Source organism: Leiobunum rupestre, chromosome 8 (assembly GCF_980474605.1).
Source record: "Leiobunum rupestre chromosome 8, qqLeiRupe1.1.hap1, whole genome shotgun sequence".
NCBI lineage: Eukaryota > Metazoa > Arthropoda > Arachnida > Opiliones > Sclerosomatidae > Leiobunum > Leiobunum rupestre.
Genome location: NC_143391.1, coordinates 27,854,737 through 27,926,825, shown reverse-complemented (window position 1 = coordinate 27,926,825; position 72,089 = coordinate 27,854,737). Strand labels below are relative to the sequence as shown.

At 38.6% G+C, this 72,089-nt stretch overlaps 2 protein-coding genes across 3 annotated transcripts; one reads left to right on the top strand and one right to left on the bottom strand.

The window, feature by feature from the left end:
- Nucleotides 1-19,923: 19,923 nt before the first annotated feature.
- LOC149932987 (GTP-binding protein Di-Ras2) lies at nucleotides 19,924-61,841 on the bottom strand. Of its 2 annotated transcripts, none has more exons than XM_090155452.1 (3): nucleotides 25,058-25,075; nucleotides 22,894-23,321; nucleotides 19,924-21,867 (listed from the first exon to the last, which is right to left on the bottom strand). In XM_090155452.1, the coding sequence occupies exons 2-3, from the start codon at nucleotides 23,224-23,226 to the stop codon at nucleotides 21,388-21,390; spliced, it is 813 nt and encodes a 270-aa protein (XP_090011578.1). In that variant the 5' UTR covers nucleotides 23,227-23,321; nucleotides 25,058-25,075; the 3' UTR covers nucleotides 19,924-21,387. The 2 variants fall into 2 exon arrangements, with proteins under 2 accessions (XP_090011578.1, XP_090011577.1); XM_090155451.1 differs by lacking the exon at nucleotides 25,058-25,075 and adding an exon at nucleotides 61,537-61,841 and having other exon boundaries at nucleotides 19,925-21,867.
- Nucleotides 61,842-66,619: 4,778 nt separating this feature from the next.
- On the top strand, nucleotides 66,620-67,477 carry LOC149932986 (uncharacterized). Its single transcript, XM_090157217.1, has one exon. The coding sequence runs from the start codon at nucleotides 66,620-66,622 to the stop codon at nucleotides 67,475-67,477; it is 858 nt and encodes a 285-aa protein (XP_090013343.1).
- The last annotated feature ends 4,612 nt before the right edge of the window (nucleotides 67,478-72,089 follow it).

Here is a 72,089-nt window from a genome sequence, read left to right as displayed (position 1 = left end):
GAAAAGCTTTCGCATTGCGGATTAAAAAACACCAAATATTAACAACAAAGAAAAATATTTCGCGAATAAAGTAACGTACTCAAAGTGAAGTAACGCTATATTTATTTTGAAATTTAATTATATTTCGAGGGAAATATTTTTGGCATTCTCAATTCTTTTTTTCGGAATGGAATAAAAGCTGTAAATATTTTTTTACTCCGTTTCGTATCTCTTCGAATTTTTTTAAGCGGTTGTAAATTCCCCATTTTCATTTTAGTTCCTAGCTTTGTTCCGTTAGCTCCAGCGTTTCTGCTTTGTATTAAATCTCGATGAGAATAGGAGCTACTTTTGAATTTAACAGAAACCTAAATAAACCAGCCTCACTTTGACTCATAAAATAGAAAATAAAGTAACGCGAGTTGCGACCCTAAAGAAGATTAACATTTTTTCCGCTTCTCGTTCTACGACCTTCGCGACAGGCACTTTGCAGCATTGTCGCCGAAGGCGCTCTATAGAATTACCGATAAATTTAATCCTTTCGAAAAATAAGCTTCGGACGATAGAGTTTTGTAATATTTAGGAAACGTACGATTTTCTTCCAAAATGTAATATAAATTTGTAATATATTTGCCTATTAATAATTCAAATTTCGTTGAAAATATTTAACTATTAAGTAATTCTATTATTTTTCGTTTGTGAATTGTGATAGGATTTAATGGTTTATTAATGATTTATGGTATTATTTTGTCCTTATTCTAAATGCCTACAAAATATTTTTTTAAATACTGGTGAGAGTCTATGTTTTAGGGTAAGTGTTAGAGCCCAACGCCGCCGTTGATACACCGACGCGCCGGTTTTATCTTTTCTGGGCACGCCGCTATTATTTTTAATCGAAGTATTAGTATTAGATCATAGCGGCGATCTGAAAATCAACCGGCGGCGTGCTGATTATTCAAAAATCCTCGGCGGCGTTGTTTTTTTTTTCGGTGGCGGCGGCACGAAGGTGGAAAAGTTTCTCCCCCCTTTTGAAAATTTGGAAAAAAAAATTCGAAACCTTTTGGAAGAAAAAAACTAAAGCTACATAGAAAATCTAAAACAATTCGGCGGCGGGATCAAAATTTATCGGCGGCGGCGGTTCGGCGCCAGAGAAAATATCGGCGACGGGCGTCGTTGGATCGGCGGCGCTAGGCTCTAATTAGATATATCAAAAACCTACACACTCTAAAAATTATTTAAATTACAAGTCATCCCACCCAAATATCATAAAATTAAGCATTCTAAAAAGTCTAAAACACAAAATTGAAACAATATCAGATAACCCCATAAAAGATAAAGAAATATATTCAAAACAATTAGAAAAATGTGCATACCCAAAAAATCTAATCGAAGATATCTTTAATTCACACATAATAAAACAACCTAAAATACCTAAAACTTATGAAAACATGCTAATCCTCCCATATGCAAAAGGAATAACAGAAAAAAACAAATAGACAATTAAAAAATATAAATATAAATTTAAAAAGTAAAAAATCAGAAACAATACAGTCAATCCTTATAAAGAATAAACCTAAAATAGATAAAAATAACGAAACCGGTATTATATATAAATTAACTTGCGAATGTAAAAAATCTTACATAGGCCAAACTAAAAGAAAGTTTAAAATAAGAAAGGATGAACATAAAAAATGTATAAAAATGGGTGACAAATATAACGGAATTGCAAACCATATATGGGCGACAAAAGGGCATAATATGGATTTTGATAACGGTGATATTGTTTTTAAAGAACAACATTATTTTAAAAGAGATTTTAAAGAGGCAGTAGCAATTAAAAATATGGGATAATTAAATTTAGACAAGGGTAAAATTTGTATTAAAAATTGGGGAGACCTAAAAATTAAATCATAAAAAACTTATTTGTATGATAAATGTTAATCTCTGTATCGAAAATTCCACAATTTGTAATTCAATCTGTAAAATTATTCAGTTCTCAAAATACCGCTTGACGAGGGGTCTCGAGCCCGAAAGCTTCGGAAACATGTAAATTTTCACTGTTTTTAATAAAATCAAGAATACCATGAAGTATCAGTCATGCTTTAAACAACTATTAAATTAATATTTTAAACCATGGTAAATAAAAATTTTAACTTATACGATCTAATTAGTATTCTTTCTAACGAGTTGTTCGGTTTTCCCAATGACTTAATAATCTTAAAAAATTAAGTCTCAAACTTTATTTGTAATTTATGTAAATAGTAGTACTAGTAATTTCTTTTAGAAAAAAGAATGCACGCGTTAGAATCTAGTCCTTTTGTTTATTATTTTTTAAATGTTTATATTCTTAAACTCATTTTTAATGTTTACGCCGGCAAACGCCACTGCCACTGATTAAATTACCCTAAAGCCGTTAAGCCGGTGCCGAAACAAAATTGTCGGCGTGCCGTAGCGCGCCGCCGCCAAACGCTCTAAAAATCGGTTACGCCGCCACTGGTCATTTTTCCATCGGAGTCGGACTCTAGTAATCGTACGTCATGGAAAACACGTGAGGAGTTTTATTGCTAAATAATTTCAAAGCGTCAGTGGGATAGTAGGGGTTTGACATCGGTTTTTATCTTGCGTGTGAAGCAGCGTGTTGAGAAGTACTGACTAGATGTGAGGCCCACATCATATGAATTTTTTATTATTAAAAGCTATTAATTATTGGCCGTTTATCAGTATGACTGTGATCGATTTTTCCCCGTAGTTTAAAGACTTGGCAAACTATAGCGTAGAACAGCCCATTGGCTCTTTAGATTTGAAATTAGAAAATAAGAACGTTTTACTGTTCCCTAGTATTTCAAACATTTAATATGTCACCATTTCAAGTTATTTTAAAACATGAAATTAAAAGAAAATTGATAATTTGTACGAATTTCTAGTTATTGGCACTCTCTTTTCACAATGATTTCAATGAGAACGTTTAAGAGGAATTGAGATGCTTGAAACTTCCAATTAGGAGAGGAGCGTGAATTAATGATGAATTTTAATGAGGAGATACTTTTTTACTCTCTTAAAAGAAGTGGAACGAAAGATGAGACATTGTTTATAAAGAAAGTTAATTTCTTGAGTTTAAAAGATGAGAAAGAGAAATGGGATGGAGTGAGAGCTAAACGACATTTTTTTTATTTTTTTTTGAAAGAGTCAGACATTGAGTTGGGAATATTAATCTAGAGATCCAATCAAATCTGGTCCTCGCGAAACAAGTTTTTGAAAAATACGAATGTGCCGTCTGCTCTAAAATGACGAGCAAACGTTATCATATGACCCGTGGCGCCATCCATTATTTTGAAGAAAAAAAATCTTTTTGCTGAAAACGCGTCTTATTTGAACGAACCATTGAGAGATAGACGGCGCCACGGGTAGAATGATAACGTTTTCTCGTCATTTGGGACGCCGATGAGAGCAGACGACAGTATTCTTATTTTTAAAAACTTGTTTCGCGAAATACTGAAATCCGACGTTTTGATTGGACCTCTAGATTAATATTCCCAACACTATGGAGTCAGATACCGTCATCTAGTGAGCGCAATCGAAAGTATTAATAATGGAAACTTTCACAATTACAAAATTTTCCAAATTTATAGCTATTTCTAAATATATATTTTTGGAAAATGCTATAACGACCATTTTTTATAAACTCAGTTCTTTTTCTAATATAAATTAAATTACATTATAAATAAAAAAATCACTAAATACATCTTAAATAAATATAAATTATATTGTAATTATTATTAATAAAAAGATCCGCTACTTCATGGTTTAAACTGTTTTTATTTTGAGAGTTTGTAAAACGCGGCTGACGAAGGATCTCGATCCCAAAGCTCCCGAAAAACCTTTCAAATAAAAACCGTTTAAACCATGAAGGAGCAGATCTTTTTATTAATAATTACAAGATTCACCATGGTAATGAAAGAAAATATTTATAATTATAAATTTAATTTATCCGCGATGTGCAAATATAATAAAATATAAAATATTTATAAAAAATTATATAATTATAATAATTAAAATATTAATACGTATGAAATGGCGCTTTAGAGCTAAAATCAAGATGGACCCTGAATTAGGGCGGGGCATCGGTATAACAGCATATGACCGAATCTCAAGCCCGTAGCCAGGATTTTTCAGTTGAGGGGGTCCGACAAATCCCGAAGGGGGCACCCTTAAAAATCAATTTATTTCCTAAGACCTATGAGGCTATGGCTACTTTAAAATGAGCTTAAGGGTCCACACGGGCCACACTGGCGTTTGGCATTGGAATACGTGGTTTAAATAGATATAAATTAAATTTATATAAAAGGTAAATCGAAGTTGAATTTCTAATCAGATTAGTTTGGCCTTAATTTATTTATGCTTTTACCACCAATTTATTCATACTTGGATTAATCTCACGCGAGCCGATAGCGAAACTAAAATGGTGTAAACAGTAAACTGAGGACAAATTGAGAACGTTCTATTGTTGTAAACCGTGATCCGTTTCTGCTGTAAACGATTGAACGTCACGGTCACTACCCAGATCCTGGCTACGCCACTGCTACAGTCCCAGGTTCTTCGTCGCTCAAATCGGTTTTTGACGTCAACGAGAAAGCGCCAGCTAAAGAAACTGTGACTCTGAAGTCTTTACCGGTGATGGGCGCGCTCCACTCACTTTAGAGCGTTTGGCAGGAATTGTCAAACATTTGAGTGGAAAAGAGCAGAGCGGTTGTAGCGGGGGATACGCGACTTTGCGTTTTAACTACAAATAATTTTAACTACTTTCTACAGTATAAAGAAAAAGAAATCATTTTATTTATATCTTGATTTCGGAATTTTTTTAATGCGCTTATAACGCTCTACTTCTTCCAAAAAGCGCATGGGGTCTCTCGAAGATTCCCCGAATCGAGGTATAGCTACCGGTATTTCGCGAAACGCGGCTGCCTGACCCGTAACGGGTGTTGCAAAACGAAACGAGGGAATTTGATTAGGAGCCTACTAGAGGTGTGCAAATACCATTTTTTGGGGATCGAATCGAATATCAAATATTTTTTTCAAAGCACGGCAATACCAAATCGAATATTTATAACATCAAATAATTTGGTCGAATATTTTCAGGGCAAAAATTTAGACTAGTTAACTGATCAAATACCAAATAGTATTTCGAATATCAAATTATTCGACGTATTTGGTTTTCAAATAGCCAAATAGTTTGCATATTTGTCAAAAAACGTAATTGAAATCACTGTTCGTTTTACTTGAAAATAGTAAAATATTAAACCAAATACAGTATAGCCTAGAACAAAGTTCTCTGTGCAAACTTGGTAAATTAGTGGTATAATGACAGGACGGTCCTAAAAGATGGTCTTTTAAATTTTTAATTTTTCTATTTACTTAGCCTTCTCTAAGGCTCTTAATAAAAAACACTGAAGTGGGTCCATTGTCTCAGGCTGCAGGCGGGCCCAGAATTTTATATTATGCCACTGTGGTAAACTCTAACTTACCATTCAAATTAATTCTAATTGTTGTACAAAATTTCTTTATTTTCAACCTTCCTTCGAACAATTTTTTTGATTTGATCAAAATGAGTACATAAATATACTGCAATTATCATACATATTTTAATTGGGTACCAAGGCAAAATAATAATAATAATAATAATTAACTAGGCTAATACCCTAGGTACCACTCCAGGACCAAGTCTTCTAGCGACTTTTAACCTTTAGTAACTACTAACTACAATTAAAATCAAAGGACATGCTACATACTTCATAGTTTGCAAACACTTAATTAAAATTTCAAGTTTTTAAATATATGTAAAACGCGAGGGAGCAGATCTTTTGTTACAAATTAAAAAATTGCATTTATTTAATTTTAATTCAATAATTATTAATTTAGTTAACTCAAAAATTCTAAACAGAAAAATCCATAAAGTTACTTACTTCAACTTTCCTCCCGCTTTTTAGTTTTTTTTTGGACTTGGTTTACGTTTTAGACTCAATTTTAGTTTTACTTTGCTATTCTAGAAAATTCCATAACAAAACAGAACACGCGAGTAATCTAGCCAATAGGCGCTAGAATACACAGCTTCTGCCTTTCGCTAAGAAGTTTTAATACAAACGATATGGATAACGGACGCGCAAGCTACTCTTTATATGGTCCTTGGCGATGCGGCCTAAAGAGAGGTGCCAGATATAAGGACTAGTTCAGAAATTTCACTACGCTCTCCTGGGATGGCCTTGAACGTCAACAAATTAGAAAAAGACCCGCGGTTATTCGACCAGTTTGCAAACTATTTGAAAATACCAAATACTTTTTCCCTATCTTTTCGAATATTCGACTATTTGATCAAAAAATTCGATTATTCGCGAACTCTTCCAAGCGCTATTTGATTTGACGAATCGAATATTCGATTTGGTATTCGATCGAATTATTTGGTCTGACCAAATATTTTGCACACCCCTAGAGCCTACGTGATATTAGCTTCAGTAGGAATATTCCCTGGTAAATTTTGAGTAGGGGGGTTTAAATTAGCAATTTTTAGACACGGGTGGCGGTTAAAATGAATATTTTCGAACATTTTGAGAGAAAAAAACACCATTTATGGTTCGCACATATTTCGTTATAACTCTGAAACGATTCATCCTACGGAATTGCGGTTGGTCTCATTTGATTCGGCACAAAATAATACGTAAGATACGAAAGTATGGTTGGTCCTGGCCAAATGGTTGATATACCTTTTCAACATTTAGGGAAATTTCGATTATTTTGGTCATAACTCCGAAACTATTAGTCCCAGCGATCCGCCGCGGTGGGTCTCATTCGACTCAGCGGCAAAGCATACTACAGAAATGATACCCAGCTTGACCCGATTGCTAAATTTAACATTTCTAGATTTTTTTCATATCAGAGAAAAAAGTCACGTGATTCAGTTAAAATTTGGACATAACTCGGAAACGGTTTATCCTACGCATTCGACTCAGGGTGAAATATACCATCGGGAACAACACCAAACACGGCCCAATTCGTTGAAAGAAAATTCGGGGGCAACTGCCCCCTCCTGCCCCCTTACCCCCAACCCCAAAAACTGTGTTGTCCACCCCGCATTGCTGCGTACTCGTCGGTTCCTCAAAGTAGACACCAAAATAGAATTTTTATGACACATTGCAAGTTGGGACGAATTTGGCCGCTGGAGAGCCCTTTTTGGGCCTCTTTTACCCGTACTATATTGGTTGGGGGGGGACACGCTACCGTTAAGCAGGGCGGGAGTTACTCATCACACGGTATTTTTATTTAGCTATTACTGAGCTAGGTGATCGAGAATCCCAATTTTTGTACCATGCTCATCTATTGATTACATTGAGCAAGACAAGAGTGGACCGCCCATTTTCTACAAACTAAGAGAAGCGCATGATTTTTTGACCTAGACAAACCGAGTTTTCAGGGCTGATATTCCACCCATTTATTTTGATTTTCCAGAATTTTGGTTGAAATACGTAGTATGATAAAATAATATATAATTTTCAGTATTTTTAAAGAACTGTAATTAGGTTTCAATAATCACTGAGCTGTTTAATGAGACGAGCGAATATTATATTTTTACTAAGCTGAGCGATTGAGAGAACACGCAATTTACTTAGAAACTTGAGCGAGAGATTAAGACGTGAGCTTTGAGATATAACTGGATATGAGAGAAACCTTATTGAACTACTCTTGAGAAGAGCTTTAGATATAAAATATATCAGGTTAACACATGAGTGGTTTGTGAAGTGAGTACGAATTTGGAAAAAATGCCGATCACCATGGCGTAGCTAAGACACATGATAAAATTAGCGAATAAGTATATTAGTCCATTATAAAAAGGGATAATAAAGCTAAACCCTTAACAAATTTGAAGAAATTTAAAAACTTACTAATAGCTCGTACCGATACTATCGGTACGAGCTATTAGTACAAAAAGACGCGAAACTCGGACCAAATAGGTCTTCGAGTGAAAACCTAAATTAAATTAAATAAAATAGCCAGAAATTCCAACGGTAGACCGGTTTCGTCCTATTTGGGACTCGTCAGTACCGTGCGGGAAATCTGGCTCGCGACTATAACGCCGAATAGAGAAACTAAGCCTAAATATTAAAAATTTCAAAACGAGTTGCATAGCAACGGAAAGCCGAGTAGGGGGAGAGTGGTGGAGATTAGTATATACGCAATGTTATTCGCTAATTTTATCATCCTTAACGTAGCTAAGACAACCTAGACCCCCCCGCGAAATTATTTTCTGGGTTTTAGTCGGCATATAGTTTTTTTTTATAGGAAATTAGGGCCCCCTGAAGCGATGTGACCCTCTTGCATTGCGGGGTCTACGGGGGCCTTGTTTACGCCACTGCTCATCACTGGTCATCACGTGGCTTCACGGCCGGTGTTCTCAACCTATCATCGGGGCCGCGTAAATCTATTCCGCAACGCGACTCCTTACCTTTTCAGACTTTTCTCCCTGGATACGTAAAACAGGCCCATGGTTACTTCGACTTATTTACGATAGATGGCGGTCGGCTCTCGTATGATTTTCTTTCCTGGGGGAAAAGTGATATTAAAAAAGAAGTGAGCGGCAGAGAAACGAGCAAAGACGTTTCGGTTGCGACGCAATATTTTACGCCAACTTGAAGTCGAAGTAGAAACCCGTGTTTCCTGCGCGCGGGGAAACCCTTATAGGCACGTTTTTCGCTCTTTATTTGGGTAGTTTGTATAAACGGTCACCTCGCGTACTAAGAAACGACCAGGGTGGTGGTAAAGTCTGCGAGGAAAGGCGTCGCCCCACTACCTTCGGTAAATTTAATTCCGCAGCTAGAGGTGGATCCTTATCCTGTAGTATGTATTGTAGTGACGTAAAACTCTCGGAATTCCGCTAAGAGACGGTATATAGACATGGCGGCGCTAGAGGGATTTCACCCTTAGTGCACCGGCCTATATATAATCGTATATTTAAATTTTTTCCCTACAAAAATACATTTTCCATCTTCTGTCGCAACTTTTGCCGTTACCGATTCCCTCTTAGAGTGGTTTTTGAGATACTTCCCAGAAGGCGACGACTGAATTCTTCTTCTTTTGTTGGGTGCGGTATTATTTTATTATTCATTTTAGAATGCAGTATATAATGTCATCGATAGGTCCCTGATTTTCAGTAGACCAGTTACTCGTAGTGCAATATATTATTCCTCGTTACACCCAGAATATTTTAAATTATAGTTTGGTGGAATAACTATGTGCATTCCTCGTGTAGGGGGACATTTACTAGTGTAAAATTGAATGACCTTGAGCCATGTCTTCAAGGTCATTCAAAAACTATATCGGGAACTGTTGGGTTTACGGATTTGGTACGAATTTAAAAGTTGTTGCTCGCCATATTATTAGTTCAAATAACTTTGAATTTGACAAATCAGAAGCCAAGAAATTGAAGTTTTGCGAGGAAGAATAATTTATGTCTTCCGTGACATTTCAATTGAAATGTTGAACAACACTATGAACTCCGTCGTTCAACGTGCTCAAGCGTGTATCGTAGCCGACGGTGGCATTATTTAACCGTTGTAATTTATTCAGTATTTATTTGATATAGTCACATTGAAACTAATCAGATTATTTTATTATCAAACGCTGAATTCAATAACCTTCAATTTATCGGCTTCTGATTGGTCAAATTTGGTCAAATCAAAGTTATTGGAACTAATAATATGGCGAGCAACAACTTCCTAAAACGGTTCTCGAGATAGTTTTTGAATAGCCTTGAAGGTCATTCAATTTTACACTAGTAAATGTACGCCTGCACGAGGAATATTCCATAGAAATTTTTAATTTAAAAAAAAAGTTTTTCAGTTATTTATAATTTTTCGTTTTTTAGTGAACACCCTTGTTGGTCCTTGATTTTTCAGTAAGTCAGGGAGTACAATATATTTTTATCTTTATATTAATATAATCCATCAGAATGTAAATATTATTGAAAAGAGCCGAGGGCTGCTCTCGGTTCCTTTTCATTGAATTTTGAAATAGTTAATTTTCTTTTGGACACAAAGACCCCCAACAATCCCTTTTATTTTCGATATTTGAGAAGAACCCCCAGCGCCCTTTTGTACTCGTCGAAGACTCTCTATAAGAAGTTTGCCGGAAGAGCTCCCGACTAAAGAAGAACTTTGCGTAATACACCATTCTCTTTTTCGGAATCTTCGCGAGGTAAGGGAATACGGACTTTATCCCGCCAACGGCGTCTACAGGAAGTGGCCAGAACTCGAACGGCGCGCTAGTCGCTTAAAGCCCTCCTCAACCGCTCGCTGATGTTGAGCGTCTTCGGGAGAGCCAGTGGATAACAGAGCGAGATTCCGGCAAACGAGTCGGTTTATCAGTGATCTACACTCTAAGCGCGTCTCCGCATCATCTCTCTCTCTCTCGCTGGACCTATAAGCTGTCCCTCTTTCCTAACTAGATAAAAGCTTTTGAAAGAGGCTTCCCCAGCCATCTTTGCCCCCTCATAAAGAGCGAATCCACCCGTGACTTGGAAGGCTGGTCCAGTATGACGTCTCCCTTATACTCTCTCTCGGTCTCCCTCGGTGCGGGAGGGCGTCGGATAACGAGCTTAAATTGACGTTTAAATTCCGAAATCTCCCGCCGGAACACGTCATTTCGAAATTGTATAAAGGATTAGCGGCGACTTTTATCGGAAATTTGCAGCGAAGGCCCGTCATGTTTGTAGCCGTTGTGGACGCGATTCGTCGAAGGAGTTTGACCGCCCCTTAAATTGTTTTTATAATCCCGTTTCGAGCCTAATGTATTATGGAAAATTTATCAAGTCTTAACGTAGATTTACATTGATTAACAAGTTTTATACATAGGGACACCGCTAATGTTATTAACAAGAATGTATATATTTAGAGATATAGTTGAGACCAATTTTAACTTTGCTCCCAATACTCCCCCCCCTCGCAAGTGCTCTAACTGTAAGCTACTTATCTCTAAAAATATCAAATCGATGATCGATCTGGTATCTCATTGGGTCTGTAAAACTGACAATTTCCGACGTGATTGAGGTGCCAGGGAAAATTTGGACCAAGATGCCCACAGGCTATTCTCCCAGTGGCGTAACTACCGCGGGGTTGGCCAGACACGTTTCCCGGGGCCCCACATAATAATAATTAATATACTGCTGATACTATAAATAATTTTCTAAAAACCACTTTTGCGTACTGAATAAAACAGTTATTTTAAAATATTGACACAATATTTTAAAATAAGTGTTTTTTCACTATGCAAAAGTGGTTTTTGGAAAATTATTTATAGAATTAATATACCGACTATACGGAATGTAATGTAAAAAAACCATGTAAGTATTGATTTTATATAGTGTTATCCAATATTTCTTAATTCTTCGTGTTTCCTACTGATGCTGGAATAATATAAAAAATTACAAAATAACATGATATTTCTTCATAAAACTGAATATACAATTAAGACATTAGTGACTAGAGCAGAGATCCTAGTCTCCTAGACCTTGAAGGCTGGTTTACACTAGGTCAAAAACGCAAAAATATTGCATTAGGCCTAACGGTAATTTTTCGCGTCGACGTTCACCGTCGTGGCGTTTTTTCCTAATGAAAAGTTGAAAACCAGCCTTATTAGAAATACGAAGCACGCTGATCTGGAGGCCTATTCTACTCGACTCGTTAGGCTTTTGAACGACAAAAAAAAGTCGTTTAAAAAAATTTGTCGCTAAAAGATAAAAATGGAATTCTACTCCGTCGTTAAATTTTTTCTCGTCAGGTAACTACCAGAATTTATCGTTCAGTGAACGACATGGTCTGATGGTGTAGTTAAGATCTCACCGACCAATATTCTCAATAAAATGGCGGAAGCAGTAATCGAATTGCAAATATTAAGATTAGCTGAAATAGCTGATAGGTTAGGTCGTCGAGACATTAGAAGACAAAGAGTTATAAGAGATGAATCACAAACTTTCGAATTAAATGGCACTTTTTTGTGGACCACTTCCATCACTGTTTAGAATGTTAGCTAATGTTTCCCACATTAAGCCTTTTTTTTGTTTGTGAACGTTTGCGATTGTTTTGATGATAAAAACTCCGGATTACTACTCATATAATTCACCATTATTTCTCTTTGTATATCCGATATTTTCCCCGACCGTTTCCCATTGTTAGTCGCCATTTTAATTTAAATTATGAAGTTAACCCTAAAACACGACAATATGAAGCCAACAATAACCACGTGTGACGCGGAGTGTGCTGTTTGGGTTTTTTTCGCCAGCTGACCGGCAGCAGCTGATTGCAAGACCCTTTGCAACGGACGTCGTGATTGGCTAAATTCATAGGAGGAATTTTTGGTTTAAAATCTCCGTCGTTCATACCATTGAACTACATCGCCGAATAAGAGGAGTAGAATACCCATTTCCAAAATTCAGAACGATTGTAGTTAGGGAGTGGTCGCTCAGTCCGTCGACAAAAAATTTATCGCTCGCTGACCGATATCTGTAGAATAGGCCTCCTGTAATGCTAAAATTGCGACGGCGTGTACGAAATAAAATAATTTTAGGTGCCGGTGTGTTCATGAAACCTTTTTTTTATTAAAAACTGTACTCACACAAATGCATTAAGAACTGTAGTTCAAATAACCAAATATACTAAAATGAAGTGACTCCCTAGTGTCAAATTGTAATACCCACCGGTAGAGAGGTGACCACAGTCGATCGTGATAGGGCTGGGTAGGTTTAAGTGTTTTGGTTGGGCCCCTTTTTCAAGATCAACCCTGGGCCCGAAACCCCGAATTCTTACAATTACGCCATTGCCTACAAGTTTATCCTATACGATTTCGAGGGATAACTTAACCTGTTTATAATTAAATAGTTAAGAGAGTTAAAGAGAGTAGAAACTTAATCGAAAAATCGTCTTCTAAATATTTCATGTGAATTTCTTTAATCCCCCATAAATAAGCAGCTAGGAAGTCTCTTTGAGAAGCAAAGAATAGCGTGGAAAACAAAAGGAAAATATTCCGTAGGACGCAATGACCTCGGACAATACGTACGAAAAATTGGTTTGCAAATAAGTTCGCGGTAAAAAGTACGCAATGTATTTCTTGTATTTAACGTCGTTAGGTAAATTATCAGCCACGATGCGGAGGGAAAATTGCGTCATCGCGAAAGAAGGGGGCTAACACAAAAGGGGGTCGAAACCGGGGCTTTTTTCACACGTGATGAAAAACGGAGGAATATGTCGTAGAGACATTCTGACAGCTGCTCCACTCGCGAAAAAAAAACCAGATGTCAACCCCCTTAGTTTTACTGCCCTCCCCCCATTCTCGCTCTCATATCGCGGTGACTCCTTTAAAATGTTTTACAATGTCTCAGTGTTTAACTAACAGTTACTATTGGTCTAATTTGGTTATTAAAAGTTATTGGTCTAATTTGGTTACTAAGAGTTATTTGACTGATTTGGTTACTAAGAGTTATTTGACTGATTTGGTTACTAAAGGTTATTGGTCGAATTTGGTTACTAAAAGTTATTTGTCTAATTTGGTTACTAAAGGTTATTGGTCTAATTTGGTTACTAAAAGTTATTTGTCTAATTTGGTTACTAAACGTTATTGGTCTAATTTGGTTACTAAAAGTTACTATTTGTCTAATTTGGTTACTAAAAGTTATTTGTCTAGTGTGGTTACTAAAAGTGATTTGTCTAATTTGGTTACTAAAAGTGATTTGTCTAATTTGGTTACTAAAATTTATTTGTCTATTGTGGTTACTAAAAGTGATTTGTCTAATTTGGTTACTAAAATTTATTTGTCTAATTTGGTTACTAAAAGTTATTTGTCTAATTTGGTTACTAAAAGTTATTATTTCTCTAATTTGCTTGCTAAAAGTTGCTATTTGTCTAATTTGGTCCGATAGTTTATAAGTGCAAAAATATTTTAGAATAATTTGCATATTTTAACTAACAAAATTGTTTATCGAAGATTCTAGGTTATTAAGAAGTTACGGCGATTAGCTTCAATATTATATTTGTTATTATTATTATTTAATTATTTAAAAGCACCCGATGTTTAGTAAAAAGATACTGCAACTTTTAAGAAACAGAGTGGTTTTTGAAACTGCCTTTTGGTACCTAAATATTTTTAATTTTTAGTTACGTTTTGGTTACTATTTATGGTTTTCACTAAACATTAAATAATAAGCACTAACACCATGAGCTTGCGAAGATTCAAGTTGCATTTTCAGGACCTATACCGATACTTCCTTGTAAGACTTATAAATTACTTACTCTGATTGGTGATTAAATCCCTGGCTAGAATTATTAGAGCTGACGAAATGATAAAGTTTTTTTTTCATTCCGTTGAATATTGTCTGCCGTTCAACTCTTTTTACCTCGGTGATCCGGAAAACCCTAATTTCTGTCTCGGGCCCGAACGGAAATTGGATGCGTTCTTTTGGAATTGGAATATTTTGTCGGGCCCGCGCATAAAGGCGTTCTGCTTAAACTATTACGTAATACCAAAAGTGTATAATATTGTAACATTAGTGTGACACTTCCAATTCTTCCCAAGCAAAAGTTTTACTGAGAGCTATTTACGAGACAGACTGCATTACGGGCTTCGTCACCGTTTTGCGTGCGCTCGTTCCCGCTAGGGGGAGATTTACTTCTTGTGATGATGTCATTGCAGTTACTAGCTCTCGGTAAAATATTCCCCAAAGTAGTGTTGTGAATTTTCCAAAAAATTTTCCGCAAATCGGAAAAATTAAAAATTGAAACGTAAGTTACTTTTTATCGATATAAAATGTGTAATAACAGTAAACATACTACAAAACATTAATAGTGTTACATTGTTAATCAGTTTAAAGCTAGTCTAGAGGTTTAATTTTACTTTTAGATTAGATAAAATGAGGCGAAAATGCCGCTTTATTTGAAAACAATATTAGACTAATCATGGAATGAAGACGTTTTTATTATTTTTTTGGAAAAATACGGAACATTTTCCGGAAAAAAAGTCCTCTGTCCTTTTCCGCGGAAATATTTCGACTTACAACACTACCCCAAAGTGACAACCGTATGGAACAAGTTTATAGACTTCTGTTAATACGCGAAAAACCTTTAAAAGCACCTACAAAAAAATCGGTTATTTCGAGGGTTCTGAGGATTTCGGTCTCGCAATCCTTCGTTTTGTCTCAATGTTTAGCGTTTAATTGATCATCCGTTTAATTGATCATCCGTTTAATTGAAATCAGTTCCTTCTTTGTTGGGAATTTGATACATTTTATACGTATGTAGGTCGTACGTGGTCCATCCCGAATTCTCGCGTTTTTTCAGCCCGTCCGTGATAGGAAACGTCAAGCGCAGAATTGTTTCCGCTCCATCCGTCGCCTCTAGCGCTTTATCTCTCCTTCTTCTTGGCGAGTTAGCGGCAGGGACTGTATGCTCAAGCATTCATCCCTTGACTGCTTCTAGTCGTCTCCTTTTTCTCCACATCAACGGAATTCGTATTTCAATAGAGGGAGAGAGTTAGAGTCGAGAAAGAAAGTTCCCTTTTTGGTCGCTAGAGGCTCACGTGGAAGGTCGTCGTTCCACGCGCGTCGTCGCCTTCATCGTGCCACACCGGCCAGAGGAACTTACCAACCGGGAGGGCCGCTACGTGTAGGTGGCGTTGTAGCAGCCGCTTTTGACAGGCAGATGTATTTTGCCAGTTTCGGTCGTGGAGCGCCAGGGTTCCTCGCTTTTCTCCGCTCTCGTATTCCAATCAAGGGCGGCTTCGAGCAAACTTTACTCTCTGTTTATCCTTTATACGAAGTGTCGGGGAAAGTTCCTTCGTTCTCCATCTTGACGCTGGGCCCGTTTAAATCGCTAAAAGGCTTTCTGAGTGAATTGCCGTTGAGAAAATGTATTAGAGAACTCCATTAAGTTTGCCGGCCGAGAAAGCCGACAAATTAGTCTTTTCAAATCCAATATGGCTTTTTCTCCGCGTCTTCCCCAAATATGATCTCTCTCTCTCTCTCGGCCAACGCTAAATAAGCCCGCCAGCGCCATTGGAATCTTAAAGGTATCTCTTCATTAAGGTTTTATTCAATTTCCGTCACAATCCCTCGGGCTCGATTTGATATATAGGAATCTTATTCTAAGAATAACAACATATTGAAGCTTTAGGGAAGTATCCTATAGATAATATAATTGAAATGGTTAAAGTTTTATTTAAAAAAATACGTGAAAATTAGAGACGAATTGGCCAGGTGGGAAGGTGGGCAAAATTAAAAGGGGCCGTATAGGCCAAAAGTTTGTTTAGGGGCCGGATAGTTGAATAGGCGAAACTATAAAGTCCAGGGGGGCTGAAAAGATGGTAGTCACGTGACTTTGTGGAGAACTGCAGCGCCAGCTATCCTAAGAAATACGAACTATTATTCATTTTATTTTGCTAATAATGGTTTAAATTTGGATCGATTCATAAAAATTATATAATTATTATTATTATTTAAAACATTTTGTAATAGAATGGTGTAGGTTAATTAGCTGTCTGCAGTATCTGGAAGGAATAATTTTTTTATTTATCGTCACACGGCCAACTATGAACACGAGTTACCAAATCGAAGTTGGCTATGATTTTGTTTTCCCATTTTAACAAGTTGGTTAAGACGAAATTTACTTTATGTTTTCGCCTATTGTGTTTTTGGGGCCACTAAACCAGAGGGGGGGGGGGCGACATTTAAGTAAAAGTTGTGTACCAGATTTATCGATTTTTAGATTCCCATAAAAGATTTCCCGATTATCGAGTAATAATTTATTTCTCCAAATGTACACGAGATATTCCTCGTTAAAACCAAGTCTTAGCTTGAGTTAGCAGACGCGGTATTTCAGCCGATATCAAATTTAAGGTAGATTCAAAATACTTTTATAATTTTGAACTACAATTTTTACTAAAGTCTTTGAAGGCCATGTAATTAATTTAAAACGGATAATATGGGATGACTGTAAAAAAACTAATAAAAATAACAAATCTTAAGTCACAAGATGGAGCTACCCACGTTCCTAGACTTGTAAAAGCCAGAGTCAGTGACGTAAGTGCTAAATTAAAACCATATCGCGTTTTAACTTATATTGAGTGAATTAGCTTTTAAACAGTTACTCGCATCTTTGTTGGACATTAGTTTAAAATTATCGCTCCAATTTTTTAAGAGCGCTCTTACACGTGGTGAGTTGTTCAGCGTTATCCCGCCTGGGCTTCCACCGCCATCTTAGAAAATGGCGGTTCACATCCATAAAAACCGAACATTTTTCGTATTAAAGATATAAACTCCGAACTCGTTCCATTTGATTTCGATGGATATTTTACATCTGCTAACACTTTCCTGATGTTTGTTTAAAGAACATTTTAAGTATCAGGGACACTAATAATTTGCACTCATAAATAATGACTGTATTTACAAATTTATCTTTTCCAATTTGTTTAACATGCTACCTAGGCGCAACAAACACAAGGAGAACGCAGCTAGCCTTTAAACACGCTAACGAAGGGTTGTGTACGAATTTCATTGGACGAGCGTCACGAGCCTTTACGCTGAACGTTTTACTGGCGGGGGGGGAAGACAATTTCCGAATTTTCCCCTTCCGACGGCAGCAGGCGTTAAAGCGTCTAGCCAATGAAAAACGTACGCAAGAAAATCCACGACTTTTGACGGGTTGCGTTCTCCTTGTGTGGGGTGTTGTGTTTGTTGCTCCTAGATGCTACTAAATAATGTAGCTTTGTAATTATAACCCCATTAGATTTCGCGTATTCTGTAAGCGTAAGTAAATAAGTTCTTAAGTAGGAAATATGTATTGAAATAATCACAAATACTTAAATTATATAGTTTGTTCTTTATTTTTTATTTCCAAATTAACGTTTGTTTTATCCAACTTCCATCCATATTATTTCCCCCCGTTCATTTAAACACACACAGTTCATTTCTACAGTAATACAACCTAAATAAATGTCGCTATTTTTTATCGTAATTTAACGTATCCACTTTGGTTCAACATTATATTAATCTTCAGGCAACGCTATTTATATATTTTGCTTAAACTTCGAACACTCATAATGCCCGAAACATATTGGTCGCAAATTAAATATTTTGAAATATCACTTGACATATATGTGTATATATATATATATATACCGACACCCAAGGAAGGGAAGAGGGGCCAATCCAGAGAGGGGGCACATTTTGGGGGCATTACCAACGCAAAACGTGGGGGTCATTTTTTTCCGATGAATAATTTATATATCATTTTTTGGTTACACGCTCACTTTGATATGTTAAATCTCTTGGCCCTGGATATATAGATATTTTTTGTTGATATTCGCCGTTGGGTACCGCTAGGAGGCGTTCTAGTTTTGACTGTCGTGTGTCGACGTCGTCTCTTCCAATATACCGACGGCGAATACGGTAACACGGTTATACGAGGATAACTTGACGATTAATTACCTTAAGTCGTTCGTCTCAGAATCCGGACGAGCCCCTGAAACAGGTCCGTGAATTTCTGGCGAACACGTTTTAGAGACCCTTTTGTTGTTTTTATTCAAATATTCCCCACTGAATTCAAACTTTTCTCCTCGCTTTCGGGGAATCTACTCGCCCACTTTGAAACGAAAGGTTTTTTTTTTTAAATATCGTAAAAGCCTCGGAAAAATCTCAATATTTGTTACTATTTTTCAAGAATAATCGGATACCAACCTTCAAATGTTATTATATTGAATATAAGACCTTTTTTAGTACGCAGTGTTTTTATATTTTCTAGTTGGTTTGCGAAAAAAGTAAACAGTGTCTTTCAAAAACGGAAAATGTCTTATTACAAGCGGAGAAACGATTCACGTTTTAATATTAATAATCAGCTAAGCTAATACCCAAGGAACCGAATTTGGCCTAAGTCAACTAGTGACTTGTAAAGTCAATTACCGGTGGCCAGGTTAAATTGCGTAGGAAGGTGGTGGAAAGCCCTTCAAGCCACGCGAGTCAACAGCTCCCTACACTTACTACTACCATAAGTAACATAATAGCAATAAGTATGAAACTTCCTATTGCTTTAATGCTAATTTTCTAACCGAACCTTTTTTCGGCACTGATACTCTCTTCAAGCTGTGACTTGGACTCGCGACTTACCGTTTTGGATGACTAATTTTGATAAAACTTTAAGCCTAATATCGGAGAGCACGTTCTGGAGTCGCGAGGGGCGAATCACGCGTGATAAATAAAAACATGAGCTCGTGGTGCTGAGAAAAACATTTTTAATTTTTATCATTTTAGCCTAATATTCCGCCAATCTATCGGAAACCAGATATTTCGGCTTAGCGGAAGTCTCGCGTATTTTAGACACTAGAGGGCTCTGGGCTGAGAAAACATCTTGATTACGCAATAACTATGAAAATCAGTTTGGTTGCAAATCTCGTTAATTGTCATACTTATTGTTATTATGTTACTTATGCTATTACGGTATTACCATTAACCCCAGCAAGTTTTTATGGACAGGGGAAACCGAAGAGCTCTGGGGAAACCCTGTAACCAGCGTGGAAGCAGTGGTTCCGAGTTTTCACGAACGGGATCGAACCCGGCTCCTCTTTCATATAATAATAACTATAATAATATTGTTCGAATAAAGTTAAATTTCGCTTCCCTGCTTACAATTTTCAAAAACAGCGTATTTTAGAATAGTTTTTAATTTCTCATAAAGGCTTAAATTTTATACCAGTATTAGTTTAGTTAATTTTTAATTGATTCGTCAATATCTGAAAAGATATTTTTACGCTTCTAGAAAATAAAGATATGTTTTGGTTTTTTTCTTCTAAATATTTTTAAGGCATTTTATATTTTTATCAATATTTCTATTTTTAGTTTTGGCAAATATATTTCATACGAGGCCAGAGATATGGTGTTTTATAGTATCTATTCGTATAATGGTTATGTTTATTGAAAATTGATATTTATAGGCACCTTAATTTATTAGGCCTTTATTCGAAATTGAAGCTGATTTGTGGCTAAATTTAAATATATTTTCATGAAAGTCTAAATATCGGCTATTTGATAGGTTTATGTTTTACTAAATCGGGGAATGAAGCTTTTAGAAATGTGCTTAAAAGTCGTATTAATTTGTCCTATCGTTGCGCTTGAAACAGCTTGGAAATTTCCACGGAAAGCTATTATTTTCTACAATATCTGAATAGCTTATTTCGGAGAATAGAAGCTAGGTAAAAAAGGTTTCGTAGTATAATCGGGGATTCCGCTTTATAGCTGGCAAACACTTTATTTTTGACATTCATTCTCAGCCCAAAATTAGGCTGACAACACATTTTTAAGACCACTATACAATGTTTTTTTTTCGTGAAAAACTAACTGGACCTCTTAACCAGCTTTTTAGGCTCGCGTTACATACTGACAGTAAGTTGAAGGATACGTGTTTTGTCTTACCAGGGATCTATCTCGAGAACACAATTTTTTTTATATCTATAATATACCTGTTTGTACGACGGATATAAATACTAGTTTATTTTCGTTGAATAAAATACGCAATATTTATAAAATAACCCTAGTATTAACGAAACAACTGTTCTCAGTAAATGGAACGAAATTACCAATTAAAACGTGTAAAACTGGACGAGATTTATACGTAATAGAGAGTTTTAGCCCCACGAAAAACCGTAGAGTAGAAGGATTAAGGACCTGGCTTTCACCGATACTTTCGCTAAGCCTAACGGACTATAGACAAGTACCGATTCCGGATTATATTTTATACGTTTTTATCTATCCGTTTTGCGGCGCTTAAACTCTCTAATAGCCCAAAAACGTCTACTGCTGTAATAAATCTACGTACGCTGTCTTCAATCAAATAGTTCGAATATAGTTTAGAACGGATTTCTACGAATAAGTAATGTAAACTTCAGCGTCTTCTTGTTTTTTTTGCCGAATCCACAAATCATTCCTTACTTGAAAAAAAAATCCCAAACGCGCGATTACGTTTTTTTTTCTCCGAAATATTTTTTTTCTTCATCAATGCAAACTTTTTTTCCGTTTCATATAGTGTTGGTCCCCTTTGAAAACGAAAAATAGGCCTATGTATATATCTTTTTTTTTTAAATATCATATTAAGCTCGATTCGTTTTGAAAATGTCATCACTAGGGTGAAAATGAAATTGGAGAAACTGGCACTTTTTTATTTGACGACACGCGACGTATTGTCAGATATGAGACTGTAGTTTACTATATTTTTATTTTACTTTTTAATTTGTTCGTGGTAAATTTGTTACGATTATTATCATATAAAACGCGTATATTTTTCGGGTGGTCCCCGTCTTTGGCCGCTCGGGTTGAGTTGGTCGTTCGAACGAGGCATTTCACGAGATGCAACATTCGTCCGAGCCCGCTCCGCTGGCAGCCGGTGCTTCCTTCAACTTGGCCGTCTTTTTGCTGGTCCTGCGGATCAGGCTTCGGGACCTCGGCTTGAACCTGTGAGCGGGTACCGCGGACGCCGTCCCCGTCCCTTCGGCGCCTCCGTTTTCGGCGCCCTCCTGCGGCGGCGGGTGCAGTTCCCGCTGGGGGCTCAGATGTTGGGCCGACGAAGTTTTGGAGGAAACGTGGGCGCTGGACCTCCTCCTCAAACCCGAAGGTTCCGTCGGCAGCGGGATTTTGGCCAAGTGAAGGAATTGCCGGAAGATGTCCTTGACGTTGACGTTGTCCTTGGCGGAGCATTCCAGCACTTTGGCTCTGAGCCGAGGAAGGTCGCAGAAGACCCACTCGGCCACGTCTTCCTTGTTCACTTGGCGTTTGTCGATGGAGACGTCGCATTTGTTGCCAACCACCATTATCGGAATTTCCTGAGGTCAAATAGATATAATTTGTAAAAGATACGCTACTTCTAAGATAAACTAGTTTACGTAAATCGAAACTCGCGGGAAATAAACCTCGCGTAACTCGCTTTGTTTACGACCATTTGCGTGACCCGTTTCTGTACATCTCCGTAGATTAATCCGCAACAAAGCAAACGCGAATCTTATCTACGTAAATTCGCCTCTCTAACTAGTAATACGCGCTCACGAGATGTCGCTATAGTCGAGGACAACGGCTAATTAATATATCTCTTCTGTCGTAAAGATAAAGACCCTACGTCTCGTCTCTTCTGAGAAATTGAAACGCGCGGAGTAAGAGTAGACCAACATTTAGGGGAAACGAGCCCAGGCGGAATATTGGACGAAGTAGGACGCTTATTTCCCTAATTAAACTTTGTTTCCCATGAATGTTGACTTCCTCTTATTTTTTCGCGTTTAACTTACAAGGAGACATCCGGAGGTTTTCCTCCCCGATTTTGTTCAAACTCGGGGGTTGCGTAGACCTTCATGTACCTTGAAAGCTCCTAAAGGGAATTTATTCAATGGCAATTCGTTTTGCCATGGCAACCAAAAATGTTTTTCACAACTCAAATTTAACTTTCTCTATGTAAAATAGTATGGGAAAATCACGGTTTGTATGGGTCTCGGGATCCTTAGCCATTTTCAAAAAAATTTTAAAAATTAAAATTTTGCCAAAACAGTTGGGTAAAATCGATAAAATTGGGTAAAATCGATAAAATTGGATAAAATCTATAAAATTGGGTTAAATCAGTTAAATACAATCCACGAGAAAGTTAAAATTTGGGTTGCGAAAAACATTTTTGTTTGCAATGGCAAAACGAATGGCCCTTGGAACTTTTCCCTTTAGGAGCTATCAAGGTACATGAAGGTCTACTTAACCCCCGAATTTGAATAAAATCGAGGAGAAACACCTCGAGATGTCTCCTTGTTAGAACTCATTCCCAGTCCAAAGGTGGTTTCGGTCTTTTATCCTCTCTGCGGAGACTGTCTTACCTGAAAGTCCGGTTTCTGTTCCCTAATCTCCTCGAAGCAGTTTTTGACCGACTGAAAGGACGCTTCGCAGTCGATGCTGTAGACCAGCAGGAAGGCGTGGGCGTTGGCGATGGACAGGCGTCTCATGGCGGGAAACTGGAAATCGCCGGCGGTGTCCAGGATGTCCACCTTCAAGGTCATAGTTCCCAAATCGTACTCGCGACAGTACAAGTCCTCGACGGTGGGTCGGTGCTTGTCGCAGTAGGTGTTGAAGAGGAACCTCTTGATAATGGAGCTCTTGCCCACTTCGCCCCCTCCCAGCGTCACCAGCCGGATTCGGTGCTCCTCACCCATCCTCTTCAGGGACCCATTGCGCTCCGTGGCTGCGATCTGTCGCTTCGAAACGCTCCGGATGGATGGCTGGATTTCACTCGCTCCGTATTCGATTTCTGAAAAACAAAACAAAACCGGAGCTGTTAAAAACACAAGGAGTTAATCGTTTCGCGCGCGATGGAAATGAGATCTGGTGCGACCCCCGTCGATTTAATACCTCGCTATCTCTGCTTATTTGTTTTCTTAATAGCAGTCGCTTGTAAAGGAGAGCAATAAAGTTTTATCTTTCTGTAGCTTTCTATCTACTTTTCAATTTTCCTTAAAATCGCCGCCGTATTTCGAAATAAATTCACGAAAGTCATTTATAAACATTTTCTTTGCGGGGTTTTCAATATAGTACGAAGAACTTTAAGCCGGCTGCACACATGAGACACGAAGCCAGCGACGCGAAATTAGAAAAGAATCCTACTTTCGCATACGCTTCGCTCGCTCGTGCGCAAGTTCTTGGTTTTTGAAACGACGCATGCGTGCGCGCTCAAAATTCAGTTGTGTGCAGCCGCTGAGACCTGTAAAAACAGTTGTACTTGGAAGCTAGGAGCAACAAACACAAGGAGAACGCAGCTAGCCTTTAAAGGGAATATAACCTAAAGTCGTTTTTTGTTTTTTATGCTTTTTTATGTAAGCAATTTTGGCGGGAAGTCACTAAACAGCGCCAAAAATATCTAAAGCCATAGGAGGGAGCGGGAAGTGGTCGAAGTTATATTCCCTTTAAACACGCTAACGCAGTGTTGTGTACAACTTTCATTGGACGAGCTTTTACGCTGAACGTTTTACGGGCGGGGGGGGGGAAGACAATTTCCGAATTTTCCCCTTCCGACGGCAGGAAGCGCTAAAGCGTCTAACCAATGAAAACTGTACGCCCGAAAATCCATGATTTTTGACGGGTTGGGTTCTCCTTGTGTGGGGTGCTGTGTTTGTTGCTTCTAGTTGGAAGAAAGTCCATTACTCAATCGATAGTCAAACCTTTATTTTCAAATTCAACATTCTTTTTTTTTGAAAATAATAGTTTCGTTTAAGTGAAAGGACTGTTCACTTATAAAAACATTTATGTCCCAAATTAAAGTTAGTCGAACTTGGGAGAAATTGAATTACTGAATAGTTAGTTAAACCATAATTCTTAAACTTCAATATTCATTTTATTTGAAATTAATAGTTTCGTGGGAAACGTTGAAAAGATTGTTCATATTCTTAAAGGAAAAGTCCAGGTTGGGTAAAACTTGGGTCTATTTGAAAGATCATGTTTAAATAAACTCAAAAATATCAGTCGCAAAATTGTATCTTTTTTTAATTACGAGAAATTAATTTTTAAACGAGCCAAATTTACCGCCAAGCGATCTGCCATTTTTTGTTTCGGGGTGACGTTTTAGGACTTTAATCACGCGCTGTTCGTGCTATAACAGGCTTTAACAGCGCTCTGTTCCCCGCGCGCGCTTGCTCCGCGTGCGGTCTGCGGAGGGAAGGCGAAAGAAAATGGCAGCTCGCTTGGCGGTAAATTTCGCTCGTTTAAAAATTAATTTCTCGTCATTAAAAAAGATACAATTTTACGACTGATATTTTTGAGTATATTTAAACATGATCTTTCAAATAGACCCAAGTTTTACCCAACCTGGACTTTTCCTTTAACCAAAGGCAGTAAAAATAGTGTTTTTTTTTATGCTAGGTGGTATTTTTTCGGTTGTTGTTGTCATTAATTAAACTCATTGCACGTTTCTTATTTAATCATTTGTTTTTTTTTATTTATCTCAATTCCTACGCATTCGCAAATGCATCGTACCCCTGAAATCGCATTTACCTGCTGCTTGGTTTTGCGCTGGTTGCAGCCTACTTCCCGGAGCTAGTAGGCCACACTTTGAAGCTCTCTGGCGCTCTTTTAATACATCGTAGGAAAATGGGAAAAAAACAGGCATACTTCTAAACTCAACCCCTACAACTCCTTAAAGTTTTTGCAACACCTTTTCAAACACCCTGTATAGTCACCGAATTAAATAAATCCGTCGAAACACTGATTGAATACGTCCAAGAAGCCTAAATATTTGAAATGAAAGACGAACAATAGTATCTCTAGCAATGTCGTGGACATCGCGTAACAAAGGAAAGAGGCACCTCTGCAAGATATCTGGTGTCGGCGGCGGTTATAAAAGATGGCTTTATCGTGACTTGGGGAAAGAACGCTCGTCCAAAATGGAAGGTTTGTAAACAAAGCCGCCTCCCTCCGATTTATCGGTGGAACATTGTCCTCTGATGCGACCAAAAACGTTCTAGCTCAAGAAAAAGAAACCAATCTGGTATAGTGGGTGGGTCGCTGTTTTTCTTGGACAGCCCCCGCCGCCTCTCTACACCCGCGCTTATCTGGGCTTACACCTTGATAAGCCACCGTCTTTGGTGGTGGCAAAGGATGCTCCTCCGCAATTTATAACGTTATAAATTATTGCTGCCGAACTTTTGAAGTTTGTACCGAGTTCGAAATGGACGTGTTTTTCTTTCGGAACAATGACCTTCGTTTTAATATTCGCACCGCCATCTGTTTGATTTAAAGACTAAAGATAATTATTTTACAATCATTTATTGCAGGGGACTCTGTGATTCTGTAGGGCAGTTGCGTAGATAAGGGAAATTTCCGTGTTCGTCCCTCAGGCGTTGTACTGTACTAAATTTTCCCATCCTTCTTGATCCCTCTATGAACCTTTACATAGTGATGCATTTCTGGCTACACCACTGCTGCCCTTTAGACTAGTTAGCCCCGAGGTATGTCACAATCAATAGAAGTACATAATATATCTTTTATCAGAGAAGTGTTCATCTAGCTATCTGGCTTGATTTTTCGAAAAACGGTTCGGATTTTATTCAAATTTATTGGTAAATACCATAGATATAGGAAACGTATAGAAAGGTCTAGATAAAATATTTCAAAGGGAGTGAATACGGAGGTGACAGCTAGCAGAAACGCGTAATTTCTGCAGGCTTTCCTTATAAGGCGCTATCTATCGGTAAGAAAGCTCGTGCTATCGTGGCGAGAGCCATTGTCTCCTGCTTGAAAATTATACTAAAAGTCACCAACAGATGGCGTCTAAAGACTTCGGCCTGCGGAAAGGTCAAGCACTTTGTACTGAAATGCTAAGAGAGCTCGCGCTCTTGGTCACGTGCCTTCCTCGGTGTCTGTTAGGTGTCAATTCCGTATTTTATGTTAGGCTTAGACGCCCCGAAATTTATCTAGACCTTTATATACATTTCTTGGGCTAAAAATTAGATCCGATAGGTACTTGTTTCATTTTAATGACCTAGATCAGTGGCGTAGAAAGGGGGAGGGGGTAAAAAGGGCAAGTGCTCCTCAAACGTACGGTCAAACGTTTAAATCTTTTTATTTTTTTCCTTTTTTAATAATTATAATAATAATAATCAGCTAGGCTAATACCCAAGGCACCACCTTAGGGCTAAGTCATCAAGCGACTTTTAAAGCCATTAATTCAGGTGGCCGGGTTACAATGCGTAGGAGGGTGGTGACCAGCCCTTAATGCCACGCGAGCCAACAGCTCCCTACAGGCACTGGGTGAAAACACGGAACCACTCCTTCCGCGTTGAGTTTGTGAGTTCTATCCCCACTATGGTTAAAGGGGCTTTCGCCAGAGTTCTTCGGTTTGCCCTTCCATAAAAACTTGTTGGGGTTAACGGTAATAGCTGGGATCGAACCCGGCTCTTCTCGCTGCGGCGCGAAAGTGCTAACCGCTCCGCCGTCCCACCCCACCCCACCCCAACAAATGGTGTGTGCCCCCCTAGAGCCAAAATCCTGGCTACACCATTGGCCTAGATGGATAATTCTGTCGCAAGATGTAATTTTATATTAAGTAAACCTTTATCCTGTCATATTGTTAAATTGTAGGCTGTAGCGCGGTCTCCTTCCCAATCCGCCTCTTACACGCGAGAAAACATAGTGACGAAACCCCAGCAAGAAAGGGATTTAGTAATCTATGGTAGTTTGTCGTATTTATCTCGGCGGGCGGCTGATGTTAACGAGTTATTAAAGCGGCCTATAGTGTTATTAGAAAGCTCGAGTGGGTTTAAAGGCGGGCTGCAGCTTGTCGGGTGCAGATCCGCTCCAGGTACGGCCTCGCTTCGTGATGATTAATCTGGCCATGTCCCATTTACCGGAGACAAGCGCCTTTCCAATCCCCCATTTTCCAAAATTTCGCCGCCCACCCTTTGGATAGATACCAAGGGGGAACATTGTTAAAGCGAATTTCACCGGGCCTTAATTCGATATTAGTTTGTTGATGGGGCGGATTTCTTCAAACGCACCAACGTGATTTATGATATTTGGGCCGTTCGTTCGAGTTCGATCAGGCTTAAGGAGGGAAGCGATAAGCTCTCGAACGCGATGCGCAGGAATAGACACTTGTTTCGGAATCGCGCGTCTTTGTTGCGGGAGTTCCCTAATATTTATGGGCCTAGAAATGACGTTTCTCCTTTCTACGGAGCATCTTTCGGGGCCCGAATGGAGTGGCGATAAGGAGGTATTGGCACGGAATGCGACCATTAGGCCTCGGGTCTTCTTTGGAGGAATGGCACGCTCATTTAGAGAGACGACGCGTGGTCATTTGCTTATTCCAACTGAGCCTCCGCGCGTCTTCTGCCTTGATGGAAAAACGAGGCGTGGATACGGTTGCACCGTATACGCGTCGGGAGATGTAATTGCCCAAAATATTTGAGCGTGTTTAGCTATTTTTAAAAATTCGGCGGCTCTACGGGTACTTTATCAAATTTCTATGAAATAAATTCCCCCACCATTTTATGTGAAATTTGAATCGTGCGTCGTTCCGTTACTAATATGGCCAGGTTTCGTTTAAAGTGCGCTTTGAAGTCGTGCCGACGTGTCACGATCGATAGTTGACGAGTGATATTTAATTTCCTAGATCGTGAGTTTGTAAAACTTTAAATTTTATCAATATTTTTGGAGTTCTTCTAAAAGGTCGAAATAAATGTACTTACAGTGAATATATTTCTACTTTAAAAACTTGTTTATTGAGTATTCAGAAGTTCTATACCTAGCCTTCAAATATTATCTTTGGTAGTCTTGGATTATTTATGTTGCCTATTAAAACGTTCAAAGCTTCAGATTGTAATCAAATTATTTAAGTTTAAATTAACTAACGTAGGTGAACGTAAAACGAAATATATAAAACGTTAAAGTTTAAACCGCTTTATATTTTAAACTCCCCCATCTGTTTGAGAGCCGCGTGGAAGTCAACGGTGAGTTTTAGAAGCAAAATTAAAAATCGCGTAGAATTGTAATGAAAATGGTCTCTAGTGGAATGGCAATTATCGATAATGGATTTTACCTTTTCTAAGTTGAATGGTCCCTCTCTGAAATAGAAATTTACTGGCGGAGGTGGAGAGTTACTTAGTTAACGGCTATAGGAATTGGAACTACCTGGGGTCAGTGTTTGGATGGGATATGTTTTAACAATGTCTATAAGAGAAATACGAAACATTTGTGAATAATATCTCGGCACTCTTAAAAAAAAGCGTTTTTTAATGGTATAATAAGGGTCTAAAATATATTAATATATACACCCTTAAAGGTTTTTTCTTGTCCCAAATTTAAAACCTGAAAAGGTGTATAATCGGTGTTATATTACACCATAAACCGAGTGATTTAACACCCGGTATAGGGTGTTGTTCTTTTAAGGCAGTAGTTTAACACTTTAAAGGGAGTATTGTCGAATCCTTAAGAGAGTAGTTTAATACTTTGAAGGGAGTATTGTCGAACCCTTAAGAGAGTAGTGTAACACTTTAAATGGAGTATTGTAGAACCCTTAAGGGAGTAGTGTAACACCCTGAAGGGAGTCGTTTAATACCCTAAAAGAAGTAGTCTTGTATACCTTAAAGGGTGTAGCTAAGAACCCTGAGGGGAGTATTTTTATAACAGAAACGGCGTAGTAAAGGAAGCAAAAACGAAGGACCAAAAAAACCCCAGACAGTGTAAATAAACACCCTTAAAGGAAAAATTCTATTTAAGGTGTAGAATAACTTCCTTTTTAAACCTGTGAAGGTGTTAAATATGAGACAAGAAAAAATACTTAAAGGTTGGAAAAATAAACCTTTTGTTTTAAGAGTGTGGTCTAGTCTGCTGGCTTACCGCCACTATTAAAGGACTTCAATGTCTGCTGAATTGATTGGTCTTATAAATACGCATACCCTAATGCCAGATTTACAAAAGAGCTTGAAATACAAAAAACGCTCCCTTCTGCCAATGCCTCTTAACTAAATCCCCAAAGACGAAATTCAGCAAAGCACCCAAGCCCTTCTTTTTTGACTTTTGAAGCGCCTTTGGAAACCTAGCTTTAGAGCTTTTATTAATTGATCAGATACCATCTGACACCCATTCGTAATATTTTAAAGAAAGCACCTGACAAAAGAGCGTTACAAATTTCGAACGGTAGTGATGTTTTTATTTTCGGTAATGATTGGGAGTGTGAAACCTTATATCAAGTGGAAATGGGAATGGTTGGTATTTGGAACATAAGGGTAGCGGATGAGAGAATAATATTGTGAACTGTAATGGGATGGAAATGGTAATGCATCAACGGTAATGGGATGGAAATGGTAATGTATCAACGGTAATGGGATGGAAATGGTAATGTATCAACGGTAATGGGATGGAAATGGTAATGTATCAACGGCAATGGGATGGAAATGGTAATGTATCAACGGTAATGGGATGGAAAGGGTAATGCATCAATGGTAAGGGGATGGAAATGGTAATGTATCAACGGTAATGGGATGGAAATGGTAATGTATCAACGATAATGGGATGGAAAATTTTAAAATTAATCCCGAACAGTACTTATATATTAAGGTAGTTTTAAAACCATTTATTGCCATTTGAGACCCAATGACGCACCGAAGAGGATTAGATTCGACGGCCTCGATTTAGACTCTCTATTAACGTTATCCATTAGCTCGAGATTGGAGAGAAATGGTACATGTTTCTAAGATAAGATCACCTTCAAGGAAAACGCGAAAACATTGACTCCGAGAGTGATCTTGATTCATCGATCGGTTGAGTGGACAGACCGGTTTCGAGAGATCTCGGAGCGCTGGAAAGTAGCTCGAAAGTAGTCCAATGGAAAACGCTTTACGAACAATTTTTTAAACAAATATTTTTGCGAATTTTACTTGAAAGAATTGTCACATTTCGAAAGCCTTTGGTTAAACGTTTTTTTTGCGATAGTAGCTAACATTAGAACTTGGTACGAGGGAATTATTTTTCATTCTAAATTGAATATACAAGACTTATTCAATTTTATTCGCTGGTAGAGGCGTACCGAGAGTGGGTGCCAAAATGCATAAAAGGTTACTTTAAATTAAAATTTTGGGCAACAAACGTGAAGTGGTTTTTGACAAGTGTTCGACCCTTGCTATTAGCTTTAAGTCGTTCAGATTTAAAATAATATTTTATAGACAGTTACGTTAGAAGAAGAAACCACCTATGGACTGTGAGAAGGATGATAAAATACGCAAAAAAGTAGATAAGTCCATAATTAAAAGGGATAATATAGCTAAATTCTAAACAAATTTGAAGAAATTTAAAAACTTACTAATAACTCGTACCGATAGGTCTTCAAGCAACGCGAAACTCGGATCAAATAGATCTTCGAGTAATAAACTAAATTAAAAATAAATAAAATAGCCAGAAATTCCAACGGTAGACCGGTTTCGTTCTATTTGGAACTCATCAGTACCGTGCGGGAAATCTGGCTGGCGACTATCAAATCGAAAAGAGAAACTAAGCCTAAACATTAAAAATTTCAAAACGCGTTGCGTATAGCAACGGAAAGCCGAAAAGGGGGGAGTGTGGTGGAGAATAGTATATACGATAAGTTAAGTTAGAAGAAACCACCTATGGACTGTGAGAAGGATGGTAAAATACGCGAAAAAGTAGATAAGTCCATAATTAAAAGGGATAATATAGCTAAATCCTAAACAAATTTGAAGAAATTTAAAAACTTACTAATAACTCGTACCGATAGGTCTTCGAGCAACGCGAAACTCAGTGTCTAACGTAGCTGGCTGACTGATGGACATTCGACTTTTAATTACTTCGTGCAACACTCTAACGGCAGCGGTTCCCAATTTGTTTTTGCTATGGAAGTTATGGAACCCTAAATTTTCCACATAATTCTAGCGGATCCCCAACTCATTTTATTAACTTATCTTTAAAGACTCTTGACACAAACTAAGATGGCCGCGCTGCGAATTCTCGGAACCCCTGTTGGGAAACGCTGGTCTGCATTAAAGGGATTTGGCCTCGAGTTCTTTGGATTTCCATTTCTATAAAAATGTTTGCGGAGGCTAACGATAATAATAAGAGTAGCTGTTGGCTTTCCACCACCCTCCTACGTGATATAACTTGGTCACCTGAGATAAATCCGTTAATAGTCCCTCGATAACTTAAGCCTGCTGAGATGCCTTGGGCATAAGTGCATTTAATTATTATTATTGTAACAGCAATAACCCATTAGTGTACATTTATGGTTTCCTGATCTTAGCTTATCGAAAACATGTCATTTCTTAATAGTTCAGTAATCTTCTCTAAAGATATTATAATATAATTGACGTATAATTAATTAAGGATTTGCCATAACTAATCCACTATTAATTTAATAGTAATCATTATTAATTCGTCAGCTCTTTGTAATCCGGAAATAAAGTTGGCGCTAAACAAACACCGATAAAAAGTTTTACGGTCGTGTTATTAGGGAAAGAAGCTTCTAAGGATTCCAGGGCTTTTTTTTCAACTGAAAGTGTTCTTAGATAAAAGTCGTTAGGCTTAGGAAACTCCTTAAAAAGCTTTATTCTATTTTTGGGGATTTCTCAAAGTTATTCTAAGAAGTATGTTCTTCAAATCTTCTAAAAAAACGCAATTATTTTAGGGTTAGTTAAATTTGTATTGAAACAGCTCCTATTAACGATACCCAGTTAGGGAAAAATATCGTAATCCAGTTTTAACTAGCAAAAATATCCACATTTTCCTCGGTTCAACAATTTTATTTTGTATAAAAATAATTGTAATGATACACAAATATAATACAGTATAACCGAAAGGAATATATATATTTTTTTTATAAATAATGGACGGAACCCTAACGAAGCGCGTGCCTACGACTAGAAATAGTCTCTCTTTAAAGTCATGGCTTGAAAACGGACAACTTTCCTATTCTCTTCACGAATCTCTTCTTCGGGGTATGAAGGAATTTCGCCACTGGCTCTTATTTGAGAGTTCGGTGAAAGGCGGAAATACCGTACAGTTTGCGTTGTGGGTTTAAAACGCCAAATATGGTAAGCGTTGAGATTCAGTAATGGAGCTTTTATAATGACGTACAGCCTTCCTCATTTAAATCAACTAAGGGGTCGCGTGTCGTATAATAAGTACCCCCTACCGCCGAGTCCGAGAAGCGCTTTAAAATACATAGTTTTATCTTTTTTTTGGGCTCTCCTTGCGTGGGGAAAGAGATACAAGCCGTGACCGAAAACGCATCCGGGTATTTCTCCGCGGAACAGAAAGGGAAGCCGACGGATCTTATTATTAGTTGCGAAGGCTTAACATTTCACTAATCTCTACTCGCCCAAACGCACTCGCGAATTCGTTGGAAAGATAAACTTATTTGTTTTTTTTTTGCGCGTATACCGAATAATTACAATCGGAACGACAAAGTAGATTTTTTCGGTTAAACGTACTAAAATGCAAATTAGGTTGAATTTTTTATAAGAATTTATTTATATACATTAGTTAACTTTTGTAATATTTATTTCTTAACTTACATTTTTAATAGTCTTATTAAGAAGAAAAGGGTGCATTTTAAATAGTATTCTTTGTTGTTAGCGTAGTTACCGTTGCTTTTATTTTTTATATTTTAAAAAGAACTCTCATTATTTAAAGTTTGGAATTCTTAATTCGAATAAGCTTGAGTTGCTGAATAACTTTAGGTGAAATAATGAGCTAAATATTTTTATAAAAATAAAAATTTCACCATTTGCTAAAATTTTATCTTTCTCGTCATAAAGTTATCTTTAAGTATATTTATTTCAAACCCTTTGAGCTCCCAAACGGTCATTATATAAATTTTGACTTTTATTTATTTTAAACTAAAAAAATAAACGAATTACCCAACTGATCAGTTCAATGTTTGTTTAATTTTAGTAATTTTAGCTCGATCAATTTAAGTATTTCAACCAACCAAAAAGGTTTGAGAGGACGATTAAATTATTGGCTCCTTCAGTGAAATATTTGAGTGTATTTTCAGATTAATTTTGTGTTGCTACGGATACCTGCTTATTAGAAGAATGAAATTAATTTACACTTAGGGATAATAACTATGTTGGGATTAATTTTAGCTATGCTCCAAATCCATCTCATGCTCCATGCTGCTCCCAATCCACCTCCCGTTTTATGTTGCTACCAATCCATCTAACGGTCGATGCTGCTCTCAATCCACCTCCCGTTTTATGTTGCTACCAATCCATCTAACGCTCCATGCTGCTCCCAATCCACCTCCCGATCTATGTCGCTTGCAATCCACCTCACTCTCTTTGTCGCTCCCAATCTACCACACACTCTATGTCGCTACCAATCCATCTCACGCTCCATGTTGCTCCCAATCCACCTCCCGTTCTATGTTGCTACCAATCCAACTAATGCTCCATGCTGCTCCCAATCCACCTACCATTTTATGTTGCTCCCAATCCACCTCCCGACCTATGTTGCTCCCAATCCACCTCCCGATCTATGTCGCTTGCAATCCACCTCACTCTCTTTGTCACTCCCAATCTACCACACACTCTATGTCGCTCCCAATCTCCCTCACGCTCTATGTTGCTCACAATCCACCTCACTCTCTTTGTCTCTTCCAATCTACCACACACTCTATGTCGCTCCCAATCTCCCTCACGCTCTATGTTGCTCACAATCCACCTCACTCTCTTTGTCTCTTCCAATCTACCACACACTCTATGTCGCTCCCAATCTCCCTCACGCTCTATGTTGCTCACAATCCACCTCACTCTCTTTGTCTCTTCCAATCTACCACACACTCTATGTCGCTCCCAATCTCCCTCACGCTCTATGTTGCTCGCAATCCACCTCACTCTCTTTGTCGCTCCCAATCAATATCACGCTCATTGGTTTCCTGAAACTGACGTTTTCGACAGGATTGAACCAAACACCGGTGACGATTTTCCTCTACCCCCCCCCCCTTCTCTGGTGCCGGGGAAAAACTAGACCATAATGGCTGCCGATCGTTTCAACATAGTTATTATCCCTAAATAGAAATAAATACATTTGAATCAGTTTTGGAATTCCAGTTTATTGATCGACGTTTAGGACCACCCTTAATTTGAAGTTGACAAAATCGAATATTATCGTCAAGTCCAAACATATTGTTTATAAAATTCGAAATTTTCCTGATAACATGTTTACGGAGTTATTTCGCGAAAATCAAAAATAAGGGTTCATGTATTTGACATCGTCATTTTCCACTAATGACGTTTTTATCCGAAATATTCGGAGCTTGTTCGCCCCGCAGCGAATGCGGGGTTCCATTTGGAAGGGGGGGGGAGAAAGTGCTTTCCTGTCTGTGCCTGACCCAAATTTTTCGGGGGCTTCAAAATCAATGTTCACCTCCTCCGCACTCCCGGAGTCTCCTTCAGTCTCTCATTGCTGGGAATACCTGAGCAGGCCTCACCAACGCACCGACGCTCCACTTCGGCCCATCCCCCAAAGCGCCTTTCTTTTAACCCGATAAAAACTTTTGCTCTCTCGTTTTTTACGTTCCTCCCACGGTTCAACACCTAGCTGCTACTTATCCCGGAAAGTAGAGAACGGGTACGACCGTCTCTTACTATATTTGGACTCAAAAGTCAGGTGATCGTAATGGGATGTTTGTAATAATAAGCTGGAAAACATTTGTTGGGTTTTTCGCCGATAAATGGGAATAACTAGCGAAACGAACGTGAGAGAAATATAAGCCTATTTCATTTGGCCGAGAAACAATCCTATTGCTCGCTCTCCAATACCGACTTTTGTAGAGGTCTGCTTCTAGGAATTTCACCTGAAACAATAATCCTTTCAACAATACCTTCTCAATTTTTGTAGTTATGTTTTAGCCTTCCCCTTTTTCAAGTAGACCTTATAGTCTGTATGTATGTAAGAGGAAATAAAACCCTTGGTTCACATAATGGTCTCTATCTGAAGCCTAAATAATTGGTCTACGCTGATTTCGTGTTTAGAATCTAAAATCTGTTTCGTCCATTTTTTCTGTTAAGGAAAATGTAGAGAAAAAAAAACATCCAAATTGCTACAGAAAATTATATACATATATATTTGGAACTTTTCACTCGGTAGCGCGCTAAAATGACAGGATTCGACTTTAAGCCTTGGCTCTAATAGAAGTTATTTAATGTCAAACACACTTATTTTAGCGTTTCTTAAATTATCAAAGAACATCATATATCAAACAAAGAACCAATCCTGATTTCTTAAATCCATTTACAGGTAAGCGGCTGCGACGGTGGCCAGCCAATGGATTTGAAAATACGCGTGACGTCTTAAATTCGACGAAGTGCATTCGTGGCACGAGGTGGCAATGTTTCGCAGCTATCACGTATTATATTATATTTTCGGTTTTCATAAAAATTGGAATTTCGACCCATTTTAACATTTTGTATCGCGGAATTGTCTTTTAGCGGGCTTCATCCTAAATGTCGGCCTCTTTCTGAACACTAGTGTTCTGCGGATTGAACATTTCTACAGGCGTATGTAGACCAAAAATAGACAAAATCGTGAAATTAAATTCCTTTGAATGCTGCATTTTTCTTAATTGTTAGTTTTATTGGATTATTTTTATATTAAAATTGAATAACAAACGCCGTTAAATTCGGGGGTGAAGCTAGATAATTTTCAGAGTTGGTAAATTTAGGATGCAATTTCCAAGACGTATTTTGTAGTGCGTAAACGTGCGCATCTCTCCCCTTCCGTTTTCAACTGTTAAAGATTCCGGCAGCATTCTCCGTGGCCTGAGTTGGCATAAAAGGTACTTCGCTTCGCTGTTATATATCGTAAAGTTCCCAGCTACACAATAACATATTCAATTCTGTTTCGTATTGATTTTTATTATATGTTTATATCGAACCTAAAAATAACTTTTTGCCCATAGAATGTAGCAAACGACCTATTTTAGTCTACCAAACCACAAACGGCAGAACAGATTTTTTCGAAAGACGTTTAGAAAAGCATTAGATAAACGCTATTTTTTATTACGTTTTATTTATTTCCATTCGGAAGAACAGCTTCCAACGCCTGTAATTGTCTTATTGCCGCTATAAAGTTCTGTTTCGTCTAGATTTTGGGGATCTTTATAGCTTTATAGTGTCTTTTATCGTTACAAAAAATCAATATTGTTTTTATTTACCCTCATTTTATTTGAACATCCTACATTACAGTTTTAGAACAATTAAATAAAATTTGTAACTAAGGGTCGTTAACTTTGAACAGACAAGCTTAACCCTTATTCGACGATTAGCACCGTACGTTATTTTTATATCTAGAACAACTAAGAATCCAGGAAAATGAAGCTGAACTTTTGTTTAGCTTTTGGCTCTGGTCCTCAATATTAATAATATTAATTAATATTAAAAATATATTTTAGTTCATGCCTCAGAACATTTCTTTCTATGACTTGAAACATTTTTACAGGGATAATGCAAAGGTATAATAACCTACTTTTGCATGATCCCTTTAAATATGTACTAGTAGTTTTTAAATAAAAAAATTTTACCGTGCAATTGACGGATTTTGAAATGACGTTTTAGCGCGCGACACTACAGGTACATGTCTTGGGCACACAGCCTTCTTTGCGTGCTTTTTGACCTTAACATGTAGAGGTATTTTCACGCGCAAAATGAATTTTAAAAGCCGTCAATAGTGGTTTTAAATTATTTCAATTAAGCTTAGTTCATGTACAGGACGTCCTCCCACAAATAGATAGTACCAAACTGATGTTCCCAATTTGTAATCAATTAATCTCAATTTCTTTAATTAATTTAAAGTAGGCTAATCCGTTCTTCCCGGTTTGGGAATGAAGAGTACTCTAGGATCGAGCGTAGGAACAACCAATCAGCGACGAGAATCGCGTATGCCTTCTACCTACGCATTATCTTCATAGCGTACTATTTTGGAAATCAGAACAGTTAAGCATACTTTTGCTTGAAATTAAATCAATAAAAAAATTGAGCTCCATCGATTAAAAATTAGGAACATCATTTTTGTACTTTTAATCTCCAAATCGATAGAAAGTAGAATATTTTAGCTTTCAAATTTTTCATTTTAAATTCGAAATTAATAAAAAACGAATTGAATGTTGTAATAATTAGTCTTAAAATAAAACCAATGTTGCGATTACACTAATGCAAGGTTGGCATTACTACGTCACTTTCATTTCGAGTAATTTTGACCCAACGAAGCGTTTTCTCGTTTCTTATGATTATTGTAATTAGAGCCGAGAATTTTTTTTCCTCAGAAAGTACGCGAGAACAGAAAACTATTATCCTCCTGGCCGTTTTCTTTTCCGGATTTGTGTAAATTCTCCCGACTATTATTTACCGAAATATATTGTGTAGCCGGGGATAAGCCCCCTTCATATTGGACGCACGCGAGAAAGCAATTTCACTAACATCTTTTATGAACCCCTAGTTTTACTCTTTTTTTCTATCTGGGTCCCGTTTTCGGAGATAAAAAGCCCCTTTTGTTCGTACTGTTTAGACTTAATATAAGACTATCGGCAAGAAATAACTTTTTTTGCCCTTTTTTCTCTCTGTCTCCCTTTTTTTTTCATTTGCAGTCGTATAGAACTTTTATCTATTCTTGCCCAAATTGGAGGAAGAAAACTTTTTGTTCTTTTGTTTATTCGATTCTTCTACCTTTTTAGGTTTTTTTTCCCTTCATTGAGAAAAATATTTGAAAAAAATCCGCTCAATTCTGTTTCACGAAAATTGAAAAATAACACTATGAAATTGCTCCTCGCCAGCTCATCTATTTCGGTATTCGAACGAATTTTATATAAAAGTGTACGTTTTATTGGGTCGTGGCACGCAATTTAAAGTTGGACCTTTTTTTTAGTATTTAAATTAATTAATGGAGTTAGTTCGAGATTGTTAGAATTTATCTTATCAATTTAAAGGTATTAAAATGTTCGTACGTGATGCTTTTATAAGTAGATTTTAAGACTCTGTTATTATTAATGACTTTCATTATGGTTATTTCGCGTTTCTTTTTCTCCTAGTTAAGGTTTATCCGAATTTTGCGTTCGAAGAAAATGCTTTACGAAATACACTTTTTTCCACGTATAACGACAAAAATATTTCTAGGGCTGTGCGAGTACCCGACATATATTTATATCAGGTACCCGAACTCGTAACTCGATTAAGAAAAATGCAATACTCGTCGATTATCGAGTATCGAAAATTGACATATTCGGGTACTCGAATACTCGAATAAGCCACCTTGCTGAATTCGTCGGGTTATTATTTTCCCCATCAGGTTCGACGAGTATTTTAAAAAATTTTGTGTTTCCGCCGCAATAATTTCAACGCAACGCTACGCTCTTAAAAAAAGGGTGTTTAAATGGTATATTAAGGGTGTAATATCTGTAAAAAAACACTCTTTAATGTTAATTTAAACGATCTAAAGGGATTTTTATTGTCCCAAATTAAAAACTTGAAAAGGTGTATAAAGGGTGTTATATTACCCCGTAAATTGAGTGATTTAACACCTCGTAAGGGTGTAGTCGTTTGGTACCCTAAAAGGAGTAGTCTTGTACCCTGAAGGGAATAGGTTTATACTCCAAACTGTATAACAAAGTAACCAAAACGGAGGACCTAAGCATCCCAAACAGTGTAAATAAACACCCTAGCAGGAAAACTGCTTTTGAAAGTGTAGAATAACATCCTTTATAAACCTGTTAAGGTGTTAAATATGGGACAAGAAAATACACATTTTTTTTAAGAGTGTACGCTCTGATATTACTAGATATTTCTTTTCGCCTAATTGAATTCGGATGACGCTTTTTCGGTTACGGCGCTTCGGTTACTTCGGTATCAATTTAGTAGTTTAAATGTTTAATTATAGAGTTAAACAGTCAACTTATCTATGAATTGGTAAGTTTTAAATTCGTTATCAAGTTTAATACAGTTATGAATAATCAAGAATACCATAATTAATATTTAAAGAATATTACCCGAAAAAAACTCGATCGAGTACTCGAAAGTTTTTCTTAACTACTCGACTACTCGAATAATGAAATTTTTGGCTTAATCGAGTATTCGATTACCCGACTCGACAAAAATACTACCCGACTCGACACTCAACGAAAATTTTTCAGATACTCGGTACCCGACTCGATTGCCTAAAACCACTACTCGCACAGCCCTAAATATTTCAGATCAAAGTTGAGATTTTATATTTTTATATTTACTGGAAAGTTATTAACGCTTGACTACTAGAAATAAAATATCTTATCTACAATATAGTCGAAGTTCTTTAATGAAGATTTGATACTGAATAAATTTGTCGTATGAAATCGGTAATATTTGTATATTTGTATTATTCCCCGCGCGTGTTCGAAACAAACTTTGTACCGCGGAATACGCTCCAAATGTAAATAGTAAAAAGTGAAAGTAAAATATTGGGTGCAATGCGGGAAAGGAAAGAGTGCGGCGTACAGCGAGCTTTTAATTAGAGGCTTCGAGATGTTGTTTATCTCCGAAACGGATTTGGAGAGCGGGTTTCTGTTAAAGCGAAAAAGTTTGTTCCTCCGACGATTGCGCGAAACCACTCCTCATCGGATAACCTTCGCTATAGCTTCCCGCGGATAATATAATGACATCCGTTTCGGAGTTGCGTAGATCGCGTACGCCACCTCTGGTTTGTTCGAGCGAAATCCGTGGTTTTTCCTTCCTCGCGAGCGACTCTTGTTGTTCGTCGGGCCAATAACAGCGATATCAAATCACTAAAGCGTAAAGGTATCTTTGTGGCAAATTATAAGTTTCAGAAAAGTTTTTCTCTTATAAGAGCTTTTACAAATCATCAAAACTTGAAGGCCTTAAATGTTAAAAGAAAATATCCTCTTATCAACTGCTTTATGGAGAGGACAAATTAAAGGAAAAGTCCAGGTTGGGTAAAACATGGATCTATTTGAAAGATCATGTTTAAATAAACTCAATAATATCATTCATAAAATTTTATCTTTTTTTTAATGACGATAAATTAATTTTTAAACGAGCGAAATTTACAAGCCAAGCGAGCTGCCATTTTGTTTCGCGGTGACGTTTTAGGACTTTAATTACGCGTTGTTCGCGCTATAACAGAGCTCTGTTTCCTGCACGCGCTTGCTCCGCGTGCAGGGAAGACGAAAGAAAATGGCAGCTCGCTTGGCGGGTATATTTCAGTCGTTTAAAAATTAATTTATCGTTATTAAAAAAAGATACAATTTTAGGACTGATACTGTTGAGTATATTTCGACATGATCTTTCAAATAGACCCAAGTTTTACCGAACCTGGACTTTTCCTTTAAGTTTTTTGAAGCCTTAAAGTGCTGGCAAAAACTATCAAAAATTAAAACTAGGATTAAATCGAAAAAATGTTCTTAACTTTAAGCCTTTTATCAATCGCTAAACATATGAAAAGGGTAGTTGTCGATCCCTTTGAAAGGGCGAAGGAAATGACGGTTATGTTGGAAACAGCCTCCATTAGGCCGGTTTCTTTTGATCCCACGAATTCCGGGAGGAGGGAAGGGAGCGTTTTTAAATTGCTTTTCAAAGCCTTTCGCTGTCGAGTGTTTAGGTTTTGAAAAGCTGGTTTACCCTGAAACTTTCCCTATCGATATGGACGGGAATCTAATAGCGAAATTTCTAGGGGATCCCTACTCCATTCACCAGGGGTGTCTCTATCTCCTCATAACCTTAAACCTTATCGCCAAAGGCGATCTTTCGTAGAACGTCTATAAATAGGATTCCTAACCATTTTTCAAAATTCCGCGTTGCTAGTTTTGGAAATGTACTTTCGCGGCGAATCCGAGTTTCTAGCGTCGTTGTTTACAAAGGTCTAACTAAGTCTCCGGAGAAAACCGAACTCTCCCGAAATACATAAATTCAGGTACCCGAGATAATTTTAAAGGGGCGCCGTTTAGGTTTGGAATTCCATCTAATGGTAATTTGCTAATTAATTCTTTAGGGATATTTACGTTTGAAATATAAAGGATGATTCGTGAAACGGATGCGGATGTTATACCACATTTTAAAGTCAACGAAACGTGTACGGCTTTGAAAGCGAGGGAACCTCAATTGGAAACAGTATACCTTGTCATGTACGCTCTAAGTTATCGATTGCAGCGACACCAAGTTTGTCCAAAATGAAATTAAATTAAAAATTTAAAAAATAAAGAACTCGTTTTTTTAAAAACGTGTATTTAAACAAGAATGTATTTATTTATATTTAGGAAGAATGATTATGTTGCGACAATCGCCGGGCACGTTGAACGCCTTTCCCCCGTCTCGCGCGGGGGGAAAGACAAAACGTCACCGGCGTTTGATTTCCATCGCGTTGGGTGACGTATATTTTAAGCAGCCAATGAAATACCGGGACTATTCGTTTTATTTTAAGCGGAGGAGCGTACTGGGGGGACCAACGGGTGGATTGAGAGAAAGGCTAAAAACCGTCTCGACATAGACATTCTCCTGTTGGCTCGAACGCGTGGCATGCAGGGCTTGTCACCACCCTCCTACGCATCGTAACCCGGCCACCTGAATTAATGGCTTCAAAAGTCGCTCGACGACTTAGGCCTAAGGTGGTGCCTTGGGTATTAGCCTAGCCTAGCTAGCCCTAGGTATAAATAAATACATTCTTGATTTAAACAATAAAAATAATTTAAGTGCTTCTTTAAATTGAAATTTTAACTGATTTTATGTAAAGTGCCGCCTTGCACATGGTGTAGGTGACAATATTTTGGTTGAATGGGGGTAATTAAAATTTAAGGGACTCAAAATTCGACATGCTCATATTCAATTGAGATTTTATTTAATTTGATGGTAATTGATTGATTGATTAAATGTTGCCTAAAGTGGGGTGGTGGAGTGGTTAGCACTTTCGCCTCGCAACAAGTGGAGCCGGGTTCGATTCAAACTAAGGGCAAGAGAGTTTGCAAGTTCTCTCTCCCCTGGTTAAAGGGGTTTTCCCTCATGCTCTTCGGTGTCCCCTTTCCACTAAAACTTGTAGAGGTTAAAGGTAATAGTTAGTGTAGGAAGCTGTTGGCTCGCGAGGCGTGTAGGGCTTGATACCACCCTCCTACGCATTGTAACCCGGCCACCTGAATTAATGGCATTAAAAGTTGCTAGATATTGGGTATTAGCCTAGCTGATTTTTATTAACTTTTAATAAATTAAAATTTGTGTGGTTTCTGATTCTTCGTATAAGCGCTTGTAGAACAGCGAGTACCCTAAGAATATTGGTAAATTTGATGGTCATTTGGTTTTGACAGTTGAAATCGAGTGTTTCGTTTTTATAAATTTTAAATGTTAGACCTACTAATTATAGTTACATCTTGAAGAGTGACGAAACCAATAAAAGTAAAAAATATATAATAACTATAGGATCGAAATTTCTAAATTATAGGATAATTATAGGACTAAATTATATAGATTTATAGGGTTAAACTATAACAATAGTTTCATAGTGTATAAAATGAGTCGTCACAACGTATAGACAGATCAGAAATAAAAATTCAAATCTTTACGAATCTGCTTCTTCATGACTTGAAAAATGGCTAATTAATTATATTTATTATGGCTGTGTAAATCTTTTAAAATTTTATCTGTTGGGTTTTATACTAATATGCTTAAAATATAGGAAATATAAGATAAAAAATCAAATTATAGGATTTAATAGGACCATTTTAGAATGATAGGAAAATATAGGATTTATAGGATCGCTGGAGCCTTACTTTTCATACATTTTGTGTTATATGACTCATTAGCTAGTTTTTGTATTTTTGTAATTTATTTGCTTATTACTGTTATTTTTCTACATATAAAAAACTCGGTTTTCTCAAATAGTAGTTTTTAGATTGGCTTGAACAAAAATAATAAAAACCTGCCACCCTATACTCTTAAAAAAAGGGTGTATTTTCAAACCTTTAAGGGTTTTTTTCTTGTCCCATATTTAACACCTTAACAGGTTTATAAAGGATGTTATTCTACACCTTAAAAAGCAGTTTTCCTGCTAGGGTGTTTATTTACACTGTTTGGGGTGCTTATGTCCTCCGTTTTGGTTCCTTTGTTAACAGTTTGTGGTATAAAACTATTCCCTTCAGGGTTATTATCTACTCCCTCTAGGGTACAAGACCACTCCTTTTAGGGTACCAAACGACTCCCTTCAGGGTGTTACACTACCCCCTTCCGGGTTCTACAATACTCCCTTAAGGGTTCTATAATACTCCCTTTAAAGTTTTTAACTACTCCCTTTAAGGTTCTAAACTACTGTCGTAAGGGTGCTACAATACTCCCTTTAAAGTGTTAAAATACTCCTTTTAGAGTACTAAACTACTGCCTTAAGGGAGCTACACCCTTACGAGGTGTTAAATCACCTTATTTACGGGGTAATATAACACCCTTTATACACCTTTTCAAGTGTTTAATTTGGGACAATAAAAATCCCTTTAGGGCGTTTAAATGAACATTACAGATATTACACCCTTAATATACCATTAAAACACCCTTTTTTAACAGTGTAGATTCAAAATAACAACCTCGCCCGTAGTCAATAGCGTTTACCCACTTCCTGCCGGAAATCCGAAAAAATTAGCTCCATAGTTATCATAGATAACACTACGGCCAACTTTGATGACCCTGGGTTGCGCGAACAGTACGTCATCAACGTTGGCCATAATAGTACAATGGCAGCGACCGACGGAGGCCTTTTCGTAGGTCACGAGCCCGAAGTGGGTAAACGCTTCGTTACGAAAAAGTCAATCAGAAAGCTCCCAGAATTCTTTGACTTGACCTTTACTCTTAGGTAGCTTTTCGTCCCTTTTCAAGAAGAGTTGTTCACCAGAACGCGTTACTTTAATCCCTCGCTGACCAATCCTCATGGCTGGAATGCTTTCCTTAGTTTATTTTAATAAGAATGTATTAATCGATAAGGGGGCGGGGAAGACACTCCGGTATAGACTATGGTTGCTGTATCGTATTCTCCATTACCCTGTTTAGTCCGGATATCCCCGCTTTATACCGGTATTAGTGCGGTTTATCATCAACGCCGTTTTTACCAATTTCTTGTAAAAAGGCTTTTAACGTAACTAGCATTCGACCTCGGCGAGTGAAATCTTATGTAACGAGACTCCGGGGAGAAATGAAAGGCTAGGCTCGCTGTTTCCTTAAGCCCGGAGACCAAGATAAACGTTCACTGCCGTCGAGACTCTTTCGGGGTGTACGCGAGCGAGCGTGGAAGACGGTGGCTGGCAACCTTTCAACCTCAATTCCCTCGTATATAGTTTCATTTTGATCTCGGTATTAAGTTATTTCCGAGGCGAGCCACCCTCCGGGACACGAACAGCCGGCTCGTCCACGAACAGGGCTCCTGGTGCTCTACGCCATCCCCAATCGCGTATCGTGGTCCGGGGTAAACAAATGATTTGGGGAATATACATGTATAACGACACGTCGTGGTGAGCAAATTTCTCGGTTCGAAACCTCCCCTTCCCGATGTAACCAAATATTTCGACCTTTATCGGGTATCGGTTACTCGGAACTCAATTTTCCATCTACTCCTCGCAAACAAGGTCGCGAGACAGGCGGACCAAGACACACATTGTCTCAACATCCTCTTCTTACGATCCGCGTCATCCACTTAAATGGATTCTTCAGATATTCCTGGAAATCTCAGTCTTTCAGACAGGATATCGGAGAAGCTAAGTTACTCAACTAACCCGTTCTATACAAATTTATTTTTATTTTGTACAACACTCGGCTCGCGTCTTAAAGAAGCGCGTTGAAAATTTGGTCACTTGAAGTCATAATATTCGCGACCGAAAGTTATAGCTACGCCTTATTTTGGCTACCCTCAAAAACTAGATAGGTATAGTAAATGTTAAGGATGAAAAAATTAGTGAAAAAGTAGAAAAGGGATAAAAAAGCTAAACCCTAAACAAATTTGAAGAAATTTAAAAACTTACAAATAGCTCGTACCGATAGGTCTTCGTGCGAACAAAAAGACGCGAAACTCGGACCAAATAGCCAGAATTTTCAACGGTTCACCGGTTTCGTCCTATTTGGGTCTCATCAGTACCGTGCGAGAAAAGGCTGGCTCGCGACTATTACACCGAAAAGAGAAACTAAGCCTAAACATTAAAAACTTCAAAACGTTAAGTATAGTAAATGTTATATTATCAGACGCTAGATCATAGGCGCTGCCTAGGAAGATTGAGACGATGCAGCGCCACCTAGACTCTTCGAAATTCGATCTCAGATGCGGGTCAAGTGAGGTGAGAAATTGCTCTTTTAAAACGTTTCTTGGAGTGTTTGTATCTAATGTTATCGGTTCCCCTCGGGATTATTTGTTTGCTGTTGTTAGCCACTGCCATCCGCCTTGGTTCCACGCGAAATCCCTCGACGTCAGAAGTTGATCCTATTAAGTCACGCGCCTGGCAATTGGTCCGGGGAACGAAGCCTCAAAGGGGGAGAGCGAAGGGTTCCCAAACGCGATGGACAGCTCAGCGTTTTGCTTCATTAATTACAGCTTCCGGTTTTAAAAATTAACTCTGAAAAGGACCCATTATACGCATATCAAAGCTAGCTTGTGTTTCATTTATTTATTTTCTCTGAGGTTGTTTTCCGGAAAATCGTTGCTAAATTTCAGAGCAAAAATATTTATTGTGTTCCTAATACCATAAGTAACATAATAACAAAAAGTATGACAATTAACGAGATTTACAAACCAACTGATTTTCATAGTTATTGCGCAATTCAGATGTTTTCTCAGCACAGAGTCCTCTATTGTCTAAAATACGCGAGATTTCCGCTAAGCCGAAATATCTGGTTTCCGATAGATTGGCGGAATATTAGGCTAAAATTATAAAAATTAAAAACTTTTTCTCGGCGCTCATGTTTTTTTAGCACGCGTGATTCGCACGCGGGCTTCAAAACAAAGCCAAAGCCCCTCGCGACTCCAGAACTTGCTCTCCGATATTAGGCTTAAAGTTTTATCAAAATTAGTCATCCAAAACGGTAAGTCGCGAGTTCAAGTCACAGCTTGAAGAGAATATCAGTGCCGAAAAAAGGTTCGGTTAGAAAATTAACATTAAAGCAATAGGAAGTGTCATACTTATTGTTATTATGTTACTTATGCTAATACGGAGGTGCCCAAATGGGCGATCTTTGGTACATGGAGATCTCGACCTTCAAAATGGCCATATCAACCTTAAAAATCGTGATTACGACTTTTGAAATGGCCATCTCGACCTTTAAAATCGTGATTTCGACTTTTGAAATGGCCATCTCGACCTTCAAAATGGCCATATCCACCTTAAAAATCGTGATTACGACTTTTGAAATGGCCATCTCGACCTTTAAAATCGTGATTTCGACTTTTGAAATGGCCATCTCGACCTTTAAAATCGTGATTTCGACTTTTGAAATGGCCATCTCGACCTTTAAAATCGTGATTTCGACTTTTGAAATGGCCATCTCGACCTTTAAAATCGTGATTTCGACTTTTGAAATGGCCATCTCGACCTTTAAAATCGTGATTTCGACTTTTGAAATGGCCATCTCGACCTTTAAAATCGTGATTTCGACTTTTGAAATGGCCATCTCGACCTTTAAAATCGTGATTTCGACTTTTGAAATGGCCATCTCGACCTTGAAAATCGTGATTTCGACTTTTGAAATGGCCATCTCGACCTTTAAAATCGTGATTTCGACTTTTGAAATGGCCATCTCGACCTTTAAAATCGTGATTTCGACTTTTGAAATGGCCATCTCGACCTTTAAAATCGTGATTTCGACTTTTGAAATGGCCATCTCGACCTTGATGGAAAATGGCCATCTCAACCTTGAAAATCATGATCTCGACTTTTAAAATTTCCATTTCGACCTTCAAAATGTTTATTCCGAAAATATACGAAAATCTGCTAATAAAAATAGCTAATTATAAACACTGATGATCTTTTAAATTGGTAAATAAATAGAAAAGATATTCCAAATGGATCGAGATCAAATAGGGATTCATATTAAAAACCTTTCCTATAAATACACCGCGTAATTGGTGGAATTTTTGTAAACAAAGACAAAACGAACGAGTATCGTCGATGAAAAGATGCTGTGATAAAAATGAGATGTTGATATAGGCGCTGTTTTGTGTCACTCGGAAGCCTTTGAACGGTCGGGCGGGCAGGGCTCGGGCCGATGCCTGTCACGTATACAGGCGGCTATTTTAATTTCCTCAACCAGAAGCGAGTTTCTATGGCTTAGAAGCGTGTACTAGTCGTTTGAGGAATCCGTGCGAAAACCACTATCGAATCAGGGCTAGCCGCTGTTTATTTAATTACCCGCCGAGCTTTACTTTTGCCTTTTAATACTTAGGAAGCGATAGCGCGGAGAAGGAGGGTGAGACGTGTATTTCTCGATAATGCCTCTCCTTACTCGCTCTCGATTAGAAACGTGTTCCATCTCTCTTCGTCTCTCTCAGCGACCACTCTCTACTCAATATCGTCGCAACGTGATAACGGCCCTCTCTCTCTTTATCTTTTTATCCCTCACCCTCGTGGTGATGGCTACTGACGCTTAAGCCTCGGTTCAATTCTACCTACGGAACCGAGAGCAAACAAGACGCTTTCTCACCTTCTCCACCGGTGGTACTTAATCTAGCAATTGAGGATATTGCGTGTGTACCGTGTAGTCAAAGAAAGGCAGATGGAAATACGTTTTCCTTTTGGACAGATTCCGAATTGTCACTGAGTAGTTTAATTCCATTAGCTCGCGGCGGGAAACGTGAGTGCTTTCTCAATCCGTTATTCGATTCGATCCGCTCCGACACCGGCTTAAAACAACTAGTCTCGCCCTCATTTAACACTCGCTAAACTATTAATTTCTTATTGTAAGCAAACCTAAATAATGTACTTCAACTTGACATTACTTGTCTAGTGCGCCGAGGTGGAAAATAGTGTGGAAAATCGTGGGTAATTCCGGCCTGGATAAAAGTGAATTTTGTGGCCAATAAATATTTTGATCACAAAAAATATTTTAACACATAAATTAAGCTTTGGGCTACTTAAGGCAACTATATGCATAGGAATGGTCAGATTCTGATTAACAGTAGAATAGTCTGTTAATTGTTTTGGAATAATTCATTCAAACATTGTAAGTTCAGTGTAAACTAAGACATTCTTACAATAAACTTCTTAAAAAATTAATTCCAATTGCTTTTTTAAGCATTTTTCTTTATTAGCCACTATTTTCCACGTTTGACCCATTTGCCACTATTTTCCGCTGGCCTGGACTTTTTTCCAAAAAAGTGGCTTTTTAGGAACACTGTCTAGCACGGTCGCAACGGTTATGGTACAGTCTCGCACCAGAGTATGACTATCAAAAGCTCCTTCGAACATTGAAGTCCCATTTTTCATAATCGCCAGTTATAATATTTATAATAAAAACTTTATAAGGATATTCCCATTCAGAATAATCTGTTTTACAAGGAAGTCCTACCTAGTAGCGGGGAAAATGTCAAAATCTACTTTCAATACGGCTTAAAACAAGTAAACAAGTATTTCAAGCCAGTTTCAATACGGCTTAAAACAAGTAAACCAGTATTTCAAGCTAGTTTCAATACGGCTTAAAACAAGTAAACAATTATTTCAAGCTAAAGTTTCAATACGGCTTAAAACAAGTAAACAAGTATTTCAAGCCAGTTTCAATACGGCTTAAAACAAGTAAACAAGTATTTCAAGCCAGTTTCAATACGGCTTAAAACAAGTAAACAAGTATTTCAAGGTAGTTTCAATACTGCTTAAAACAAGTAAACAAGTATTTTAAGCTAGTTTCAATACGGCTTAAAACAAGTAAACAAGTATTTTAAGCTAGTTTCAATACGGCTTAAAACAAGTAAACAAGTATTTTAAGCTAGTTTCAATACGGCTTAAAACAAGTAAACAAGTATTTCAAGGTAGTTTCAATACGGCTTAAAACAAGTAAACAAGTATTTCAAGGTAGTTTCAATACGGCTTAAAACAAGTAAACAAGTATTTCAAGGTAGTTTCAATACGGCTTAAAACAAGTAAACAAGTATTTCAAGGTAGTTTCAATACGGCTTAAAACAAGTAAACAAGTATTTCAAGGTAGTTTCAATACGGCTTAAAACAAGTAAACAAGTATTTCAAGGTAGTTTCAATACGGCTTAAAACAAGTAAACAAGTATTTCAATACGGCTTAAAACAAGTAAACAAGTATTTCAATACGGCTTAAAACAAGTAAACAAGTATTTCAAGGTAGTTTCAATACGGCTTAAAACAAGTAAACAAGTATTTCAAGATAATTTCCAAATGAACGGGTTTGTCAAGCGGAAGCGAAAAATATCCGTTGGAAACCAGTAGCGTAGTCAAAGGGGGTCCAGGGGACACGTGCCATCTAAACGTATGGTTGTATGTACTATTGTTGGTTTTTTAGTTTTTTCAGTTGTGTGCCCCCCCCAAAACCGAAAACCGAGCTACGCTACTGTTTGAAACAGATCGACGTGTAAAATGAAAATTCTTGCAGCGGATTTTTAGTATTTTTACACGTAACTAGCGAGCGTAAAAAACAGGGGTTTTAAGGGGGAAGACTACATTGGCCATTGTCTACTTTCGCGCTATTCAAGCTGAACTCTTTTAATTTTGTATTTTAACTTATAAAATTAATATTTAAGTGTAGAACAGCCTCTTGCTTAGTGCTTAAAATAAGTTTGACAATTTTAAATTTAAAAGTAATTAAGTTATTACGTTTTAATTTGGACCCCCGAAGCTAAACAAGTTGGGCAAGCGCCCAAACTATCATTTAGTTAGGACCTTTATATCTCGTTAACTATTAATATTAGAATTATAAAAATTATTCTAAGCACTAGAGGAAGGTTCAGCCTAATAAGAAAAATGTAATTCAATTATGTTATTGTTAAAACAGAAACGTTCAGCTTGAACGAAAAAGAGGCTTTTACTGTATTCTTCCCCCTTAAGCAAAGCACAACGACTGGTCAGTGTGTTATAGCTACCTTTCAAGCAACGAAACGTTTTATACACTTCTTACGGACGCTTACGGTCTTTCAGACAGAAGTGACCCTAGGGCACTGGCCACGCAGTTGGATGATACGCGAAGACGTCACTAGAATTTGACCAGTTATAAACTTAAACCATTCGTGTAGAAAACGTTATTCGAGGAAACGTCCTTGGGAACTTTCCTCAAATTGGCCTCATTTCGGAACATGAGTCAATTAAAAGTTTAAAAAAATGCGAAAATTCCGTATAAAAACGCTAAAATCGTAGAATGTCTTTTTCAGGTAATTGTAATGATAATCCTTCTGGTCGTCTGGCAGACATTGAATCTTTTCTTCCATAAGGAAAGAGAGTGGAAAAAAGGGCTGTTCCAATCGATCTCTCGCGGGCAAGCGGGCGGACACACGGGCGGACACGCGGGGGAGAAGGGCATATCCTATAACGTTCTTCGTTCTTGGGATATAGATAGATTCCTTGCCTCCGACTCTTCACTAGATTATTAGCGAAGTATTTTTAGGGAGCACTTTCTATCTGGCCCCGAGTTAATCGATTTAAAGGCCGCACCGGCCTAAGTAGAAGACCAGCGAGGTCTACGAGAAAAGCCAATTCGAACCTTCTATTTTTTTATCTTCCGTTCAATTCTAGCGAGTTCTTCGGTCATGTGGAATTCTAGCATTTTGCGGGGGAAAAGTTTTCCCTTTTCGGGCTATCCCTTACAAATCTCGAAGAAAACGCGCGGTTTCGACGGGTCATGTCCAATAAAGATTGAGCCTAGGCTTAGCCGAGAGACGGTTCGAAGGCGAATTTACCCGGTTACGGACCTCTTCTTTTACTACCGGTGCCTCGCCAATAAGAGGGTTTATCCAAAGTCACCGGCTTTTATTATATATAGCAGCGGAGACTTTGGCGAGGATTAATTCGGCCGGGAGGTCTCCGAGGCGGTCCGAGATATTCGATTCATTATAAAGAGATCGCCTACCTCTCCGCTAGATGGAGCTTGTCGCAATTAGCCGCTTTTTCCTGGAATTTATTACCCGCGGAAAAAGAAGAATCCAGAAGACGAAATACACACACAGAGAGAGAGAGAGAGAGAGAGAGAGAGAGAGAGAAGGGAATGAGCGCGGCTCGTTTACTCCGCCGTTCTTTAAACGCGTTAATTTCAAAGGTTCGTTCGTTACAAGGGCTTTTTGGTGGTGGGGACTTTTAATCCGGTTCAAAACCCGGTTTTCCCGGCTTTTGTCTTTTTCACTCACTCACTCAGTTTTCTTTTCCTCGGGGTCTGGCCGATGGTTTCTCAAGAAGCCAATTAGTTCGACTGAATTCTTAGAGATGCTCGAGCGGAAGAAATAGGAAGTCCTCTTAGTATTTCGCAATGTTTGGCGAAGGGGAGCGCGATACCTTTTCGTCTCCTCTCGCTCGGTCCCAATTGGGATCTTGTAGAATATGGTAAATCACATTTCGCGAACCTTTTAGCCCCTCTTTTGGCTTTGATGTTCTTGAGACGGAACTGGTTGCTGGGTAAGTTGTTCCTACAGTTTTAAAGAGATTTATCTTCTCCAATTTGTGGTCCCACGCGTTTGAATTATACTATTAAAAGTCTCTTGTTGGACGCTGATACGGCGCGATTTGATTTTGCGACTTATATATAGAGGTTTTTCGCGTCATACGGGTATACTTTAACAGGCCCGTAGCCAGTGAGGAGGCCTGGGGATAATTTGTGCCCCCTCAAAAAAATGCGAGTGCCCCATCCTGCCCCCATCAAAAAGTATCTGTGCCCTCTTAAAAATAGCATTGTGCCCCTACAAAAATATCAAAGTAAGTAAACAAAATCAATAAAAAATATCCTATTCGCATTTTATATTAAGTTAAATCCAACTGTCCAAACTATGTTATCTACTTTCGTGTACCTCGCTTTATTGGATTAGTATCACTTCCACCATTTGAAGTTGAAAGTTTTAGCTGTAGCAGAAACAGTAATATGGCACGTAATCAAGTAGAAATAGTGATTGGACTCTACTAACTAAAGTGAATTTCCCGTAGTACTGCAGTTAATATTCTATTGTACGGTGTCGTCGTTTACCCAAGTATACTAACTGCGGCTTATTTCACTTTATTCCCTCCGTGTAGTGACGTTGTATGGTTCACAACAATAGAACGTTCTCAATTTGTCCTCAGTTTACTGTTTACACCATTTTAGTTTCGCTATCGGCTCGCGTGAGATTAATCAAGTAATTGTAAGTCCAAGTATGTTTAAAAGCACAAAGAAATTAAGACCAAACTAATCTGATTGGAAATTCAACTTCGATTTACCTTTGATGTAAATTTAATTTATATATATTTAAACCACGTGGTCCAATGAAAAAACGCCAGTGTGGCCCGTGTGGACCCTTAAGCTCATTTTAAAGTAGCCATAGCCTCATAGGTCATAGGAAAGAAATTTATTCCTAAGGGTGCCCCCTTCGGCATTTGTCGGACCCCCTCAACTGAAAAATCCTGACTACGGGCGTGGGTACTTTTAATCCGCAACGTTAAAGCGGTTACGTAATTCAAAATCTTTTTTCAAACTATTTTAGCTTCCAAAAGGCTTAAATATAATGATACTGTTTGGTTTGAACGTTCGAAGCTAGAGTTAAAACAGGCGTGGGTCACTTCTGGGTAAAGTATTTGAATTTCAACGAAAACGGTTCTTATTCCGGCTAATTGAACTTAATGGCTCTTTTGAAGTATAGAATTCCTTCATCAAAGAAACGCTCTCTTAAAATCGCTCCTCTTTCATTTTGTAACGACGAACGGACTGGACGCGTACGCGCTTTACGCTCGGGGCAATTTAGCGAATTCCAATTGAAATGTCACTTAACACCGTTGTCCCTTCCTCCTTATCTTCTTCTTTCTCTGTCCTTCCTTATTGATCATGTACGAATAAGGAACGAAACCTATATTCGCGATTAAACTCGCTCTCTGTATAAAAGGCATTTTCTTTCTTCTTTGGATGGACTCTTTTAAGCCACGGTCACACTAGAGCTTAAAACCCAGTTTATGTCGGTTTGAATGCCAGTTTTGACCGCCGACGATAATTCTTGGCTCACACTGGCGAAATCGCTTCACCCCTGTTCGCTTGTAGCCAAGGCTTAACGCCATTTCAATTTATGACTAGAATTTTGAAAATACCAAAATGTATCCCAAAACAATTAGTTAATCATGTTTACTATACATACAGTAATATTATTGGACATTATTTAGAATTTTATTCCCATTATATTTGAAAATACGAGCAATTTTACTTCCCCGCCTTGTCGTTTTGAAAGCGATTCTAACCGACTTGGACGAGTTGCTTCCTGAACTATAACACGAAGCGATTTGTGACGCTGGTTTTGAAAACTAGTCATCTAAAACGAAGCGATTTGTGACGCTGGTTTTGAAAACTAGTCATCTAAAACGAAGCGATTTGTGACGCTGGTTTTGAAAACTAGTCATCTAAAACGAAGCGATTTGTGACGCTGGTTTTGAAAACTAGTCATCTAAAACGAAGCGATTTTAGGGGTAAGTGTGAACCTGGCTTTAGAGAACCGCATCTCCGTCACTACATTCAGGGAGGTTAAGTACCCGATTTGACCAAAAGAAACGTCTATGTCTTCTTTAGTTCCCCCAGAAACCTCTTCGAGACTCGGCTTAATAAAAGACGAACGAAAAGAAAATATTTTCGGGCCGGCGATCGCGCAATGTGACAAATTTGGCGTCATTTTTCAAACTAGTCGCCGACTATTCCCAGGCAAGTAAATAATACAGAGGGAAGGCGCTAACCCCTGTTTGTCGTATTTCCCCTTTTCGGTCACTTCTCTAGCTTCCCCCGCGCGCCTGTGGACGGACAGAGGCTCTTATGGCCGTGGGAGGTCGAGCGTGGACGAGAAGACGATAGGAAGTGGCGGAGGACGCGTTTTCTCTTTACGTACCGCATGGTACCTGGTCCTTAATGGCGTTTCCCGATCTGAAACGGGACTCTCGTCGCTTTTATTATCGCGGGCGCCCTGCCCACCAGCGGGTCCTTCCAAGAAGGCACTCCGCGCCGCTAATAGCGCCCAGTCACCCTCGAATGAAAAAGAGAACGATTCCTTTTTCGCCGATGTCAAGCTGGCCCGGGCTTTTCCACCAGGGCCCATCAAGCGGACTCTTCTCCGCTTTCTCTTCCGCGTTTAGCTTAATACGTTTGTGGCCCCGGGCCTTCGGACTTCGACGTCGTTCTCTTTCCCGTGGTCCTTTTGTCCTCTTTTTTAGAAATAACGGCTTCAGTCGACCGTTTGGAGAAATGCACCCGCGCCGCTGTTTATCGCTCGTTTTTGGCCTTCTTTTCCACCGCCCGGTGAGGGTCCGTCCAACGCGATTGGCGCGTGTAGAATGGATTCGTACGCGGATGGAAGAATGGCCCGTCTTTGTTGTTACCCGTAATCGAGAGGGAAAACGGATTGTTCTATTGTGTTTGACAAAACGCGCGTCGCGGTGGGAATGTTGTAATTAGTTTTTTCCTACGTAAACAACGCGTGTATAATGATACTTTTCGTTATAATAAGAATTCTTTTGATTGAAAAAGATAATATAAATTGTCAGTTGATTGTTTGTTTACGTAGATTTGATCGACGACCATTGAGGCAATGTTAGTCGAACGCGAAAAGTCTACGGTGAAAATGTTTGCTCTTTCATATTTTCGCGGTAAATACAGTCACGCTCTCGATTTTAGGATCCTGTTTTGACTTATTCCGTGCTAAGGCGTCATTAATACGCTATTGTACGCTATTTAAATAATCGTATTTCGCATTGGGTAAATGTTGAAACTTACAATTTATCACAACTTCGCTTCCCATTTTCAACACGCTATTCCGCCTATAGTCGATTCCCATTTTCGGTCGCCAGTACGAAGGACGAAGGAACGGGTATTCCCGAAGTTTACGCGTTCCTAACTGTTTATTCGCTCGACTATAGGCAGACGTGGCATCTCCTTTTTATCACTCGGCAGACTCGGCAATTTGCGGCCAATCCGGCGGCGGCGTTCATATCGCGGAAAATTCTGGAAATGAGGCGAAACAATAAGCGGAAAATACGTCCTGCCACCGTATGGCGCCACACTCGTATTTTTTTCGTCAATTTTTTTTCCCTCTAACTTCGTACTACCCCCCACATTTCGCATCACACTCGCCGCATTTCTTTTTGATATTCCAGCGGGCTTGAAATTATTGCGTCGCCGGGTTTTTTATCCTTTCACCGCGTCCTAGTTTCGCTCTTTATCACGATGTCGGCGCGCCAAAATGACCAGCGTACGGCAACAGCTGGATCAAGGCGTAGGCCACCCTCGCGGTGGAATCTCTCTCTAACGCCACCTCCGCCTTCTCTTTTGAGCTCGATGTGTTAGAGCCCGTTTTAAATGGCCGCCCCGTAGTCGCGTAACTTAGAAGTTTACTCGTTGGGAAGTCTTACTCTATTATTCATCCTTTAGAAATTGTCTGACTTCAGCAGATGCAGTCGCTTTATAGTACATCGTCAGGCCGCTGCGTAACTTTCCGCCGACAGTTTCGGGACAAATCGGCACTTTTATACCCCCCCATTTCGGGATACTTCAAAGCTTGCTTATCGAAACTTCGAGTGGCGTTTTGCGTCTATTTTTAGACGGTTCTCTAAATATCTTTTAAACTTATTCCAATGTTACTATACTTTGAAGGTATTCGTTGCGTCATAAGTACATCGCAAATTCCCTTTCTAACTCTCTTACATTTTCAATTCATTTTAAAACCCGGCGATAGGTCAAGCGTGACTTCGGTAAGTCAGATCGCCTGTACAAGTGTTCCACACGTGACTGAATGAATGAATGAATATTTATTTACTCTTTGTTTAAGAACAAATCCCTTTTATAACAGGAAGGAAACCGTAAATATGATCTCACGAGTTACATGCTTTAAAATATATTTTCCATCGTCAAAACATATTATATACAATAATTTCGATAAAATAAGTTTGACAAAAAAAATTTAGAAAAATGAAATAAAGCAAAGTGATTGATAGGACTAATAATAAAGTTATTTACAATATGTACAGCTCATATATGAATGAATTTGCAAAAGGGAATACATTTTTAAATTTGGCACAAACTAGAAAAAGTTCGTCACGACCAGATCTTAGCACTCCCCGATCCTAAGCCCGAAAGATACGCAATCGTCCGACTTGTCCAGTTCGTTCGCGTAAATATATTCTTTTCGAATATTTTCGAATCTCGGACACTCAACTAGGAGATGTCGGTGTTCAGGGTGAAGCGCCCCACCAGGCTCCTAATTCAATCTATGGATGCTATTAATCCCTTTAACGAGGTTCATCGCTTCGATTCATTTCTTAATTACTGCCAGTACCGCCTTCCTCCCTCCCTGATCCATACTTTTCTAAATGAGTTTTTCATCGGTGATATTATTGAAGTAACCGGAAGGTTCATCCGATAGTTTTGAAATGGAGAAATGGGCGAGGCTCCTACTTCAAATTGAACTGTCAAGTTAGTTTTAACGGGGCTCACCGCCACCAGGGTCCCAGTATAGAGTAGATTATTTTATCTACTTTTTTTTTAATCACCGTGTTTCCCCGGTAGTTCCCCGGGGGCTCTGCTGTTTTATCGCTCGTTTTTATATTTCATTCTATTACATATTTTACGCCTTGAGCCCGGCCCCTTAAATCGATAACTATGTTATTTTTTTGTAAAATGTAAAGGTTGCGGGGTTATTTCCGCTCCCCATCGCGCGCATTGATGTATTTTCTAGCTTAAATACACTTTTTATGAGGTTTCTCGATCGACAAACGGCTCTAGCTAGCGCGTACAAATTTCATTTTTTTTGTCGTTGCAATTTCTTAACTTATACGCCTGACCTTCCATTCTAGCTAGGTGAATACGTTATTAAGTTGCGAATCACCGTGTCTCTTTCCTAAAGCCAGGCGCTCTCTGGTCTTCGTAACGTCTACGCCCTACCTTTCACCAGCCTTTGCTTCGTAACGGAGACAATGCCTTGTGGAAGGCAGGAAGGATACGAAACGGAGAGCTAGTGAGCGCCTAGCCTAAGGCCGAGTCCCGGCGAATTTTCGTCGAGCATGATTCTCCTTGATTGTTTTTCTTTCGATATTTTTTTTTAAATATTTTTATATTTCGGCGAATCTTTAAAAAATAAAAAAAGTTTGAAAAATAACCCGAAATGCGCATTTTTTATGACCACCAGCTGGTTACGAAGGGGAAGATGATAATCGTCTTACGAAAATGGTTTCAACAGCGTTCGAATATTGTGGTTCAATTTTCTCAACGCGTAGCTCTTCGAAATGCAAAGGCTAGTCATAAACGTTCCACATTTTCCCTAGTTTTATGAGTAGTAGAAAGAGCAGTACCTATCAGGGGCCCCGACAGTGGTTGCCAGTTCCCGCTAAAACAATTATTCCGGGCCCTATGAGAGTCGTTGTAAGTGTAGGGAGCTGTTGGCTCGCGTGGCATGAAGGGCTTGCCACCAGCCTCCTACGCATTGTAACCCGGCCACCTGAATTATTGGCTTTAAAAGTCGCTTGATGACTTAGGCCTAAGGTGGTGCCTTGGGTATTAGCCTAGCTGATGATGATGATGATGATTATTATTATTATTAAGATAACCGTGGAGAAGAATATACATCGGTTTTACAAACCCGGGCCAGAGAGCTGCACGGGCCCCGGGTAAAAATAAAATTCTGGGCCCCCAAGCTGCACGGTCCCAGGTAAAACAACAATTCCAGGCCACATGAGAGCAGATTTGCAAATAACTAAACTATTTCGAGGACAATCCCGGGTGAAGAAAAAATATCTGAGCGGGAACTGGTAATTTGTACCGACTTTCTACCACTCTCGTTAGCTCTGGTACGTATCCGTCACTATAAAAATTTGCGAAATGTGACAAAATTTCAGCGGCCATTTAAAATGGAACTGCTAACATTACGCACATAACAGGTGGTTTTTTTTCGCCTGTTCTGGGTTTTTTGAGCAGGTTCAAAAGTGTAGCCCTATGACGTCATTTTACTCCAATTCTATCTTGACGAAAAAAACGAGTTGGAGTAAGAAGGGAGTAGTTAGAGGTTAAAGGTTATATATTTGTTTTGTTTTTAAGATGGCGACCGGTGGTGAGATCATCAATATAGGACTCATTTTTCTTATTTATTTAATAATAATAATAATCAGCTAGGCTAATACGGAAGACACCACCTTAGTCCTAAGTCATCAAGCGACTTTTAAAGTCATTAAATAGCATTTAACAATTGGATATTCGTTATTAAAAGCTTGCCACATGTGAAGATGTTCAAAACCCGTTATGTTTTCGTGAAACGAAATTTAAGCGGACGAATTTTCTATATAAGCTAGATTTCTCCCTGTCTCCCTCTACACCTCCTTTCGAGGAGGAGTAAAAAGTGTAACGTATGAGCTCTGGAACAAGCGAACAAAATTCTGGACAGGGTAAATCTTACCTCGAGAACAGGCGAATAAAACGATTTAGGGTAAAAAGTTTACACTTTTTGTCCTGGGACAGGCGAAAAAAACCACCTAGTATAATGTTTAAAATATTAGCATCTGTTTTTGCGCGCTACGTACGGCATGACACGCTCGTACCGTGCTCGAGAGAAAGAGTACTCCGTTTCAAGGCTGGTAAACAACGTTTCTCGCAGGTGGTGCGCGGAAGTGTCAACCGAAATACGATCTAGGAAATTGTTTCGGAAAGATAAGCTCGCCACTTCTGCACGCCGTTCCCCGATGCGTTTCGCGACAGGTCCGAGAGAACTTACACGAAATTTGTCTCAACTTTAACCTTTCCCTAACGACTCTTAATCGGGCCGTGCATTATCGCTTTTTTTAAGGATTACCTAACTATAACCCCCCTTGCCTGCGCTTTGGCGTAGCTGATTAAAAAAACCCAGCAGGGACGGATCAAAGCGGGATTAAGAGGGCTTATCCATCGGATCGAACCGACGTAATCTTATCTGTAGTTTGAAAAAAACGTACGATTTTTTTATACCAAACCTAAGAACGTATATTTCCAGATATTTAGAGAATAATATACGATTACGTATTTGTAATTGAATAAAAACTAAGATTATTTACCAATTTTTAGATATTTAGAGAATAATATACTACATTTTTGTAATTGAATAAAAACTAAGATTATTTTTTTTAGATATTTAAAGAATAATATAGGATTACGAATTTGTAATTGAATAAAAACTAAGATTATTTATCAATTTTAAGATATTTAGAGAATAATATTCTACATTTTTGTAATTGAATAAAATCTAAGATTATTTATCAATTTTAAGATATTTAGAGAATAATATAGGATTAAGTATTTGTAATTGAATAAAACCTAAGATAATTTATCAATTTTAAGATATTTAGAGAATAATATTCTACATTTTTGTAATTGAATAAAAAATATGATTATTTATCAATTTTAAGATATTTAGAGAATAATATACTACATTTTTGTAATTGAATAAAAACTATGATTATTTATCAATTTTAAGATATTTAGAGAATAATATACTACATTTTTGTAATTGAATAAAACCTAAGATTATTTATCAATTTTTAAATATTTAGAGAATAATATACGACTACGTATTCGTATTTGAATATAAATTAAGATTATTTATCTATTTTTAGATATTTAAAGAATAATATAGGATTACGTATTTGTAATTGAATAAAAGATTATTTATTTATTTTAAGGTATTTAGAGAATAATATACTACTAAAATTTGTTCAAATTAATTTTTGCCGGTTTAATTTGTGATGATTTTTTTATTATTTTTCCAGTGAGTTCCCAAATTCATATCATTTGAAAGCGGATTAAAAATGCATTAAATTTCCCCCATTCCATTTTGCTTCTTTCGCTTCGAAAACTTCGCGGCCTACTATTTCTTAATCGAATTTTGCTATCATTTGTCCCCTTTTTTCGAGAGGGTGGTCGCTTCTCCGGAAAATAATCATTAAGTGAATTGAAAGGAAAAAATTAATCTGAGCCAACTCGCCGGTTCCTTTACTTTCTCGAGACCCAATAGCGGCACTCTTTGACGCCCAAAACCTTTCTTCTCCGTCAAATTCATTTTTCGATTTTCTTTTCGTGAAGAGACGAAGAAGAATAGAGCCTTTTTTGTCTGTTGGAAATTAATAAAACCCCGGGCCGGGCCTCGTTCTTATCGATCTGACAAATATAACTTTTTCCGATACGCAAACAACCTTACTACACGCTGACTACATTTTATTTGTATCATTTCGATGCCAGAATAAATATTACATCAATTTCTTTTCGCTATTACACATTGACGTAAGTCCGGTTTTTATTTTACTAAATTCGTACATCAAATTATCTTAAATGATTATCAGGCTATATCGGAGAACATTTTAAATGCTATACAAAATATATCAAAACATTTAAACCCAATTATATTGGCAACTTAAATTTCGGTTTTAATTAATTGATGTATTATGTGCCTTAAAAAATAACCGTTGGTATGTAAGACTCTTCAAACAAAATTATTTCCAATTTTCCGGGGTAAGCCAGAAATGTTTTATCACTATTTCTAAATAAATAGATAAATAATAATAATAATCAGCTAGACTTATGATCAAGGCACTTTCTTAGGCCCAAGTCATCTAGCGACTGATCTGATCTTAAAAATATTTTTTTGTAACGTAAAAAAAAGAGCAAATGAACTTAACAGATTGTAATCCACAGTATTTAAAAATTATCGGTTACGTAACCCGGTTGAAAGTGCGAAAAGCTACGGTTATATAACCCGGAAAATCTAGGCTTATATAACCTAGTTTGAAATCACTAGAAACCTACGATTGTATAACTCGTCTGATACCGTGAGAAAGCTAAACTCGAATTACGCAAAGTACTTACAAATTCGCGTTCCTTCGCTGGGCTGTAGCGGTATCCTCTAGGCGCGATGATAATGGATGGCCATTATTCGTCAAGTCCATCGACGCGCTTGCTGAAATAAAATCGGGAATTGAGCCGCCAAAAACACGGCGGAATCAGGATGCGACGCGGGAGGATCTCATTATCATCATCCGGGAATGTCAAGATTCGAGAAAGAGAGACAGAGTGAGTGAGATGCTACTCACTCGGAGCGCGCGAGCTGACTGACAACGAGCTTCCGAACACTCGTCGGCGAGAGCGGTCGCGTTGGCCTCTCTCCGCGGCTGAGCGCGTCAGCCTGGGAAATAACGGGCGTTTGCTCGGCCGGAATGAGGAAGGGGGCGCCACCGGCGATCAAGGTAAAGCTGGAAAGGTGTACCCGCGAGTTAGAATTGAAGACTGCCCGTGTACTAACTCTCCCCGACAAGCGTCGAGATAACCCTTCCAGCTTTTCGCCGGTTTCTCCGCGGTACGAGTCAGCTCACCCGCTTCTTTTTAAGGATGTCACCGAAACCGTCATTAGGCAGTTTACTTATAGCCTCCAAAGAGAGTTTAGTCTGCGACGCTCGTACCTATACGGTTAGTTATCGGTCGCGATCTGTCATTTTTCACGCTGGCTAAAGTTCGGGCTTTTGTTTTGGAGATCTAAAAGACCACGCAGGACCGGGAGGGGGGAAGGGGGAAGGAACGGGATTAGAGGAGGGGACCACGAAAAGTCTTTTCTTCGGCTGCCTTTCGCGGAGTTTGTCTGAATAGCCCGGCTGTATGGATGAGGGCAGCGAAAGGGTTATAAGTCGCGACAAGGGACCCATTAATCAAGAGGATTTACCAACAAAATAAGCTGCCAAGAACCTCCCATTTGCGTCCATTCTTTCTTTTGTTTCCTTTGATGGTCCGTTACGTCTCCACGAACGATCTTTTTTCGCTAGCACCTCTTTAACGTTTCTTTTCGAAATGTAAATTCTGACGTTTCGTCTACAATTTTACCGTACGAGTGGAATAACCTTTTGATCTATCACACCGTCGACGCGGAAAATGTTGATAAAGTGTATTTTTTCCAATAATACTTTATTAACTGTTCTAAGAAATTCACCTGTCGGCTGTCGTAAACAACAATCAGCGAAATTGAATTACACCGTTCCCGGAATGAAAGGAGCAGGATCAAGAAGCGGAATTTTCTTATTTCTCCTTTGGCTGATAGATAAGTCAAAAGAAGAAATATTTTCTGCTGCAAATTGCACCAATCAATATAAACGTCAATTAGATTTCGCACCCCGAAATTGTTACATCATTGAGTTGGTATAAAAAATACCTTTCCGAATTTTGCCCCTTCGTCGGAACCGTAGAGAACTTAGAATGGCGTATAAATATCGGAATACAGTACAGTTTGTAAGTTATTTGATATTGAAGGCCAAAGAGATATCCCAGACCTAACTCAAGTAGCAATTTCAAAGGAATATCTTTCCTAGATCGAATTGGTCTATTGATTTCCCTAGCAGTAGTGTAACTAGAAATTCTTTTACATGTATATGACTTATACCATAAGTCTATCAAGGCCCCTCTAAGTTTGAATTGGGCACTAGGGCCCATGTAATCAGCATTAGGCAGGCGCGGGAGATATCAATATTAGGATCTACGCTACCTGGCGGAGAAAAAGATAAAATCCTCCCAATCCCCCTCTTGCCATCTACGAAGCAGTTTCCGATAGCATGCATTGGGGAATTTGTGCATTCACCACCAGGTGGATTCATGTAGCCAGTTTGGCCAGTCATTAGCCTAACGTTAAAATCCCATTCGTTTAAAACTTAGAGGGGGGCTTTGATAGTCTTATAAGTACAATTTCATAGGAGGTAGAGGAGAAGTGATACAATCAAAGCTACGACCAAGAGGGTGGGGGCTGGCACTGAAACCCCATTGTCTACGCCACTGCATCCTAGCAGAGTAGCAGTAGAAGGTAGCTGTCACTAAACTTTTATACAGTGTGTTTCAAAAGCTTATGGAAAAACTTTAAGGATTTGTAGGGGGTGAGTTGAGAAGTATGCATGTTTTTTCCCATTTTCCTACGATGTGTTAAAAGATCGCCAGAGAGCTTCAAAGTGTGGCCTACTAGTACCGGGAAGTAGGCTGAAACGAGCGCAAAACCAAGCAGCAGGGAAACGCGAACATTAAGGTTTGGGTTCGTGTGATAGGTAAAATTGGACTTTGTAAACAAATTGAGGTAACCAGCGTAAAAAAGGAAACTTAAACCTATATAGGAGCAACAAACACAAGGAGAACGCAGCTAGCCTTTAAACACGCTAACGAAGGGTTGTGTACGAATTTCATTGGACGAGCGTCACGAGCCTTTACGCTGAACGTTTTACGGACGGGGGGGGGGAGACAATTTCCGAATTTTCCCTTTCCGACGGCAGCAGGCGCTAAAGCGTCTAGCCAATGAAAAACGTACACAAGAAAATCCACGACTTTTGACGGGTTGCGTTCTCTTTAGCCACGTTCACACTAGAGCCTAAAACCCAGTTTAGGTCTGTTTGAATGCCAGTTTTGACCGCCTACGATAATTCTTAGTTCACACGTGCGAAATCGCTTCACCCCGGTGCGCTTATAGCCAAGGCTTAACGCCATTTCCAATTATGACTAGAATTTTGAAAATACTAAAATGTATCCCAAAACAATTAGTTAATCATGTTTAATATACATATAGTAATATTATTTGACATTGTTTACAATTTTATCCCCATTATTTTTGAAAATACGAGCAATATTACTTCCCCGCCTTGTCGTTTTGAAAGCGATTCTAAGCGAACTGACTTGGACGAGTTGCTTCCCGAACCAACACCAAGCGATTTCTCACGTTGGTTTTAAAAACCAGTTATCTAAACGAAGCGAATTTAGGGGTAAGTGTGAACGTAGCTTTTGTGTGGGGTGTTGTGTTTGTTGCTCCTAGCTTAAACAGTATTTAAAGTTTCTGCTGCTTGGTTTTGCGCTCGTTGCAGCCTACTTCCAGGGGCTAGTAGGCCACACTTTGAAGCTCTTTTAACTCACCGTAGGAAAATTGTGAAAAAAACGCGTACTTCACAATTCACCCCTACAACTCCTTCAAATTTTTGCATAAACTTTTGAAGCACCCTGTATAGGGCATATTTTATTTTTAATATACTGGTAATTGTATTGATTGGCCTCGGGATAAAATGGTGAAATGGAGGTTGATTTTTTGATATATCCTTTCTTTTGAATCTAAAATTAGGTTTTTTTCTTTTCAACGAATTTCTGAAAAACCCGGCCTACGCTTAGCCCGAATTCCTAACAATGACCGATAATGGATTAGCTTTAAATTATGTATCGCGTTTCCTTTTAACGAAACTCTTCCTTTTTGCGTTCAATATTCCCACTGAGAATCCCACGGTAAACTGGTTTTCACCTGAAATAATCATCATAATCCGTTAGTTTAATGGACAAGGCATCACCTTAGACCCAAGTCATCGAGTTACTTTTTAATGCCATTTATTTCGGGTGACCAGGTGATACTGCGTAGGTCGAACAAGTTTGTTATTTTACCAAAAGATATGTCCTTATGAATATCCCGTTTCCAACTAAAGTGCCGAAATTATCAGAAATTCGCAATATAATATACAGGATGTTCACTAAAAACGATCCAGGACTATTATAATATTTCAAAACGTGATGGCGCACACTTTTTGAATTGGAACGGACCTTCTAAACCCAAGGGTTCTCCGTAATAAATTTTGAATGACCTTGAAGACAGGGTTCAAGGTCAACTGAAATTCCATAGCCTTAGAAAATTTACCAGGCTGAGTTTGTCCTGAAATTTTCGATGCCGAAGAACAAGTACTTTCTAAAGTATTAACACCTAAGAGTTATATCTCGAAAATTTCCTATTGGTTAATTTTCATCGATCTTAAGCCATTTAGATTCAAAATGTGGCGGCGGATACTTTTCTAATTGGAACCGAGTCTCTAAATTCAACGGTTCTCGAGATACATTTTTAATGACTTTGAAGACATGGTTCAAGGTCGTCGAATTTTACGCGATCTTAAAATATAAAATTCCTAGAAATGTATTTGGAATTATTAGCCGTGGATCATTTTTAGTGGACACCCTGTAGAAATATTTTATTGACTACCGTAGATCGCTCAAAGACAGTCAGCCCTAGTCAGCGTCGCCAGGACTCCAGGATACATTACCTGGTTTTCTTTTGATCTTTTCCGATACTGTGCCAATTTAGTCGTGTCAAAAAGGAACTAAACTCTAAACATTTCTAAACGTCAGTAATTTTAAGTCCCTTTAAATTTTATTATAGCAGGCCCCAATAGTGAAATCATTGTTGCTGTAGAGTAAAATGGGTTACCGATGGTTAGATGAACATAGGTAATTTATTTTATTTAATATAATCTACGCAATTTTTAATATAATTCCCCATTCGCCACAAAGTGTAACTTTTATTTTGCTGTCATAAATTTGCTAGTCTTTGTTCATCCTTTTTTGTACAGTTTCGGCACCATGCAGGACTTTTGGGTTAGTTAGGCCAAGTATAGGAGTGAGTCCACAATTTTTATTTTTTGAACCCTTAGAAAGATTTTGGGTCCCTTTGTCATATCCTAAGCTCGAAAATATGATGACTCATCCTCAAAATTTAAATTTCCACGCTCCCTATATAATCAATTTTTGTAGAATTTTCACGAATTTAAATTTAATTTAAGTCTTAAAGGTTTTCTCGTACCTACTGTTAATTTTTTAGGGTCTCCTTGCTAGGATTTAGGGGTGTTGAATAAACAACAAGATAACGCGCTTATCTTAATTCCTGTTTGTATATTTTTTTAATATGCACTATAAATACGAACGCGTTCTGTACATTGCCAGTTCCACGCTGACTGCTGAACCATGCAAATAGTCTGTAAATAAACATCTAGTTAAGATCTTACCTCTCTCAGTTATTACCACCAATCCTCCTTAACAATGGCGACGGGAATGGGATGCCCACGACAACAATAAACGCCCTTCAAGTAACATCGCAGCATCAGTATAACAAATCCATCATCGAGACATCATGTCGGTCAACACGAGGTCAACAAGCATCGGACAATTCCCACCTTTCGACGCCTCATCCGACCACTGGACAATCTACGAAGAACGGTTGGAACTATTTTTCCTTGCCCATGAACTTAACGAAACCGTAGGAGGAACCAGCGCCGTAAACCTTGCCATAACGGAGAAAAAGAAAGCCATCATACTCACCGTCATTGGAGCACCCACGTACTCAGTCCTGCGAACCCTGATCGCACCCGCCAAACCGCAATCGAAGACGTTCTCCGAAATCATTGACATCCTGACGAATCACTTCCAACCGCTGCCGACTGAGATCGTGGAGCGCTGCAAGTTCTACAATCGAGATCGAAAACATGGGGAATCTGTCAAGGATTATATAGCCGCCATCCGCAAGAAAGCAGAATTCTGCAATTTCGGTGACACACTCGACACCATGCTCCGTGACCGCATAGTATGTGGAATTAACAACGACCACATCCAGAAAGAATTACTAGCATTAAAAGGTATCAATCTTCAGACAGCAGTCAGCAGAGCACAGGCTCTAGAAACCATTGAGCAAGACACCAAAGCCATTAAAGGTCACGATAACGATGACAACACCGAAGTACACCGCATCTCGTACCAGTCACGGCACAAGCCCACCACAACGGGACATGGTCGGGATCAAGACCACCACAACAGCGACAACCTCCGCCAACGCAAACCAGGACAAAGGACATGCCCACGTTGTAACGATACGGAACACACACAAGGGGAGTGTCCATACACGACATACGTATGCCGAGAATGCGGAATCCAAGGTCATATAGCCAGAGCATGCCCTAAGAAGTCAAACAATTCTCACAGACAGCAAAGGTGACCACACACGGCGAGAGACGACCAGGAATGGCGGAGAAATCAAGGACGGTGGCCATTCATCAAAGACAATAGCAACACACGCATGAACATGATCGAGTGCCACGGTCGAGAACACGACGATCCGAATCATAAAGATAGATACATCACAGCCTCATCAACAGCAAACCACGCAGAATATGATATTTTCATGATCAAGGAGAGCAGCCACGATGACGCCAATCAACAGAGCAACAGCCCTCCTCCATACGAGACAAGCGACGTCACACGAGGTCCACAGAGCAGACCACCACCGGCTATCAGAATCAAATGCATGGACACCGGATCCGGCTACACGATTATTTCAGAAGCACAGTTCGCTCAGATACGTCACAAGTGAGTCATAAGACCGGGCCCAGCAAATTTAATGGCATACACAGGACATCCACTCGATATCAAGGGTGAGGTCCTGGTAAACGTAAAACACCGCAACAAGAAATTGGAGTTACGACTCATCGTGGCAAGCGGGAAAGTGACAAACATCATGGGTCGAGACTGGATCTTCTCCGACTTGCAGATATTACCCGAGATCTACCAGTCAATACAAGCAATCGACTCACCGAACGACGCACTATCAACATTACTTCTCAAAGACGTCCAGGTGAAGCTGTACATATCTGAAGATAAGCCCATGCCACGATTTCACAAAGCGAGATCCATTCCCTACCACCTTAAAGACAAAGTAGAAGACGAAATACGCCGACTCGAAGCAGAGGGAATAATAAGTCCCGTGCCGTACGCGGAATTCGCAACACCCGTGGTACCGATAATGAAGAAAAACGGCACGATCCGGTTATGCGGTGACTACAAGATCACGACGAACAAAATCATTGACAGAGAACAATATCCATTGCCCAAAGCCGACGACATATTTGCACAGTTAGCAGGCTGCAAGATATTCACACGCATCGATATGCGCAACGCTTATAACCAACTGGAGTTGGACGAAACATCGCGAAAATACGTTATAATCAGCACTACGAAGGGATTATATCGATATAATCGCCTTCCCTTCGGCATATCATCATCATCAGCAATATTTCAAAGACACATGGAGATCCTCCTGCACGACCATCCATGCAGTGCACCATTCCAAGATGACATCATTATTGGAGGAAAATCACACGACGACATGCTGACCAAGCTAGAAAAGCTATTCGGAACCTTTTCGAAGGCAGGACTCAAACTCAACCGATACAAGTGCCAGTTCCTCAAACCGTCAGTAGACTTCCTGGGTTACCGTTTGGACGCACACGGATTGCACCCGCAACAAGAAAAGTTGACCGCCATAACGGAAGCGCCCGAACCACGCAATATAGACGAACTACGATCATTTTTGGGGCTCATAAACTATTACTCACGCTTTATACCCGACGCCGCAACGCTCTTATCTCCGTTGTACGACTTATTGAACAAATCAACGGCGTGGGAGTGGTCGAAGAAACACAGAGATACTGTCAAAGCAGCTAAAACCGCCATCCATGCGTCGGACATGTTGGTATTATTTGATCCAACAAAAGAAGTCTACCTCGCATGCGACGCTTCGCCAGTGGGTCTCGGAGCGGTGGTCTCTCATCAGATCAACGGCGTAGAGAGGCCAATTGCGTTCGCATCCCGAACTCTGACATCCGCTGAAAAGAACTACGCACAAATCGAACGGGAAGCATTGGCCATAATATTCGGAGTAACCCGGTTCAGAGATTACCTGTTAGGTAAACGATTTACCCTGATCACAGACCACAAGCCACTCATATGCATATTTTCAGAAAACAAACCGGTACCTCCAACAGCAGCAGCACGACTGCAACGATGGGCGTTGATGCTATCCACCTACGACTACAGGATCGTACACAAAAAGGGGGCGTTAAATGGTAATGCCGACGCCCTGAGTCGTATGCCTCTCAGGACACCGAGCCACCAATACCAACTGAAGTAGTATTGCTAATCCGAGCTGGACCCAACGGACCGAGCAATGCGAAACAAATGGCTGCGGCCACTCAAGAGGATAATGAACTATCCACCATCCTGAAGTACACGAAGCACGGATGGCCAAGCAATCATAAAGCACTGTTGCCCACGTGGAAGCCATACCAGAAGCGAAGCACAGAGATGTCCATCGTCGATGGCATACTGATGATGGGCAATAGAGTCATCGTACCAGCAGCTTTGCGTCTCGGCATCATGAAAGAACTCCATAGTACCCATCAAGGCCTGCGATCCATGAAGGAAGTAGCAAGGTCCAAAATATGGTGGCCGGGTATCGACAACGAGTTACAGTCACTAATCCAATCGTGCGAATCATGTCGACAACACGCACCGATGCCAGCTCAACGATTCGTACCGTGGCAACGAGAAATCCTCCCATGGCGCAGAGTCCACATAGATTTTGCCGGAACCGATCGAGAACCACTACCTCCTAATCACCGTGGACTCCTTTTCCAAATGGATGGAAGTCGACATTACCAAATTTCACAACCAACTCTGACTGTTTTTTTATTGTCATGCTTCCTATTAAATTTACTGGACACTCTGCGGTTTAAAAATACAGCAAGATAAGGTTATATTGCTGTTTATTTAACCTTCATTCCAGACGTATTTAATATGGTAAATGCATGCAGTTTTTACAGTAAAATCCAATGTTTGTAAAATTCCAGTGTTTGCCGTATAGTTTTAGTTATCAAACGTATTTAGTACAGAATCTATTCACAACCTTATAATTTCATCAAAAATTTTACGGATCAAACCATTATCATATTGGTTTAATTAAAAAATTTCAAATATTTTTTAATCAATTCATGATAGAAATATTTAAAAAATCTTATCAATTATTAAAATTATTATAACAAAAACTTTGCCAAATATTTTCATAATCCAATAGAAAAATTTAATCGAAAATATCTAAAATGACTACAACTCTAGTTGATCATGTTTAGCTCGAGCCTTTGTAGTTTAGAGTTATAGGGCAAACCAAAGGAAAGTAAACTATTAACTTGGTTTCATATGATTAAGCACACGATGAACAAGGGTTGTAATTAATATAGCATTTTGCGTGGGGCGCTACTTATACAAAAGAGTATATAAAAATATTTTTATCGGATATTATTATATTTAAAACTAAAATGAAACTTAATTGCGCGATTTTAAAAAATGTTTTGACAACTAAATAATAATTAGTGGTTTTATATACTAGCGCTTGCCGTTTATAACAGAAAAAACAGCAACGTGTGGTAAATTTTACTCAATTTTGAAGCAAAACGTCAACCACGGTTTCATATTGTTAATTTTAATATAACTGTCATTTTAAAAACAGTACGAAAATGAATAGTTCTTTTTATAAAGTAACGTGGCCTTCTTGTTGAAATGTTGCTCTTACGTCACAGTCTCTTACTTTGACAAGCCTACGAGCGCGCGCTACAGTCGCGAGGAATATAGCTTTTTCTAGAGCGCGTGCAAATCGCTCGTGCGAGGAATACACTAATAAAGCTGGGTCTTGTGATGTAAGAGCAACATTTTAACAAGTTGGGCAAGACCACTTTTTATTTTATAAAATCATCTATTTATACAATCGCTACTGTTTTCTTCAAAATACAGCAGAAAGCTGTCAATTTTAAGACAAACTGCTGTTAACCCACTTCAACTGCACCTTGCTGTAAATGATAAACCGTATTTGCTGTTTTTTCAACAGTAAGTTTTGAGTGTGTATCGTCGATTGGAACAAATTAAAAGTATAATATTAATCGATAATTTCCATTAAAAATGAAATTGTTAGACTTTGGAATTTTTTTTAACCGAGCTAGATCGATGCGAAGTTGTAGCAGACAACAGAAGAAATAACCGTGTTACGTCACAAACTTTAACCGGAGAAGAGTAGGCCTAATCTACTTGAAGTCGGAAATGCGGCCGACTTTCCGTTCCTCTCTATAATTTCTATGCTAATACCAAGGCACCACCTAAGGCCCAAGTCATCTAGCGACTTTCAATGCCTTTAAACAGGTGTCCTTGTCACAATGCGTAGGAGCTCTTCATGCCACGTGAGCCAACCGCTCTCTTTACACTTACTATTAACGTTAACCCCTACGAGTTTTAATAACTCCATACCTCAGGAAATTTAAACAACTCTTAAATATTAAACTCAAAATAACCATTATATAATATAAGTATAAAAAATTAAACTGTATAAAAACTCGTGGAACAAACAATTTCATTAATTGGAGACGTTTATACTTAAATCACTCTTCTTTCGTTTGAGGATAAGATTCGCGTTTGAGAGCACTTACGCTATCTTTGTCAAAAGCACTCTTTCGTTTAAGTTTGGATTAACAATAGTAGTTCCTACCTAGCGTTCCGCGTGCATTTCCTAAGTGTTTGTTACGGTTTCTGCCTTGTAGAAGGCTACGTGTTACGGGAGTTTCGGAAATTATCCGTTAACTTCGCCGAAGCGGCGCTGCTGTCGCAAAAGTCATTTGCTTGTCAGGTTTTTTCCAAGTGATATATCCAGGTAGTCACTACTATTGTTAATCCAAGGTTTAAGCATCGTAACACGATATTTAAGTCTCTCAAAAGGAATTTCACTCCGT

Bases quoted from the DNA above. Each gene is read 5' to 3' on its own strand.
- LOC149932987 (XM_090155451.1), bottom strand. From the start codon at position 23,226: ATGGGTGAGGAGCACCGAATCCGGCTGGTGACGCTGGGAGGGGGCGAA. The intron at 21,868-22,893 runs GTAAGACAGTCT...ATTTGACCTCAG, and splicing joins AACAGAAACCGGACTTTCAG to GAAATTCCGATAATGGTGGT.
- LOC149932986 (XM_090157217.1), top strand. From the start codon at position 66,620: ATGTCGGTCAACACGAGGTCAACAAGCATCGGACAATTCCCACCTTTC.